This window comes from Somniosus microcephalus, unplaced genomic scaffold (genome assembly GCF_052327205.1).
Source record: "Somniosus microcephalus isolate GS21.2 unplaced genomic scaffold, FLI_Smic_1.0 unresolved_chr4, whole genome shotgun sequence".
NCBI lineage: Eukaryota > Metazoa > Chordata > Chondrichthyes > Squaliformes > Somniosidae > Somniosus > Somniosus microcephalus.
The window spans coordinates 4,873,420-4,945,508 of NW_028225182.1; the positions used below are offsets into that span (position 1 = coordinate 4,873,420).

Consider the following 72,089-nt stretch of genomic DNA (forward strand, 5'->3'; position numbering starts at 1 on the left):
GGCAGGGACAGCGTACTGAATTTGGATGATCAGCCATGATCTCATTGAATGGCGGAGCAGGCTCGAAGGGCCGAATGGCCTACTCCTGCTCCTATCTTCTATGTTTCTATGTTTACATTAAAATAACCTGAGCTCCGAGATCTGGTCGGGTCACATTGACCGAAGTGAGGAATGAGCGGGAGGCGTCATTACACCCGGAGTTGTGTTTGCCAAGTAGATGACACACAGTTTAATTTACCGTGAAGCCGGAATAGCTCAGTTGGGAGAGCGCTAGACTGAAGGTTTAATCTCGGATTTCGGCAGGTTTCAGTTCATTTAAATTCCTTTCCAGTCCGGTTCACGAATTGAACTGAATTTATTTCTCCAGCACTGAGTCATAGAGAGACATCAAGGATGGGAAATGCTTATTTTTGTGTATGTCCTTCTGTGCTTTTCTCTGGATGCTGTCTCTCTCGGTGCCGGCTGAATATTTCATTGGTGCATTTGTCCATCAGCAAACCCAGAAACACAAATAAACAGAAAGATGTGTCTTTCCGCTCAGCCCGGTGGAAAAGGTGCAATGGGTGTTAATCCAAATAATTCCCCCGTGAGATTCTGTGTTGATTTCTTGCTTTATAAAGTTTGTATTTTAATTGTGATGAAAAGTGTAAAATTATCAAAATATTCTAATAGTCCATTTGGGGATCGAACCCACAGCCTGAGTTTTATGCGCACCAGGCTCTCACTATCCACAAATTGCGCATTTGCATTGGTTTGAGCCCAGGCTGGGGGATTATCTTTCATACTCACACTGGTGACCGAGTTACTGCACAAACATTGAACACACCACATCGAGGAAACATTGTTAAATGTTCGTTAATACAACTGGGCAGAGTGTAAATCGAATGTAACAGAAAAAGAGCTCTTTAATCTAACAAACCGCATTCTAAAAATTATTATCGGACCACCGCTGAACAGCCCCTCCCACGAATGCTGTCTCATTATGAATCCAGGCGCTGGGACACAGGGTTTAACTGGAGCACTGGGTACAATGTCGGTAATGTGAGATTATCCACTGGTATACCAGAAAGACATTTCATAACATTGTGGCGACACGCCACCACTGGACATAATCCGCTCACGGCGGCACAGACAGTCTAAGCAGAAGCCCCCAGCCGGGGGCCCTTTCCTCCAGCAACTTGTTTCCCGCAGGGACAGGCTGCCGGGAGCACTTCCTGTCTGGGAAGTATTTAAGTGGATGCGCGGGCTTTTCTAGTTCCTGTTTGTCATGTGGTTGGAATAAAGCAGTTGTGTATTCAATAGCTCTGGTCTCGACTCCCACGTTTGCCGCGGTATCTCAACAACATTTTCTTAATTGTGGGAGCCTATTAGGAACAGGAAGAGGCCATTCAGCCCCTCAGCCCTGTTCCGTCATTCCAATAGATCCTGGATAATTTGTATCTCAACTGCATTGGCCCGCCTTGGTTCCATACCCAGCTTCACCAGTTTGGATTGGTCTCATTTTTAGGTGCGCCTGGTGCCGCTCCTGGCCTGCTCTTCCACACATCTCACTGCACCAGGTTTGGTCCCCTGGGTTGATGGTAATGGTCGAGTGAGGGATCTGCCGGGCTAGGAGGCTACAGATTGTGGTTCAATACAATTCTACTGCTGCTGATGGCCCAGAATTGTACAGAGAAAATACACGGGTTTTATGAGATAATTTATTTAATTCATATTTTACCACAACATTTATTCATTTTTTTATATTAATTCAATTTTAATGGGGAATGTTTTGCAAAATGTTTCTGCTCAGTTTCGAATTGGGGACATTTCACGTATAAGGCGAAAGTGACGACAACTACACTTTGGGAATTCGGCTCCGTGAGCTGTAGTAAGAACATCTCAGCAGAGAACCACAGTCTACAAACACAGGCCATAGAGCCAAAGAGTCATAACGGTACAGAAGGAGGCCATTCGGTCCTTCGAGTCCGTGTCGGCTCTCTGTAGAGCAATCCAGTTAGTCCCACTCACCCGCTCCTGTCCCGTAGCCCCTCAACTGCCTATCTAGTCTCCCCTTGAAAACATTCCGAGTCTCCACTGCCACACATTCCGTCAGCAGCGAATTCCAGGTTATCACCACTCGTTGTGAAAAAAGATCTTCCTCGAATTCCCCGTGTATCTCTTGCCAAACTCCTAAATCTGTGTGCCCTAGTCCTTGTACTGTCAACTAGTGGAAACAGCCTTTCACTGTCTAGCCTATCCAAACCCGTCAAATTCTTGCACACCTCCATCAAATCACCTTTCAACCTACTTTGCTCTAACGAAAACAAATCCAGCTTCTCCAACCTGTCCTTGTAGCTAAGATCCCCCATCCCCAGAACCATTCTGGTAAATCTCCTCTGCACCCTCTCAAGGGCCTTCACATCCTTCCTAAAGTGTGGTGACCAGAACTGGACGCAGTACTCCAGTTGTGGTGTAATCAGCGTTTTATAAAGGTTCAGCATAACTTACCTACTTTTTACTCAATGCCTCTATTTATGATGCCCAAGATCCCATATGCTTTGTAAACCACCCTCTCAATATGTCCCGCCATATTCAGGGACCTATGCACATTAACCCCAGGTCCCTCTGTCCCTGCACACTCTTTAATACTGTGCCATTAAGTGTATATTGCCTCTCCATGTCCTTATGACAAAATGCATCACCTCACACTTCTCTGTAATAAATTCCATCTGCCACGTGTCTGCCAATTCTGCAAGCCATTCTATGTCCCGTTGCAGTCGATTGGCATCATACTCACTGTTTGCTACACCCCACATTTTGGTGTCATCGATAAATTTAGAAATCCTTCTCTCTATTCCAATATCCAGGTTATTTATATATATCAAGAAAGGCAGTGGCCCAAGCAATAGCCCTCTGGGAACACCACTGTCTACCATCCTCCAGTCTGAAAAACAGCCATTTACCACAACTCGCTGTTTTCTATCCTGAAGCCAATTCTTCATCCAAGCTGCCACTGACCCACCTGTTCCAGGAGCCTCAATTTTGTTAACCAGCCTTCTATGTGGTATCTTGTCAAACGCCTTATTAAAATCCATGCAGACAACATCCATCGCATTCCCTTCATCAATCCTCTCTGTTACTTCATCAAAAAATTCAATTAGATTAGTCAAACACGATCTGACTTTTACAAATCCGTGTTGGCTCTCCTTAATTAGCTTTAACCACTTCAAGTGCCTGTTAGTTTTTTCCTTGATTATTGTTTCTAAAACTTTACCCACCACTGATGTTAAACTGACCGACCTGTACTTACTAGGATTGTCCTTACACCCTTTCTTAAACAATGGTGTTGTTGAGATACCGCGGCAAACGTGGGAGTTGAGATCAGAGTTTGGTGGAACACAACTGCTTTAATCTACATCATGGCAAAGAGAAACTAGAAAAGCCCGCGCAACTACTTAAATTCTCCCCAGACAGGAAGTGCTCCCGGAAGCCTGTCCCTGCGGGAAACAAGTTGCTGGAGGAAAGGGCCCCCGGCTGGGGGCGTCTGCTTAACTGCCCGTGCCGCCGTGAGCGGATTATGTCCAGTGGTGGCGTGTCGCCACAGAGCTCCCACCAGAATCCACTTAGGAGGAGTGGACGAGTCGTGACAGTGGCCTAATGGTTCAGCCGGAGCGGCTCTGAGTGGTCGCCGGTCTAGTTGGGGGGGCCGGGCGGTTCACCGCCGGCTGTGCTGGCTTACTGGCAGGACGGCCTCTAGTTGGAGGTCGGGCCACGGGGACCTGTTCCCTTGGTTCTGTGTGTGCTGGTTTGAGCCGGTCGATGGAGACTGTGTCGACCCTGTCGCCGAGTCGTAGCTTGAAGACCTTGTCCCCGGTTTGTAGTACCTCGTAAGTTCCATCGTACGGGGGTCGCAGGGGTCCATGGTGCGCGTCGTGTCGCACGAAGGGGAAGCATGCCTGCTGTAAGTTTGGCGGGACGTGAGGTGCGAGTTCACCATGTCGGTTGACCAGAAGTGGGGCAAACTGTTGAACGGAAGAGAAAGAGTTGTGCCACTGCTGTTTGGCTGACCAGGGCGTGGTAGCCTCTGGGAGGAATTCGCCTGGTACGCGCAGCGGTTGTCCGTAGACTAACTCCGCTGCCGAGGACTGGAGGTCTTCCTTGACCGCGGTGCATAGGCCTAGTAGCACCCACGGTAGGCGGTCAGTCCAGGTACTGTCCTGCATGCCAGCACGGAGTGAGGCCTTGAGTGACCTGTGGAAGCGTTCACACAGCCCATTGGCCTGCGGGTGGTACGCCGTGGTTCGGTGGAGCGTCACCCCGAGGTTGCATGCTGTGGCCGTCCAGAGTTCGGAGATGAGCTGGGCGCCTCTGTCGAAGGTTATGTCGGCTGGTATGCCGAACCTTGTGACCCAGGTGTTAACGAACGCCCTGGTGATGTCGGCTGTGGTGGTGGAGGTCAGCGGCACTGCCTCAGGCCAACATGTGTAGCGGTCGACCATCATGAGAAGATAAGTTTGGCCTTGCTATGGCGGCAGAGGACCGACGATGTCAACGTGTACGTCGTCGAAGCGGTGGCTGGGTACCTCAAAGTCTCCCAGGGGTGCTTTTGTGTGCAGCTGTACCTTAGCCCGTTGGCAGGTGAGGCAGGAGGTGGCCCAAGTCCGAACATCTTTGCTGAGGCCGCGCCAGATGAAGCGCTGGGAGAGGAGTTTGACGGATGCGCGGGAACCCGGATGGGAGAGCCCGTGTAGCGCGTCGAAGATGCGGCGGTGCCAGGTTGCAGGCACGACCGGCCTGGGTTGGCCGAGTGAGACATCGCAAGTGACTGCCGTGGCTTCGGGCCAGTGCGCGACCTTGGCTAGTCATAGCCCTGGCAGGCTGGTAGCCACCGAGAGTAGATCTGGGTCCGTGAGCTGGGCCACTGCTAGTTGCGCGTAGTCGACCGCGAGGTGATTCGCGCAGATGGCGTGATGGGAAAGGCAGTCGGCGACAACGTTGTCTCTACCGGAGACGTGCTGGATGTCCGTAGTAAACTCGACACGGCCGCGAGCTGGCGTTTCTGCCTAGCGGACCAGGGTTCGGTGAGCTTGGCCATCGCGTATGTGAGCGGCTTGTGGTCCACGTACGCGGTGAAGGGGCGGCCCTCCAGGAGGAACCTGAAATGGCGGACTGACAGGTGGAGCGTGAGGAGCTCCCGGTCGAAAGTAGAGAATTTGACCTCCGGGGGGCGCAGTTGGCGGCTGTAGAAGGCAAGTGGCTGCCACGCACCTTTGACCCACTGCTCAAACACTGCTCCGACCACGTGGTCGGAGGCGTCGGTGGTGAGCGCGACCTGGGCATCGGCCCGTGGGTGCGCGAGCAGGGTGGCATCGGCGAGCGTGTTTTTGGTGGCGTCGAAGGCGGCTGTTGTGTCAGTGGTCCAGGCTACGGCCATCTTGCCGGATTTACCTTGGAGGGAGTCGTATAGGGGCTTCGTGAGGGCTGCAGCTCTGGGAATGAACCTGTTGTAGAAGTTCACCATCCCGAGGAACTCCTGGAGGTCCTTGATGGTTTTGGGGCGGGGGAATTGCTGGACGGCCTGCACCTTGTTGGGCAGGGGGACGGCCTCAGCAGGGGTGATGTGGTGGCCGAGAAAATCGATCTCGGCTAGGCCGAATTGGCACTTCACCGGGCTGAGGATGAGCCCGTGTTGGGCTAGGCACCCGAACAGGGTGCGAAGGTGTTTGAGGTGTTCCTGTTGGGAGGAGCTGACCACGAGAATGTCGGCTAGATAGACGAATAGGAAGTTCAGGTCCCGGAGGACTGAGTCCATAAGGCGCTGGAAAGCCTGGGCTGCATTCTTGAGGCCGAATGGCATTCTCAGGAACTCGAACAGGCCGAATGGTGTGATGACGGCCGTTTTGGGGGTGTCCGCGGAGTGCACGGGGACTTGGTGGTAACCGCGCACCAGGTCGACCTTGGAAAAGACGGTTCGTCCGGCCAGTCGGGCTGAGAAGTCCTGGATGTGCAGCACCAGGTATCGATCGGGGGTGGTGGCGTCATTGAGGCGGCGGTAGTCCCTGCAGGGGCGCCAGCCTCCGCCGGGCTTGGGGGCGGTGTGGAGGGGCGAGGCCCAAGCACTGCTGGAGTGGCGGATGATGCCGAGTTACTCCATGGTGGTGAACTCGGCCTGCACGATTTCCAGCTTGGCCAGGTTGAGTCTGCGGGCGTGGGCAGAGACCGGGGGGCCGGTGGTGGGGATATAGTGCTCCACACCGTGTTTGGTGGCTTTGGCCGAAAAGGTCGGGTTGGTGAGGGCGGTAAACTCGGCTAGAAGTGCCGAGCAGTCGTCCGTGGCTCTGGTGAGGCAGTAGGTCGTCAGGCCGGCCGAACGGGCTGGGGTGAATGCGCCAGGGATGGGGACCATAATGTTGATGTCGACGAGGCGGTGCCTCGGAATGTCGACAAGGAGGCCGTGGGCGCGTAGGAAGTCGGCGCCGAGGAGTGGGCAGAGGACCTTGGCTGTGAGGAACTCCCAGCGGTAGCGGCGGCCTGCGAGGTCGAGCGTGACCATGCGGGTGCCGTATGTGCTGATGTCAGAGCCATTGGCTGTGGCCAGCGTGATACCCCATGTGCCACGTTGGATTTCGTGGGTGGAGGCGGGGGTGATGCTGTGCTGGGCTCCTGTTTCGCATAGAAATCAGCGGTTGGTGCTGTCGTCGGTGACGTACAGTAGGGGCCCCTTTTGCCCCGTGGCCATTGTGGGGGCCGGTGCGGCGGGGGGTTTGAAAGTGCACGGTGGCATGCAGCTTTGGGCCCTAGTGCCAAAACGGGTGTGGTAGTAGCAGTGACCCGGAGTGGAAGGGCGGTCGGGCCTAGTGGGCCGGGGAGATCGCGTGGTCATTGCCGTGAGGTCGGGCGCGATGTCGCGGGCGGTCTGCGCAGAGAGCAGCCGGTCGGCCTTTTTGGCTATCTCATTCAGGTCCGTGGAGCCAGACTCCACAATGAGCGGGCGGATGCTGGCGGGGAGCTGCCGAATGAAAAGCGTGAGAAAGAGGGTGCCGGGGTTTTTGTCGTCCGAGAGGGACAGCATGTGGGAAAGCAGGTCCGATGGTGAAGCATCACCAAGGCCTGGGAGGTTGAGGAGTTGGCAGTTGCACTGGTAAGAGGGCGCCTGAAATTTTTTAAGAAGCGCGGCCTTCGGATGTTCGTACTTGCCTTCCACTGGTGGATCCTGCAGCGCTGCCCAAACCTTGGGGACTGTGGCATAGGTGAGAGAGGCGATGAGGTAGTCGTACTTCGTGGCGTCGACTGTAATGCTTCTCAGCCGGAATCTGGACTCGGCTTGAATGAACCAGGCCTCGGCCAGGTTCTCCCAAAAGTCCGGTAGTTTAACCGTTACTGCGTTTGTATCCGCCATGCTAGCTTAGGATTCGTCCTGAGCGTCGGGGTCACCAGTGTTGAGATACCGCGGCAAACGTGGGAGTCGGGACCAGAGTTTGGTGAAACACAACTGCTTTAATCTACATCATGGCAAAGAGAAACTGGAAAAGCCCTCGCAACTACTTAAATACTCCCCAGACAGGAAGTGCTCCCGGCAGCCTGTCCCTGCGGGAAACAAGTTGCTGGAGGAAAGGGCCCCCGGCTGGGGGCATCTGCTTAACTGTCCATGCCGCCATGAGCGGATTATGTCCAGTGGTGGCGTGTCGCCACAGTGTCACATTTGCTAATTTGCAACCCCACATTTAGGGAAGATTGTAAAATTATGGCAAGCCATTCTGCTATCTCCTCTGCCAATTTCCTTAGCAAACTGGGATGCAAGCCATCTCGACCAGGCGACTTGTCCTCTCTAAGCATACCCAGTCTTTCTAGTTCATCCTGTCTATCATTTTTCACCTCTTCCATTGCTTCTACATTTTCCACATCTACCGAAATTTTTTCAGGATTCCCCTCCTTAGTAAACACCAAAACCAAGTACTCATTGTGCATTCTAGCCTTTCCCTGCGTCTCTAAGCAAATATCACCTTATTTGTCTCTAATAGTTGGCACCCCTCCCCCCCGCTTGCTGTTGTTTACATGCCTTTAGAAGAATTTTGGGTTCCCCATTATGTTAACCGCCATTCTACACTCATATTCTCACTTTTCCAATCTTATTTTCATCTTCACATCCCCTCTCAACTTATTGTATTTGGACTGGTTCTCTCTTGAAGAATTCATCTGATATACATCATACAGCATCTTTTTTTGTTTCTCCGATTCTCTATCTTCCTCGTCATCCAAGAAGACATTGCTTTGGTTTACTCACCCTTCCCTTTTTTGGAGTGTAACTAGCCTGTGCTTGGAGCGTCTCCTCCTTATAGATCACCCATTGTTCAGTTACTGTGTTTCCTATCAGTCTATGTTTCCATTTTATTTGGCTAGATCCTTTCACATCCCTTTGATTTAGCCCTATTCCAGTTTAGAAGTTCCACTCTAGATTGCTCCTTGATCCTCTCCATTGCTAATCTAAATCTTGTGACACAATTATCACTCGTACCCAAGTGTTCTCCCACAGACACTTGGTCTACATGGCCCTCCTCATTCCTCAGCACCAGATCCATAAATGCCTCCTTCCTAGTTGGTCCAAGAACATATTGGTCAAGGAAATTCTGCTGAACTAATTTCTGAACACCCCCCACTACTTTTCCTTTATCGCAGCATTTTTCCAATCGATATTTGGGTAATTAAAGTCGCCCAATATCACCACTCTATAGCTCTTACTTTTCTCTGCTATTTCCCTGCAGATTTGCTCCTCTACCCCCCTCTCATTATTTGACGGCCTTTAGAACACCTCCAATAGTGAAATCATACCCTTTTTGCTCTTCAACTCTAACCAAATGGATCCTGTCCTTGTTCATTCCAGAACACCCTCTCTTTCCAAAACGACATTGTCTTCCTTAATCAGCACAGCCACCCCACCTACGTTTTTTCGCTCCCAATCTTTTCTGAACACATTGTGCCCTTGAATATTAAGTGCCCAGTCCTCACCGTTTTTAAGCCACGTCTCCGTTATTGCCACAACATCATATTGCCACACGGCTAGTTGTGCTTGTAGCTCAACAACCTTATTCACCGCCCTTTGTGCGTTTATGTATATGCATTCTAAACCCATTTTTTAAATTTTTCTACGTCTTTTTAGCCTGCTCCTATCTAATATGGTGCAGTTACCCCCTCTATTACTATCTTCTCTAGTACTATCCAACACACTCACTCTTTTATGCGCCTTACTGCTCTTCTCTACTCCTATATGCTGGTGGCCAACCCCTGCCAAGCTACTTTAAACCCTCGACAACAGCACTAATGTAGCTCCCCGTGAGGATATTGGTCTCAGCTCTGTTGAGGTTTAATCCATCCGGCATGTATAGGTCCCAACTTCCAGAGAAACATTCCCAGTTTCTCAGGAATCGAAAGTCCTCCCTCCTGCACCATCTCTCCAGCCACGCATTCCTCTATTCTATCCCACTATTCCTGTACTCACTCGCACATGGCACCAGGAGTAATCCGGAGAATACTAGCTTTGAGGTCCTGATTTGAAATCTCTCTCCTAGATCCCTAAATTCTGCCTGCGGGACCTCATTCCTCTTTCGATCTCCGGGTTTTCACCCATCCCCCTCAGAGTGTCCTGCAGCCGCTCAGTGACATCCTTGAACCTGGCACCAGGGAGACAAAATACCATCGTGGAGTCACATCTAACGCCGCAGAAACGCCTGTCTTCTCCCCTAACTATCGAATCACCTACCACTATTGCTCTTCCACTCTTTTTCCTCCCCCCCTCCTGTGCTGCTGAGCCACCCATGGTGCCCTGGGCTTGAATCTGGCTGCATTCCCCAGAGGAACCATCACCCTCACCAGTACTCAGAACAGAATACTGGTTGGAGAGCACAATGCACTCCGCGGACTCCTGCACTACCTGCCTGGTCTTCCACTTCTGTCTGGCGGTCACCCATTCCCTCTCTGCCTGCATACAATTAAGCTGCGGGGTGACCACCTCTAAAACGTGCTATCCACATAACTCTCAGCCTGACGGTGCACCGCAGTTAATCCAGCCGCCGCTCAAGGCCCGAAAATCGTACTCTCTGGTGTTTGAACTGCCTCTACTATTGTCCCTATAATGTGTTATATGCTGTGTATGGGAAGCTGCAACACAGAACGACATGCATGCTGAAAGGTGGATGAGGCATGCTATTGAGAGAGATCCCATAATCACACAAACAGATTAAATCTTTGCAGCCCTGTCACATCCAGTTGTGAATGGTGGTGTACCATTAAACAACTAACGGGAGGAGAAGGCTCCGTGAATATCACCATCCACAATGATGGTGGAGCCCAGCACTTGAGTGCAGAAGACAAGGCTGACGTGTTTGCAACCATCTTAAGCTAGAAGTGCCGAGTGGATGATCCTTATTGGCCTCCTCCTGAGGTCCTCACCATCACAGAAGCCAGTCTTCAGCCAATTCGATTCAACACTTGCTATGATCTTCTGAGTGCTGGGTCCTATGTCAGTGAGGTGGATTAAGGGGATGTTGCTGTCTAGCTTTCCCCTGGGGAGGTGGCTTGTGTTATCCTGTTCTTGGATGGCTGAATGGAAAGTTAGGTTGCAAGAGAGGCATTCCACGTTCTCGTCACTTGTTAGTTTGCAGGTTTATAACCACGTTTGGCTACTTTAAATGTGATATTTTTTCAACCACTCTGATTCAAAATAGACAGGTTTATATGTGAAATAAATTTAAATATAATGCAAATATACTGTAAATAAGAGGATTAAATAATGACCGGAATGATTGAATCTTAATATCCCTATTAAGTCAATACCTGTGTCTATCTAATAGGTACTGATAATTTTGCACCAAGCTTTGGTTAGGATACAGCTAGAGTACTTCATGCACTGTTGGACATCGCATTATACAAAGGATATTAATGCTATACAGAGCGAACAGCACAGCACAGCACAGGAAGGTGCCAGAGATGGGAGAGAATAGCTATGTAAGTATATTTGAGATACTTGGATTATTTCCATGGGAGCAGACAAGGTTAATAGGAAATTTAAAAGAGATCTTTACGTTTATACGTTCTTTTGATATAGTGAACAATCAAAGACTATTCCCTCTGTGCATGGAGTGTGGTCAGTGACGATGGATCACCAATTCAGAATTGTCACCAGGAGAGTGAGGAGAGGATTGTTGGAGCATGGAATAATTTGCTACAGGGAGTGGTAAATGAAGAGATCATTGCATCCTTAAAAGCGAATTTGGATAAATATACGAAACAAATGAAAATAGTGGCCTGTGGGGAGAGGGAGTGATATTAATGATGGAGTGCTGTGGAACAGGCTCAATGAGTAGATTGACCTCTTCATGAGCTGTAACATTGTTTGGTTGGAGTTTTGGCCAAAACCATGTATTCACATATTATCTCTGATTTCTAAATTTTTTTAAAATTATTTATTCAAAGGCCCAAACTCTTGGCACCAGCAATTCATCAGATAAGGTGATCCTTTCACTCAGTCATCCATGCTTTATGCATTTGCTTTACGGAAGTTCCCATATTGAAAGTTAGCTTTGAAGGTTTGCCATGGTTTCTTGCAATGCAGTGAAGAGGAAAGGCATCACAGAAAATCTCGAGATTCACCAGTTTAATATACAAATTAAAATGGCTATCGATGTATAGTTTCTTGGTGCAAAGTTGGCCTCCACTAGTGGCCACAGATTATTTATCTTCTGTAATTTTGAAATAAAAATATCTTTACAATTTTATTGCATCTGCACCACTACAGGTTTGAATGTTTTCAATTATACAGACCTTCTATTATTTGTTGGTTCTTGGGTTGTGGGTGACGCTGACAAGGTTCAATTTATTGCCACTCCCTTGTTGCTTGGAGGGCTTTAAGATTCGATGCTAATGGGGGCTGAAACACAAATGAAAGGAAGTGAAGCCAGGCCCCATTTGCGGTACTGCATTTAATTTTGGGCATCGAACCTCAGGAAATATATATTATGGTTCTGGAGGAGGAACAGCCCAGATTCACCACAATGATTATATGGGCTTATAGGGTCAAGTTATGATGACAGGTTGCATAAACCCTATGCAGTTGCTTTATGGAGGTTCTCATGTTAAAGAAGCCACGATGATAGTTGTCCAAGACTTCTAGAAAAACTGAAACTAGAAAAGGCACAGCAGAAGATTACGAGAGATACGTGGTGTAAGATGGAAATCAAATCGCTCATCCGTGTATGTTAGTGGTCGCTGGTGTTTGAACTGCCTCTACTATTGTCATTTTAAGGTGCTGTATTTTGTAATAATTAAATAAAAAATCTTGTCTACTTATATTTCAGCTGCACCACGTCATACTCACTTTTTGAAAGATTAATTCAGTTTTTTCAATGATTGCTCCTTGGTCTGTCGGCAGCTCTGGCAAGGCATCATTTGTGCCAATTCCAAGGTGTCCTGAGAGGAATTAAACATCAAATCTCAAGGGAGCTCTAATATGAATTGGAGGAATTAATGTTTCAGTTATACAGAGCCTTGGTCAGACCCCGTATGGAGCACTGTGTTAAATGGAAAAGTAAACCGAGGGCACGTCATAAAGGCTGCCGATTCACCATCGCCCGTTTTACTGTCCCTGCCCAGGCCAATTTCATCCTTACATTTTTATACAAAAACTTTTTTTGGGCTATAGCTTCAACTAATTATATTGTTAATGACGCTGATTTATCAACTTATAGCCTGTGAAACACAATGTAGAATTCTCACAGGAAGCAGGACTTGAAGAAATTGTGGTTATTCAGACTTTTTAAAAATGGGAGGAAAAAGAGTTGGAGAGCAATAGTGGTAGGGGATTCTATCGTAAGGGGAACAGATAGGCGTTTCTGTGGCCATAGACGTGACTCCAGGATGGTTTGTTGCCCCCCTGGTGCCAGCGTCAAGGATGTCACTGAACAGCTGCAGGGCATTCTGAAGCGGGAGGGTGAACAGTCAGAGGTCGTGGTTCACATTGGGACCAATGACATGGGTAGGATGAGGGAGGAGGTCCTGCAGCAAGAATTTAGGGAGCTAGGTAGCAGATTAAAGAGCAGGCACTCAAAGGTTGTAATCTCTGGATTACTCCCGGTGCCACGTGCTAGTGAGTATAGGAAAAGGATGATGGAGCAGATGAATGCGTGGCTAAAGAGTTGGTGCAGCAGGGAGGGCTTTAGTTTCCTGGATCACTGGGCCTGCTTCTGGGGTAGGTGGGACTTGTACAAGTCGGACGGGTTGCACCTGAACCAGAGTGGTGCAAATATCCTTGCGGGGAGGTTTGCTAGCACTGTTCGGGGGGGTTTAAACTAAAATGGCAGGGGGTTGGGAACCTGAGCAGGGAGACAGAGGAAAGGGAAACAGGGATAAAAGCAAAAGATAGGAAGGAGAAAAACCAAAGTGGCAGTCAGAGAAATCAACGGTTTAAATCAAACATGGCCACAGTAAATAATAATTCTAATAGGTCTAAGAGCGTTAAAAAAATAAGCCTGAATGCTTTGTGTCTTAATGCGAGGAGCATTTGTAATAAGGTGGACGAATTGACAGCACAAATAGAGGTAAGCGAATATGATTTGGTTGGGATTACGGAAACGTGGCACAAGGACGGCCAAGACTGGGAACTCAACATCCAGGGGTATTCGATATTCAGGAAAGATAGGCAAAAAGGAAAGGGAGGTGGGGTAGCATTACTGGTTAAAGAAGGGATTAATACAATTGTAATGAAGGATATTAGCTCTGATGATGTGGAATCTGTATGGGTAGAATTGAGAAATACTAAGGGGAAATAAACAGTAGTGGGAGTGGTATATCGACCTCCCAACAGTAAGGCGGAGGTTGGGTATGGCATGAAAAGGGAAATTAAAGAAGCGTGCAATAAGGGCACAGCAGTCATCATGGGTGACTTTAATCTACATATACATTGGGCCAACCAAATTAGTAACAATACTGTGGAGGAGGAATTCCTGGAGTGTGTACGGGATGGTTTCCTGGACCAATATGTCGAGGAACCAACCAGAGATCAGGCCATCTTAGCCCGGGTATTATGTAACGGGAAAGGATTAATTAGCAATCTTGTTGTACGAAGCCCCTTGGGTCGGAGCGACCATTATATAATCGAATTCTTCATTAAGATGGAGAATGAAGTAGTTGCCTCAGAGACTAGGGTCCTCAATTTAAATAAAGGAAACTACGATGGTCTGAGGAGCGAGTTGGGTAGGATTGATTGGGGAATGGCTCTCAAAGGGTTGACGGTGGATAGGCAATGGCAAACATTCAAAGACCGAATGGATGAGCTACAGAATTGGTTCATCCCAGTTTGGCATAAAAATAAGACATAAAATGTGACTTAACCGTGGCTAACAAGGGAAATTAGGGATAGCATAAGATCCAAGGAGACGACATATAAATTGGCCAGAAAAAGCAATAATCCTGAGGATTGGGAGCAGTTTAGGATTCAACAAAAGAGGACAAAGGGATTAATTAATAAAGGGAAAATAGAATATGAGAGTAAGCTATCAGGGACCATAAAAACTGACTGTAAAAGCTTTTATAGATATGTGAAGAGAAAACGATTGGTGAAGTCAAGCATAGGTCCCTTGCAGTCAGAATCAGGGGAATTTATTATGGGAAACAAAGAAATGGCAGACCAACTAAATTCATACTTTGGTTCTGTCTTCACAAAGGAGGACACAAATAACCTCCCAGGGATGCTGGGGAACATAGGGCCTGATGAAAGGGTGGAACTGAAAGAAATCAGTATTTGTAGGGAAATGATGTTAGGAAAATTGATGGGACTGAAGTCTGATAAATCCCCAGGGCCTGATAATCTACATCCCAGGGTACTTAAGGAAGTGGCCCTAGAAATAGTAGATGCATTGCTGGTCATCTTCCAGAACTCGATAGACTCTGGAACAGTACCCATGGATTGGAGGGTAGCTCATGTTACCCCACTATTCAAAAAAGGTCGTAGAGAAAAAGTGGGGAATTATAGACCGGTAAGCCTAACATCAGTAGTGGGGAAAATGCTAGAATCTATGATAAAAGATGTAATAGCAGAGCACTTGGTAAGCAGAGACAGGATCGGACAAAGTCAACATGGATTTACAAAAGGTAAATCATGCTTGACTAATCTACTGGAATTTTTTGAGGATGCAACTGGTAAAATAGGTAAGGGAGAACCAGTGGATGTGGTGTATTTAGACTTTCAGAAGGCTTTCGATAAGGTCCCACATAAGAGCTTAGCGTGCAAAATTAAGGCACATGGGATTGGGGGCAAAGTATTGACTTGGATAGAGAACTGGTTGGCGGACAGTAAGCAAAGAGTTGGAATTAACGGGTCATTTTCCGAGTGGCAGGCAGTGACTAGTGGGGTACCGCAAGGATCAGTCCTAGGACCCCAGTTGTTCACTATATATATTAATGACCTGGACGAGGGAATTGGATGTAATATCTCCAAATTTGTAGACGACACAAAGCTGGATGGGAGAGTAAGCTGTGAGGAGGATGTCGTGAAACTCCAGTACGATTTGGACAGATTGGGTAATTGGGCAGAAACATGGCAAATGCACTATAATGTGGATAAATGTGAGGTTATCCACTTTGGTGGCAAAAACAGGAAGGCAGATTATTATTTCAATGGCAATAGATTAGGAGAAGGGGAAGTGCAAAGAGACCTGGGTGTTCTTGTGCACCAGTCCCTTAAGGTAAGCATGCAGGTGCAGCAGGCGGTTAAGAAGGCAAGTGGTAAGAGGTTTCGAGTACAGGAACAAGGATGTCTTGCTACAGTTGTACAGGGCCTTAGTGAGACCGCACCTTGAGTAATGTGTGCAGTTTTGGTCGCCTTACCTGAAGAAGGACGTACTTGCCATGGAGGGAGTGCAGCGAAGATTCACCAGGCAGATACCTGGGATGGCAGGAATGATGTATGAGGAGAGGTTGTGTCGATTGGGTTTATGCTCACTGGAGTTTAGACGATTGAGAGGGGATCTCATCGAAACCTATAAAATTATTTCTGGCCTGGACAGACTAGATGCAGGAAGGATGTTTATGATGGCAGGGGAGCCCAGAACCAGGGGTCATAGTCTAAGGATAAGGGGTAAGCCATTTAGGACTGAAATGAGGAGGAATTTCTTCACCCAGGGAGTGGTGAACCTGTGGAATTCTCTGCCACAGACGGCGGTGGAGGCCAGTTCATTAAATATATTCAAAAAAGAGTTGGATATATTTCTTAAGGCTAAAGGGATCAAGGGATATGGGGAGAAGGCAGGGACAGGGTACTGAATTTGGATGATCAGCCATGATCTCATTGAATGGCGGAGCAGGATCGAAGGGCCGAATGGCCTACTCCTGCTCCTATCTTCTATGTTTCTATGTTTCTATGTTTTCGAGTGAAAAACGAAGGTTAGGGCTCTCACATGGGGAAAAGATAAACATGAAATAAATATGAACAAACTTTAAAAAAATGTAATTTAAAAAAAAATGTCTTTAAAACGTCATTTTATCAAATGGAGAAATATGACACACCACAAAATTAAAAAAATATTTATTCAGGGCGATAACGCTTGTATAACAGTCAATATTAAGAGTAACAGGATAACTAAAGAAAGGGTAGGGCCTATTAGAGATCATGGGTTTAATCTGTGTGTAGAGGCAGGAGACGCCGGTAGGGTTCTAAATGAATACTTTGCGTCTGTTTACACAAAGGAGAGGGCCGAAGCAGACATTGCTATCAGGGGGGAGAAGTGTGAAATACTTCATGCAATCAAAATACTGAGAGAGGAAGTATTAAGGGGATTTGCAGCTCTAAAAGTGGACAAATGTATCCCAGGCTATTAAGCGAAGCAAAGAGGAAATAGCAGAGGCACTGACAATCATTTTTCAATCCTCTCCGGCTTCAGATGTGGTGCCAGAGGACTGGAGGACTGCTAATGTGGTACCCTTGTTTAAAAAGGGAGAAAATGATAGACCGAGTAATTAAAGGCCAGTCAGCCTAACATCGGTGGTCGGAAAATTATTGGAAATAATTCTGAAGGACTGAATAAATCTTCATTTAGAAACACACGGATCAATTAAGGCTAGTCAGCACGGCATTGTTAAGGGAAGTTCGTGTCTGACAAAATTGATTGAATTTTTTGAGGAGGTAACAAGGAGGGCGGATGAGGGTAGGGTGGTTGATGTAATTTATATGGACTTTAGCAAGGCTTTTGATAAGGTTCCACATGTCAGACTGGTCACAAAGTTAAAAGCCCGTGGGATCCAGGGCAATGTGTCAAGTTGGATTCAAAACTGGCTCGGAGACAGGAAGCAGAGGGTTATGGTTGATGAGTGTTTTTGTGAGTGGAAGGCTATTTCCAGTGGGGTTCCACAGGGCTCAGTCCTAGGTCCCTTGCATTCTGTGGTATATATATGCGATCTAGACATGAATATATGCGGTATCAGTAAGTAGCTTGCAGATGATACTAAAATCAGCTGTGTGGTTGACCCTGAGGAAAGAAGTTGTTGACTGCAGGAAGATATCAATAAATTGGTCAGGTGGGCAGAACAGTGGCAAGTGGAATTCAATCCGGAGAAGTGTGAGGTAATGCATTTGGGAGGGCTAACACGGAAAGGGAATACACATTAAATGGTAGGACAGTGAGTAATGTAGAGGAACGAAGGGACCTTGGAGTGCATGTCCACAGATCCCTGAAGGTAGCAGGCCATGTAGATAAGGTGGTTAAGAAGGCATACGGAATTCTTGCCTTTATTAGCCGTGGCATAGAATACAAGAGCAGGAGGTTTAGACTTCTACTATATAAGATACTAGTTCGGCCTTAACTAGAGTACTGTGTGCAGTTCCTGTCACCACATTACGGGACAGATGTGATTGCACTAGAGAGGATACAGAGGAGATTTACAATGATGTTGCTGGGAGTAGAGAATCTTAGCTATGACGAAAGATTGGATAGGCTGGGTCTGTTTTCCTTGGAACGAAGGAGGTGGAGTGGAGACATTGCGGTGTAAAAAATTATGAGGGGCAGAGATAAAATGGATAGAAAGGACCTAGTTCCCTGAGCAGAGGGGTCAAAAACCAGGGCGGCACAGTTTTAACGTAATTGGTGGAAGGTTCAGAGGGGATTTGAAGGGAAATTTCTTCACCCAAAGGGTTGTGGGGGTCTGCAAGTCGCTGCCTGAAAGGATGGTGGAACCAGGAACCCTAAACATATTAAAAAGTACGTGGATGTGCACTTTAGATGCTCTAACCTGCAGGGCTACGGACCAAGAGCTGGGAAGTGGAATTAGGCAGTTTGTTGGCCAGCTCGGACACGATGGGCCGAAATGGTCTCCTTCCATGCTGTAACTTTATATGATTCTATGAATTCGGTGTTGAAACCCCATTTATACCGAATCCAACAAGGTCTAAAATTTAATGGGGTATTTAACAGCGATATTGCCAGGAAAAGCCCAGGTTTGGTCAGTTTCACTGATTTCCCTGATTGCACTGATTGTCGGCTATGGGGGTGGGGGCAGGGACACATGCAGCCAGTGTTGGAACAGTGAATGACTGACTGCAGCATCAGAATTTTCGCGGTTAGATGCCCATGCATTATTTCGCAAAGTTGCGGTCAGCTTCAAAGGGGTAATAACAGCGAACGTTATTAGTTCGCCGTCATTACCCACCGCAAATTCCGGGCTTTATAAAGTTAACCATTGTAATGCGCACAGTATCCATGAGCTGAGCGGTAATTTACTCCTCATATACACCTCATGACGAATGTTAACTATGAAGAACTTGAATTTCAGCAGTTGGGCTGCAGGAGTCATTAAACTAGCCAGAGATGGTCTCTGTAAAGAGGAACTCGCGGTTTTGTGGACTGGTGTATGTTTTCCCAGCTACAATCCATTACATTGAGTCACAGTCAATCCGGCCAAAATCCATGAAAACAGACAGCAATGAAACGTAATAAACTGTTTCCAACAGGGATGTTCCATATCAGTTTAATTTTATTCTAAATGTGTGATTACAGTAAAGGATTCTCCACAAACGGCAGCTGATCCAAATTTACAAAACACACATTGCATCAAATTCAATTTCAATCAAACCAGCTCGGTTTGCCGTCAAAACAACACGATTACAGAGACTGGGTGGAGAGGGGCTGAGATAAGCTGTGAATCAAGATTGTGTCCTTCGTGTGAAAATCTTCCGTGTTCCTCGTTATTTTACAATCTTAGAAAGCACAGTGAAGGGATATTTCACCCCATTCTTCAGCTCCTCTCTGAACTTACTCTGGGTCACGGCATAAATAAAAGTGTTTGTGCAGCAACTCTGGAGCTGGAGCATATATCCAATTTCAAGTACAATGTTGAAGTTTAGAGAACCATCGAATATATTCAGCAAAGTAAATCTACAATACATCGTGGCCACCATGAGTACAGCCCATAGAAGGAGAAAATTCCCCGAGATCACAAACAGTACAGTAATTGATTTTCTCCTGTTTTTTGACTCTGGATCACTGGGACTCTCCCCACTGACCCGGTCCCGAAGTCGCTTGCGAATTCTGATGGTCAACAAAATGTGTCTGACAGTTAAAATATTGAGCATCAGAATCAGGATAAATGGTACACACGGGTTGAAAATATAATGTAGAAATTCAATTGCTGTCCATACTGGTGAAAACATAACGCTGTAGGGCATAGCACAGAACCAAGGTAGTCTCATAAGCAGATATCTGCCTGTAAACAAAAAGTACCAGAAAATGTTCTTCACACAGAACAACACAGTCATTGTTCCAATAACCACCGCCGCCGATTTCTCGGTGCAATATTTGTTTTTTAGCTTCTGGCAACATATAGCCACAAATCGATCAAAGGTGAAAGCGACGGTGAACCAGACAGAACAGTCTGTGGCTGCATAAAGTAGGACGGCGTGGATGTTACACACTTTAATATCGAACAGAAAGTCAAACGTTTTATAATAAACAATGGGGATGTGCCTCAGTATCAGATCGATGATAACGACCAGTAGATCCGCCGCTGCCATGGCCACCAGGTACCGAGTGACACATTTGGAGAGTCCACACTTTCCCCGAGACAGGGTCACAATCGTCACTAAGTTAACTGTAAGGAAGGGGGAAAATGGAAACTATACATCAGAATGGGAGCAGAAATATCAGTGCTGTGGATCAATGGATGTCATTTACTGAAAGCCCACAACATCCCGTGAAGGAATCCAACGTGACAGAACGTTATTATAGAGATAAGGCTTCAAGTCAACTATCAGTAATGATTTGAGAAGTCCAGGTCTGAGCAAATTGGTAAATAAACACGAAAAATAACACGGTTATGTTTATTCAGAGATGTCCAATAATAGAATATGGTCTCTGCTGATGAACAAAGAGTAAACGCCCTGACTGGTGCCAACAAAACCCGACAGTGCTGACAGAAGATCCCAGCATCGAATCTGGGCCTTGTCAGTTATAATTGGAATCAGTGACCCTGTGATATGCTGAGGTTGATCCCCTCTGTTTCCTGCTCCTGATCAGTGACTCTGGGATATGCTGAGGGTGTATCACCCCTTCGGTCCTGCTCCTGATCAGTGACTCTGGGATAGGCTGAGGGTGTAACCCCCTTTGGTCCTGCTCCTGATCAGTGACTCTGGGATAAGCTGAGGGTGTAAACCCCATTCAACCCTGCTGCTATAACAACAAAAAATGCTGGAAACACTCAGCAGGCCAGGCAGCATCAGAACTGATGAAGGGTCCCAGACCTGAAACGTAAACTCTGTTTCTCTCTCCACGGATGCTGCCTGGCCTGCTGAGTATTTCCAGCATTTTCTGTTGTTATTTCAGATTTCCAGCCTCTGCAGTATTATCCTCTAATATGGTGCAGCTGCTGATCAGTGATCCTGGGATTTGCTAAGTATGCACACTCCTGAGTCCTGATGCTGATCAGTGATCTGGGGTTTGCTGAGTATGCACACCCCTGATTCCTGATACTGACCAGTGACCCTGAGATTTGCTGAGTATGCACACCCCTGAGTCCTGATACTGACCAGTGACCCTGGGATTTGCTGAGTATGCACACCCCTGAGTCCTGATACTGACCAGTGACTCTGGGATTTGCTGAGTATGTACACCCCTGAGTCCAAACACTGACCAGTGACCCTGGAAATTGCAGAGTTTGCACACCCCTGAGTCCTGATGCTGATCAGTGACCCTGGGATTTGCTGAGTATGCACACCCATGAGTCCTGATGCTGATTAGTGACCCTGAGATTTGCTGAGTATGCACAATCCTGAGTCCTGATGCTGACCAGTGACCCTGGGATTTGCAGAGTATGCACACCCCTGAGTCCTGATGCTTTTTAGTGACCCTGGAATTTGCTGAGTATGCCCACCCCTGAGCCCTGATGGTGGTCAGCGACACTGGGATTTGCTGAGTATGCACACCCCTGAGTCCTGATGCTGACCAGTGTCCCTGGGATATTATGGGGTGTTCAGAACATATGAACATTGGAGCAGCAGTGTACCATTTAGCCTCTCGAGCCTGTTCCGCCATTTCATGAGATCATGTCTATCGGTATTCAAATTTGATTCATCTAAATCGGTTCCGTATCACTTAATGTCTAACCACCTTCCCTTGACATTCAACAGCATTATCATCGCCGAATCCCCCACAATCGACTTACTGGGGTCACCATTGACCAGATATTAAATGGACCTGCTCTTGTTGCCACATAAACACTGTGGCAACAAGAGTGGGTCAGGGACAAGGTATTCTGTGGCACGTGTCTCACATGCTGACTCCCAAAGCCTTTCCAGCATCTACAAGGCTCACGTGTGATGGAATACTCTCTACTTGCCTGGATGAGTTCAGCTCCAAGAACACTGAAAGAGCTCGACACCATTCAGGACAAAGTAACACGCTCGATTGGCACCCCATCCACCACCATAAACATTCACTCCCTCCACCACTGGCGCACCGTGGCTGCAGTGTGTACCGTCTACAAGATGCACTGCAGCAACTCGCCAAGGCTTCTTCGGCAGTAACTCACAAACCTGCGATCTCTTCCACCTAGAAGAGCAAGGACAGCAGCCGCCTGGGAATACCACGACCACCAAGTCCCCCTCCAAGTCACACACCATCCTGACTTAGCAGTGTATCGCTGATTCTTCATTGTAGCTGGGTCAAATGCCTGGAACTCTTTCCCTAACAGCAGTGTGGGAGTACCTTCTTCACCACCTTCTCAAGGGCAATGAGGGATGGGCAAAAATGCTGGCCTTGCCAGTGCAGACCACATCCCATAAATAAATAATAATTGCTCAGTTTTGCTGAATAACTTCCCAAAAACAGCTGTTAGACTATCCGGTCTATAATTTTCTGGTTTCTCTCTATTTCAGCTTTCCTAAATAACAATTACAGTTTTAATTTTGCAACCTAACTGGACAATTCCTAACTCGAGAGAGCTTCAAAATATTATGGCTAATGCATCTGCTATTTCCTCACTGGTTCCATTAAAACCACGGGGTGGAAACCATCTGGCCCTGGAGATTATCATACTTTCCTACCATTATATTTGCTAATACTGTTTTCTTGCTTACGTTATTTTTTGTGGGTTCCTGTCATTGATTCGTTAATAATTTCCCTGGAATGTCAGGTATATTATCATCTTCCTCAATTGTGAATGCTGACATAAGAACATAAGTATATAAGATGTAGGAGGAGGAGTAGGTCATTTGTCCCCTCGCGCCTGCTCCGTCATTCAATAAGATCATGGCGGCTCTGATCGTGGCCTCAAATCTACTTCCGTGTCCGCTCCCCATAACCCATGACTCAATTACTTTTCAAAAATCTGACTATCTCCACCTTAAATATATTAATCGACCCAGCCTCCACAGATCTTTGGGAGAGAGGATTTCAAAGATTCACGACCCTCTGAGAGAAGAAATCTTTCCTCATTTCCGATTTAAATGGGTGACCCCTTATTCTGAAATTATGCACCCTAGTTCTAGATTCTCCCACGAGGGGAAACATCCTTTCTGCATCTACCCTGTAAAGCCCCTTCAGAATCTTATGTTTCAATAAGACCCCCTCACATTCTGCTAAACACCAATGATTATTGACACAACCGTTCTTCATAAGACCACCACTCCATCTCCGGAATCAACCTCGTGAACCTTCTCTGAGCTGCCTCCAATTCAATTATATCCTTCCTTAAATAAGGAGACCAAAACTGTACTCCAGGTGCGGTCTCACCAACGTCCTGTACAGTTGTAACAGGACATCCCTGCTGTTATACTCCAGCCCCCTTACTTTCCATTTGCCTATCTAATTACTTGCTGTATCTGCATGCTAACGTTTTGTGTTTCATGTACAAGGAACTACAGATTCCTATGAACTGCAGCATTTTGTTATATTTTTTACTTTTCCTACCAAGTGTATAACCTCGCATTTTACCACGTTAAACTCCATCTGCAAGATTTTTGCCCACTCAATTAGCCTATCTATACCCATTTCGAGATTCTTTTCGTGCTCCACACAATTTGCTTTCCCACCTATCTTTGTATCATCAGCAAATTTGGCTAAATTACTCTAAATCCCTGCATCCAAGTCATTGATATAGATTGTAAATAGTTGAGGCCCCAGCACTGATCCCTGCGGCACCCACTAGTTACAGTTTGTCCACCTGAAAATGAACTATTTTTCCTGACTTTCTGCTTTCTGTTCATTAGCCAATCCTCTAGCCATTCTAGTACTCCCAACTGCTTCATCTCTTATCTTGTGTACTAACCTTCTATGTGCCATCTTTTCGAATGCCTTCTGTAAATCCAAATACATGACATCTACTGGTTCCCTTTTATCCACCCTGCTCGTTACATCCTCATAGAGCTCCAGCAAATTTGTCAAACATGATTTCCCTTTCAATAAACCATGTTGAATCTGCTTGACTATATTATGATTTTCTAAATGCCCTGCTACCACTTCCTTAATGATGGATGCCAGCATTTTCCCAATGACAGTTGTTAGGCTAACTGTTCGATAGTTGCCGGCATTCTGTCTCCCTCCATTCTTAAATAGCGGCGTTACATGTGCGGTTTTCCAGTCCCCTGGGACCTCTCCAGAATCCAGCGAATTTTGGTAGATTACAACAAATGCATCTACTATCTCTGCAGCCACCCATTTAAAGACTCTAGGATGCAGGCCAGCTGGTCCAGGGGATTTGTCCACGTTTAGTCCCATTAGTTTCTCTAGTACATTCTCTCTAGTGTTAGTGATTGTTTTAAGTTCCATCCCACCCGAATAGCCCCTTGATTATCCATTATTGGGATGCTTTTAGTTTCTTCTACCGTGAAGGCCGATGCAAAATATTTGTTCAATGTCTCCGGCATTTCTGTGTTTCCAATTTTATTAGCTCCCCAGCCTCATCCTTTAGGGGATTAACTTTTACTTTAGCTATTCTCTTCCTTTTTGTATACATGTAGAAATGCTTACTGTCTGTTTCCACATTTCCTGCTAGCTTACTCTCATAAGCTACCTTTTCTCTCTATCGTCTTTTTAGTTACCCTTTGCTGGTTTAAAAATTTCCCAATTCTCTGACCTTTCACTATTCTTCGCATCATTGTATGTTTTGTTTTCAATTTGATACCATCCTTTATTTCCTTAGTTAGCCACGGATGGTTCCTCCTTCTCTTAGAGTCTTTCTTTCTCACTGGAATATATTTTTGCTGAGAGTAATGACATATCTCCTTAAATGTTTGCCACTGCTTTTCTACAGTCTTTCCCTGCAATAAATGTTCCCAGTTCAATTTAACCAAGTCTGCCTTCATACCTTTCCAATTACCTTTGCTTAAGTTCAGGACACTAGTTTGAGATCTAGCTTTCTCACCCTCAATCTGAATTTGAAATTCTACCATGCTATGTTCACTCTTCCCAAGTGGATCCTTTACTTCGAGATCATTAATTAATCCAGCCTCCTTACAAATGGTCAGATATCAAATAGTCTTCTCCCTGGTTGTGTTCACGGCTCATTGTTCCAAGAAACCATCCTGTATACACTCTAAGAACTCTTTCTCAATCTCTCTTTGCCAATTTGCTTTGTCCAGTCAATATGAAGATTAAAATCTCCCATGATTATAGCCATAACTTTCTTACAAGCATCAAATATTTCTTAAATTATATGCTGTCCTACTGTGTGGCTGTTGTTTGTAGGCCTGTAGACCACTCCGCCAAGTGACTTCTTGCCTTTAGTATTTCTTATCTCCACCCCAACTGATTCTAGGTCTTGATCTTTTAGGCCAATATCATTTCTCATTACGGCACTGATCTGATCCCTTATTAACAGAGCTACACCACCTCCTTTTGCTTTCTGCCTAGCCCTACGAAATTGCAAATACCCCATAATATTTAGTTTCCAGTCTTGGTCATCTTGCAACCACGTCTCTCCAATGGCTATCAGATCAAACCCATTTATTTCTATTTGTGCTGTCAACTCATCTATCTTGTTACGAATGCTACGTGCGTTCAGATATGGGGATTTAATATTGTCTTTTTAACCATTCCTCCCTACACTGACGCCTTTTTCTGATGCACTCTTATGTGTATAGGCTCTGTTCCAATGTAATTCGTCAACAAGTCTCGTATTTCCTTATTTTCATTTGCAATATTACCAGTATCTGTTTTTAAAGAGGCCACATTACTCCTTACTCCGTTTATCCGTACATAATTTTAAAACATTTTGTGTTACATTTTCATATCCATCGCAATTTTCTTTTCATATTCCCTCTTTACAGCTCCTACTGTCTTTTTTGTCTTCCATTGCTCTCCTTTATATCTTTGACAATCCCACGATTTACACTATTATTATCACTTTTTAAAGTTCTTGACATTCTCTTTATGTTATCTCTCACATTTTCTGTTGCACATTGTCCACATGAGTCCTGTTCCTGATCAGTGACCCTGGAATTTGGTGCGAATAATTGCCTGAGTCGTGCTCCTGATCAATGAATATTGATATTGAAGGGGATTATCCCCTGGCTGCTACTCCTGATCATTGACCTGGGGAAAGGTTTGCCTATTTGCGTTGATGCTGTTCCTGATCAGTGATCTGGGTATGGTGGGGGTAATCTCTAATGTGCTGCTCCTGATCACTGCCTCTGGAATATGTTGGGGGTATTCCCCCGGGTGCTGCTCCTGATCAGTGACCCTGGGATATGGTTGGGTTAATCCACTGGGAGCTGCTCCTGAGCAGTGTACCTGGGATATGGTGTGGGTAATCCCCTGAGTGCACATCCTGATCAGTGACCTTGGGGTGTGGTGGGGATAATCCCCTGGGTGTTGCTCCTGACCAGTGACCCAGGGATATGGTGTGGGTAATCACCTGGGTGCTACTCCTGACCAGTGACCCTGGGATATGGTGGAGTAATCCCCTGGGTGCTGCTCCTGATCAGTGACCCAGGGATATGGTTTGGGTAATCCCCTGGGTGCTACTCCTGACCAGTGACCTAGGGATATGGTGGGGGTAATCCCCTGGGTGCTACTCCTGACCAGTGACCCAGGGATATGGTGTGGGTAATCCCCTGGGTGCTACTCCTGATCAGTGACCCAGGGATATGGTGTGGGTAATCCCCTGGGTGCTACTCCTGACCAGTGACCCAGGGATATGGTGGGGGTAATCCCCTGGATGCTACTCCTGACCAGTGACCCAGGGATATGGTGGGGGTAATCCCCTGGGTGCTGCTCCTAACCAGTGACCCAGGGATATGGTGTGGGTAATCTCCTGGGTGCTGCTCCTGACCAGTGACCCAGGGATATGGTGTGGGTAATCCCCTGGGTGCTGCTCCTGATCAGTGACCCTGGAATATGGTGGGGGTAATCCCCTGGGAGCTGCTCCTGACCAGTGATCCTGGGATATGGTGTGGGTAATCCCCTGGGTGCTGCTCCTGACCAGAGACCCTGGGATATGGTGAGGGTAATCCCCTGGGAGCTGCTTCTGATCAGTGACCCTGGGATATGGTGGGGGTAATCCCCTGGGTGTTGCTCCTGACCAGTGACCCTGGGATATGGTGGGGGTAATCCCCTGGGAGCTGCTCCTGATCAGTGACACTGGGATATGGTGTGGGTAATCCCCTGGGTGCTGCTCCTGATCAGTGCCCTGGGATATGGTTGCGGTAATCCCCTGGGTTCTCCTCCTGATCAGTGGCTCTGGGATATGGTGGGGGTAACCCCCTGGGTGCTGCTCCTGATCAGTGACCCTGGGATATGGTTGCGGTAATCCCCTGGGTTCTGCTCCTGATCAGTGACTCTGGGATATGGTGGGGGTAACCTCCTGGGTGCTGCTCCTGATCAGTGACCCTGGGATATGGTTGCTGTATTCCCACGTGTGCTGCTCCTGATCAGTGACCCTGGGATATGGTGGGGGTAAACCCCTGGGTGCTGCTGCTGATCAGTGACCCTGGGATATGGTGGGGGTATTCCCCCGGGTACTGCTCCTCATCAGTGAACCTGGGATATGGTGGGGGTAATCCCCTGGGTGCTGCTCCTGATCAGTGACCCTCGAATATGGTGGGGGTAATCCCCTGGGAGCTGCTCCTGACCGGTGACCCTGGGATATGGTGTGGGTAATCCCCTGGGTGCTACTCCTGACCAGTGACCCAGGGATATGGTGTGGCTAATCCCCTGGGTGCTGCTCCTGATCAGTGTACCTGGGATATGGTGTGGGTAATCCCCTGGGTGCTGCTCCTGATCAGTGTACCTGGGATATGGTGTGGGTAATCCCCTGGGTGCTGCTCCTGATCAGTGACCCTGGGATATGGTGGGGGTAATCCCCTGGGTGCTGCTCCTGATCAGTGACCCTGGGATATGGTGGGGTTAACCCCCTGGGTGCTGCTTCTGACCAGTGACCTGGGATATGCTGGGGTAATCCCCTGGGTGCTGCTCCTGATCTGTGACCCTGGGATATGGTGGGGTAATCCCCTGGGTGCTGCTCCTGATCAGTGACCCTGGGATATGGTGGCGGTAATCCCCTGTGAGCTGCTCCTGATCTGTGACCCTGGGATAGGGTGGGGGTAATCCCCTGGGTGCTACTCCTGACCGGTGACCCTGGGATATGGTGTGGGTAATCCCCTGGGTGCTACTCCTGACCAGTGACCCTGGGATATGGTGTGGCTAATCCCCTGGGTGCCGCTCCTGATCAGTGTACCTGGGATATGGTGTGGGTAATCCCCTGGGTGCTGCTCCTGATCAGTGACCCTGGGATATGGTGGGGGTAACCCCCTGGGTGCTGCTTCTGACCAGTGACCTGGGATATGGTGGGGTAATCCCCTGGGTGCTGCTCCTGATCTGTGACCCTGGGATATGGTGGGGTAATCCCCTGGGTGCTGCTCCTGATCAGTGACCCTGGATATGGTGGCGGTAATCCCCTATGTGCTGCTCCTGATCTGTGACCCTGGGATATGGTGGGGGTAATCCCCTGGGTGCTGCTCCTGATCAGTGACCCTGGGATATGGTGGGGGTAATCCACTGGGTGCTGCTCCTGATCAGTGAGCCTGGGATATGGTGGGGGCAATCCCCAGGGCGGCTCTCCTGCTCAGTGACGCTGGGATATGGTTGGTAATCCCCGGGGTGCTGCTCCTGTTCACTGTGCAATGCCTTCTGCTGGAAAGTGCCTGCTTGGATGTTTGCCGAGCAACAGGATTGTTCAGCCATTTTAGGTGCCCTGGCAGAATGGCCTTTTACACCTGCTGACTTGCCTCACATTTTATTAACGATAATTTCAGAGTGGTCCCTGGTACCGAAACCAAGCAAGGACCTGTAGAAACCCGAAGTTTACACTAACTCGGCGAGTGGAAATGGGGCGGGTTCGGGTCGGACAACTGTTTCACTCACCGTCCAATTGTCCGGAACATTGAATTCAATGAAGAGCAAAATCTGGCGGACTGTAAAACGGGTGTCCATCCTGAACGCGCCCTGTTCCCGCCGGGCGGGTTTGGTTCAAACTTTAGCTGAAATTATTTGCAGAGGCAGAGTACAAGAGTGAATTAAAAACATCAATGAGATCTTTCAAAATAAACATCAGCAGTGAGATAGGTCGGAACAGGAGACAGCGAAAATCACACTCAGCGGATCTACTTCTAACTAAAGAGGATTCTGTAGAGGAATCAGAGGAAGGCACCAGACCATGAGGAGAGAGTGGGTCTGGGGATTCGCTTTTGGAATATCTCAGCAAACAGCTGAGACCGAGAGAAGGCTCATCAGCTCTTTCTGGGCAGGAAACATCTGGGGTGTGAAACGGCAGTGGAAAAATGGACCAAAGGAGAATATTCTTAAATCAACTGTGGCACATGATGTAACTAACGATATGATCTGCCACCTTGTGTTTGAGAAAATATCTGAATGGAAGTGGAACAATGTTAATCTGGCGCTGTCCACATATAAGTGAGAACTGAATAGGTTAAAATTGATCGAGGGATTAAAAAGCGATAAACTGATAAAGGAATCTATTCTGCACATTACTCCACTTACAGTCAATTGGAATTACAACCAATTGGAATGGTTTATCGCCAGTTGCAACACTGTATCATTAATTTTACCCAGCAGATGTAAAAAATATCCTTAAAGACATGAACTTCTTTCTGACTTGATTTGCTTCTGTCTTCACTGTCTAACAATTAAGCACCGCCTGTCCGGATCACACACAACTAATCGGTTCGGGGAACAGACCCCTCACCAATAATAGAACCCGCCCGATCCACCTTCCTTTAAAATCAATGGAAGGACCATGGCTGGTTCTGAAAATCCGTCTCGCCCTCTTTTTATCCCACCGGCCTCCTCATTCGCTGTTTAACTCCCAGATGGTAAAGAGTAAAATCTACTCCCAGACTCAGAGCAGACAGCAGACTGTAAGATATTCATAGAAACATGGAAACATAGAAGATAGGAGCAGGAGTAGGCCATTCGGCCCCTCGAGCCTGCTCCGCCATTTAATGAGATCATGGCTGATCATCCAAATTCAGAACCCGGTCCCTGCTTTCTCCAAATATCTCTTGATCCCTTTAGCCTTAAGAAATATATCCAACTCCTTCTTGAAAATATTTAATGAATTGGCCTCAACTGCCTTCTGTGGTAGAGAATTCCACAGTTGTGCCACTCTCTGGGTGAAGAAATTCCTCCTCATCTCTGTCCTAAATGGCTTATCCCTTATCGTTAGTCTGTGACCCCCTGGTTCTGGACTCCCCCACCATCGGGAACATCCATCCTGCATCTAGTCTGTCTAGTCCTATTAGAATTTTATAAGTTTCAATGGGATCCCCTCTTATTCTTCCAAACTCCAGCGAGTATAAGCCCAATCGACCCAATCTCTCCTTTAACGTCATTCCTGCCATCCCAGGTATCAGCCTGGTGAATCTTCGCTGCACTCCTTCCATGGCAAGAACTTCCTTCCTCAGATAAGGCGACCAAAACTGCACACAATACTCAAGGTGTGGTCTCACCAAGGCCGTGTACAACTGCAGCAAGACATCCTTGTTCCTGTACTCGAATCCTCTCGCTACGAAGGCCAACATACCATTTGACTTCTTAACTGCCCGCTTCACCTGCACGCTTAGCTTCAGCGACTGGTGCACAAGGACACCCAGGTCTCGTTGCACTTCCCCTTCTCCCAATCTATTGCCGTTCAGATAATAATCTGCCTTCCTGTTTTTGACACCAAAGTGGATATCCTCGAATTTATCCACATTATCCTGCATCTGCCATATATCTGATCAATCACCGAACGTGTCCAAATTATACTGCAGTTTCTCAGCATCCTCTTCACAGCACACACGCCCACCCAGCTTTGTGACTTCTGTAAACTTGGAGATATTACATCTAGTTCCCTCGTCTAGATCATTAATATATATTGTGAATAGCTGGGGTACTAGCACCGATCCCTGCGGTACCCCATTAGTCATGCCTGCCACTCGAAAAAAGACTCGCTTATTCCAACTCATTCCTTCCTGTCTGCCAACCAGTTCTCTATCCAAGTAAGTACCTCGCCCCTAATCCCATGTGCTTTAACTTTACACGCTAATCTCTTATGCGGGACCTTATCGAAAGCCTTCTGAAAGTCCAAATACACCACATCCACTGGTTCTCCCTTATCTATTCTACCAGTTACTTCCTCAAAACATTCCTGTGCATTAGTCAAGCACGATTTACCTTTTGTAAATCCATGTTGACTTTGTCCATTACTGTCACTGTTTTCCAAATGCTCTGCTGTTACATCTTTTACAATGGACTCCTGGATTTTCCCCACTACCGATGTCAGGCTTACCAGTCTATAAATCCCTGTTTTCTCTCTACCACCTTTTTTGAATACTGAGGTAAGATTAGCTACCCTCCAATCCATGGGAACTGTTCCAGATTCAATTGAATTTCGGAAGATGACCAGCAATGCATCTACTGTTTCTAGGGCCACTTCCTTAAGTACCCTTGGATGTAGATTATCAGGCCCTGGGGATTTATCGGCCTTCAATCCCATCAATTTCCTTAACACCATTTCCCTACAAATACTGATTTCATTCAGTTGCTCCCTCTCATTAGACCCTATGTTCCCCGACATCTCTGGGAGGTTACATGTGTCCTCCTTTGTGAAGACAGAACCAAAGTATGTATTTAATTGGTCATCCATTTCTTTGTTCCCCATTATAAATTCCCCTGATTCTGACTGCAAGGTGCCTACGTTTGACTTCACCAATCTCTTTCTCTTCACATATCTATAGAAGCTTTTACAATCAGTTTTTATGTTCCCTGCAAGCTTACTCTCATATTCAATTTCCCCCCTCGTAATTAATCCCTCTGTCCTCATTTGCTGAATACTAAACTGATCCCAAACTTCAGATTTGCTGCTTTTTCTGGCCAATTTATATGTCCTCTCGTTGGATCTTATGCTATCCCTAATTTCCCTTGTTAGCCACAGTTGAGTCACCTTTTTTGTTTTATTTTTATGCCAAAAATGATGAACAAATTCTGAAGTTCATCCATGCGATATTTAAATATTTGCCATTGCCTATCCAGAGTCAACCTCTTTAGTAACACTCCCCAATCATTGTACCCATCTTGCGCCTCATACCAACGTAGTTTCCTTTATATAAATTCAGGACCCTAGTCTCTGAGTCAACTACTTCACTCTCCATCTTAATGAAGAATTCTATCATATTATGATCGCTGTGCTCCAAGGGGCCTCGCACAACAAGATTGCTAATTAATCCTTTCTCATTACATAATACCCAGTCAAAGATGACCTGATCTCTAGTTGGTTCCTCGACATATTGGTCCAGGAAACCATCCCGTATACACTCTAGGAATTCCTCCTCCACAGTATTGTTACTGATTTGGTTAGCCCAATCAAAATGTAGATTAAAGTCACCCATGATAACTGCTGTGCCCTTATTGCATGCATCTCTGATTTCCCTTTTAATGCCATCCCCATTCTCAGCATTACTGTTTGGGGGTCTGTATACAAGTCCCACTAACGTTTTCTGCCCCTTGGTATTTCTCAGCTCTACCCATACAGATTCCACATTAGCAGAGCTAATATCCTTCCTTACTATTGTGTTAACCTACTCTTTAATCAGCAATGCTACCCCACCTCCTTTTCCTTTTTGAATGTCTTTCCTGTATACTGAATTCCCTTGGATGTTGAGTTCCCAGCCTTGGTCACGCTGGAGCAATGTTTCCATAATCCCAATCATATCCTATCCATTTATATCTATTTGAGCAGCTAATTCATGCACCTTATTACGAATGCTCCTCGCATTAAGACACAAAGCATTCAGGCTTGTTTTATTAACACTTTTAGACCTTTTAGAACTATTATTTACTGTGCTCATGTTTGATTTAAACCCTTGACTTCTCTGCCTGCCACTTTTGCTTTGCTCCTTCCTGACTATTGCTTCGATTCCTGTTTCCCATTCCTCTGTCTCACTGCACATGTTCCCAAACACCTGCCATTTTAGTTTAAACCCTCCCCAACAGCACTAGCAAACACTCCCCCTAGGCCATCGGGCCCGGTCCTGCCCAGGTGCAAACCGTCCGGTTTGTACTGGACCCACCTCCCCCTAGAACCGGTTCCAATGTACCAGGAATTTGAATTCCTCCCCCTTGCATGATTCTTCTGGCCATGTATTCAGCTGAAGCATCCTTCTATTTTTACTCTGACTAGCACGTGGCACTGGTAGCAATCCTGAGATTCTACGTTTGAGGTCCTTTTTTTAAAAATTTACCTCCTAACTCCCTATTTTCAGCTTTTAGGACCTCGTCCCGGTTTTTACCAATATCGTCGGTACCTATATGCACCACGATAACTGGCGGCTCGCCCTCAACCTCCAGAATGATCTGCCACCACACCGAGACAGCCTTGACCCTTGCACCAGGGAGGAAACACACCATCCTGGAGTCTCATTTGCGGCCACAGAAACGCCTAGCTACTCCCCTTACAATAGAATCCCCTATTGCTATAGCTCTCCCACTATTTTTCCTTCTGCCTTGTGCAACAGAATGACCCACGGTGCCAAGAAGTTGGTTGCTGCTGCCTTCCTCTGATAAGCCATCCTCCTCAACAATATCCAAAGCGGTATATCTGTTTGAGAGGGGGATGATCTCAGGGGACCCCTGCACTACCTGCCTGCGCCTACTACTCTGCCTGATGGTCACCCATTCTCTTTCTGCCTGTGCTGCCTTTACCTGCGGTGTGACCAACTCATTAAACATGATATTCACGACATCCTCAGCATCGCAAATGCTCCAGTATGTATCCATTCGCAGCTCCAGCGATGCAATGCGGTCTGCCAGTAGCTGCAGCTGGAAACACTTCCCACACACATGGTCGTCAGGGACACAGGAATTTTCCCTGATTCCCAAATAGTTTAGGAGGAACATACCACGACACCAAGCTGTCCTGCCATGAATTACCCTTCAATTAATTTAAAGTAATTTAAATCAATCAATACCACCTATTACACTACAATTAAACGATACACTCAAGGGCCCTTGGTTACTAACACTAGAAACTATAAACACCAAAAAATGAAGACCTTCTAAACTTTATAAACCATGAAGCTTAACTGTCAATCTATAGAGTATAAATACTCCCTGGCCATACTCACCCAATCAGCTGCTCCCTCCTGGCCACGTCACGTTTTGGATCATGACGTGGCTCCAGAACGCCGCTGGAATGATTCATTCAATAAATCACCCAGTAACACTGCCAAGGAACAATATACTTTCAATCACACAGCAAGAGGAGTAAACAGAATACAATGAATTGTTGGATATGGAGACTTGCATAATGAGCACAGTGTTTACAGATAAATATCGTTTACTGCATGAAATAGGGACAGGGACACTTACAAGGAACACCAACAGCAACTGGGATTTGACAGTTCCAGACAGGAATACAATAAAAATGATTACAGGATTAATACTACGAGATAGAGACTTACCAGGGACACCAATAACAGCAAGGGTGGGATAATAAATCTTCTGCACACGTAGAGTTGCAGCCATTGCCATATTTTCTCATGGAGGTCTCCGATCCTTTCTTCAAACTTCTGCAGAGTGCTGATCCTGGGTTCTTCTGTAGACCAAGCTCCGAGAGACACTCTGGGTTAACACACTGAGCGAAGGCCCTTATATAAGGCGGGAGAAATCTCCACTGACATGATTAGGGCGCAAGGAGACTGACATTATTTACAGTGACTAAACAAACATATTCAGTTAATCTCTTTCACAGAACGTGTTGCAATATCATAAATTATATTTAACCCGATATTGCACAGATGTAATTTGAATCTCCCCAAAGCTCAGGATTAAACACGCTCTGTGCAATCGCCAGTATGACCATATTGGGTGAAGCAAGAACAGGATTATTTACAGGTTTCTGATGATCTCTGTGATAATGACGTTCTGTAATTTCAGAGAATTTCTATCCAGTTCTCAGTGTGGACTTCAACCTCAGTCAGTGAAAGCAAACCATGGCCCAGTGGTGAATTAATTAAAATTAAATCATTTTGTCACAGTTTTATTATTTTAAATACTTTAAAGAAAGGTAGGTTCATTTTTAGCCCCGTTAGAAAATGTAATTATTTTTTTCACAAATTTAAATTATTGTTTAAAATAGCTATTTCACGTAATTTATAGCTATTCTAAAAATGTGATTTTTAAAAATTTATTTCAAGTTTTAGTGATGTATTGGAGCTTAGAGTAATTATAGATTTGACAGCTCTTCCTGTCAAACTTATGAATGAAGCATTCCCTGCTACGATTGGCTCTCCATGGCCCACGTGATCCCAGGGGATACATCGAACGAACCGCGTCCCTGGGATATCGAAACTGCATACCGGCAGTTGGAGGAGGCCCAGGATCGAAATCCCATGCAGGCCCACAGCTCAACGGCCGGCGCACTAGATAAATGCAGGTCAGCGGCTTGGACCCGTGGGAAGCCTCCGACCCGAATTTCTGGGCCCATGTGTTTGTGACCCCGGGAATATTCTTTACTCATTCCTGAAGATCCATGACAAACATTTTCCTATTTCCATTGCCCACAAAATGCTGACACACTCCTGCCAACCGCAAGGAATGCCTGCACATGACTCAGAATCTTTCCCAGAAATACACAACCATTGACCCTGCACATAGTCAGATATGGCCATTTTCCTGCTCTAAACATTGAAATATTCTTGAGGGAACCCCACTATTATTGATACGCATCCAGAAACCCATGTGACAAGATTCCAAGAGCCCTATTATTGTAAATGGTGATGGAGTCATTGGTAACTGAATAAAGATTTACAATTGCATGGAAATTACTGGGGTTATGGCACAATTACTGGGAACCCATCCACAAATACTAACTGTTCCACAGAAGCCCTGCAAAGAACTCACTGTCAGGAGTTTCTTGCACTTATTTTCTCACTTCCAGGAGCAAAGTGCAAATAAATCACAGTTCCAGGGATCCCCATTACACAAAGACTTACTCCCTGAATTGTTACGGCGACTTCAGTTATGTGGAGAGATTAGAGAATCTGGGATTGTTCTTCTTAAAGCAGATAAGTGTAGATTTACATGAGGCAGTCAAAATCATGAAGGGCTTTGATAGAGTATATAGGGAGAAACTCTTTCCACTGGCGGGAGGGTCGGTTACCAAAGGACACAGATTTAAGATAATTGGCAACAAAATCCAGTAGGGACATCAGGAGCATTGTTGTTATGCGGCAATTTGTTGTGATCTGTAATAAAGCTCTAGAAATTGTACAAGGCCTGAAAACAGGCGCAGGCAGCGCAAAGATCGATCTGCTCCAGTCATTTGTAAGTGTTGCAGGCAACACACAAAATCCTGCTCTTTGAAATGATTGCAAAGCTGATCTCAGCCCTAAACCCGCTGCTGATTGGCATAGCACTGAACAGGGGGGCAGTATCATGTGCATTCTAATGGCCAATAAAGTTTGGCCTAGGTTCACTGCACTACTTTAGGAGGAAGTGCTTTGATGCAGAAGCAACTCATTGTCATTGTGGAGAGAGTCATGTTCTAACAGCTTAGGGAAAGGATGAGTACTTTTTCAGATGCAGCAATCAGGCCTTGGTCCTGGGGTTTCATAAACGCTTCAGGCCATCTATCCCAGAGGATCAAGAGGCCTTCAAGGCAGAACATCAGAGGGCTGTGTTGCGACAATTGTTAGCTCCAGGACCTGGATGCAGTACCACAAAAGTTTAATGTTCTCAGACGAGTGGTCAAGGTGGGTGAATGCATCATCAAATGCCATATCGCACCATCTGCACCATAAGCCTCGCACATTGCTCAATGTGCCGCACCCCAGTCACTCAGCTACAAACAATCTCTAGCAATCACCACTCATACTACTCAATCATAGTTTCACATGACCCACACACACTGACCACTGCTGCAAGACACACACCCACATCACAACACCTAGCACACACTGGTAACTATTCAACAATGGCAGGTACATCATCCAAATGCAAAGCACCACGTGCACTGACACCTCACTTTCTCTAGCAGGAAATGGTCGATGATAACCACCGGGAGCTGCAGCAGATGGGTGGAGGGAAAGACCGTCTGGAGAACCTGATGGAGTTGGAGGGAGCAGCGCTCGACAGCATTCGAGCAGCATTCACAGAGTGCGTGGTGAACGGCAAAGTTGAAAGCATTGATGATGATGGCGGTCTGCTCACACCTAATCCGTCTTCTCACATCCCACTTGCCCCTCAGCCCACAATATATTCTCAATTATAAGCTGTTGATGGTATATGCATGTGTCTCTTGCTTTTCCCCCTTTCATCAGCACATCCTGACCCTTGTGCTTTTCCCCTTTCAGTTACATAAGAACTCCAACTTGGCCAGCCTGTCCCTGAATCGATGGAGGAGAGCAGTGAAAGAGGAGAAGAAGACACACCATCCTAGGGCTCAAGAGGCCTTCAAGGCAGAAAACCAGAAGACTGCGGGAGAGATCGCTGAAGCCGTCAGTGCGATAAGAGTTAGGCCCAGGACCTGGCTACTGTGCATCAAAAAGTTTATTGACCTCAGATGAGTGGTCAATTTGCGTGAATACATTATCAAATGCCATATCACACCCTCTGCACCACAAGTCTCACACATTGCTCAATGGGCCACACCCCCATCACTCACCTACCTACAGTCTCTAGCAATCACCAATCATACTTCAGAATCATAGTTTCACGTGACCCACACACACTGACCACTGCTGCAAGACACACAACCACATCACACACATAGCACACACTGGCAACTATTCAACAATGGCAGGCACATCACCAAAACACAAAGCACCACACTCACTGACACTTCAAGTTCTCTTGCAGGAAATGGTTGCTGTTAACCACCAGCAGCCACAGCAGATGGGTGGAGGGAAAGCCCGTCTGGAGAACCTGATGGAGTTGGAGGGAACAGCGTCCGACATCATTCGAGCAGCATTCACAGAGGCCGTGGCGAACGGGAAAGTTGAAATCATTGCTTATGATGACGGTCTGCTCACACCTAATCCTTCTTCTCACATCCCATTTGCCCCTCAGCTCACACACTATACTCACTTATAGGCTGTTGATGGCGTATGCATGGGTATCTTGCTTTCCCCTTTCCTCACCACATCCTGACCCGTGTGCCTTTCTCCTTTCAGTTATGCAAGAACTCCAACATGAACAGCCAGTCCCTAAATCGATGGAGGAGAGCATTGAAAGAGGAGAAGAAGACACACCATCAGTGCATCTGGCAGTCAAAGGCACCAGCTCAGGAAATGGCACAGCGAGGATTTTAGAGTGTAGTATGGAGGCGGGCTCTGCACGTGGTGATCTACTGAACACCAGTGGGCTGCAGCCAGGCCAGGGGAAAGAGGCCGATCGGGTGTCAGCTCACTACTGGGTGAGTTCATGCAAGAATTCTACTGCACAGGATTCAGATGATGACCTTGATGGAACGGGGACGTGAGGGGAAGGGGGAAGTGGACGCTTGGGGGAGGGGGAAGGGGACGGAGGGGGAGTGGGAAGGGGATGCGAGGGGGAAGGGCACGCGAGGGGGAAGGGGATGCGAGGGGGAAGGGAAGGGGGAAGGAGACGTGAGGGAGAGGGGGAGGGGGAAGGGGAAGGGGACGCGAGAGGGAGGGGGAGGGGAGGGGGAGGGGGAGGGGGAAGGGGAGGGGGAAGGGGACATGAGGGGGAGGTGGAGGGGAAGTGGAGGAGGAAGGGGACATGAGGGGGAGGGGAAGGGGAGGGGGAGGGGGAAGGGGAAGGGGAGGGGGAAGGGGACATGAGGGGGAGCTGGAGGGGAAGTGGAGGAGGAAGTGGACATGAGGGGGAGGGGAAGGGGAGGGGGAGGGGGAGGGGGAAGGGGAAGCAACGAGGATGGGGAAGGGGGAGGGGGACGTGATGGGGAGGTGGGGAAGGGGGCACAAGGGGAAGGGGCGTGGGGGAGGGGAAGGTGACATGAGAGGAAAGGGACGGGGATGCGAGGGGGAGGGGGAAAGGGGAGGGGTTGCGATGGGGAGGGGGACGCGATGGGGAGGGGGACGCGATGGGGAGGGGGAAGGGGACGCGAGGGGGAGGGGCATGGGGACGGGAGGGGGAGGGGGAGAGGGATGGGGATGCGAGGGGAATGTGCGAGGGGGAGGGGAAGGAGATGCGAGGCAAAGGGGACGTGAAGGGAAGGGGAGTGGGAAGAGGACGCGAGGGGGGATGGGGAGGGGGAAGGGGACACGGGCGGGGAGTGGGGAGGGGGAGGGGGACGTGAGGGGGGAAGGGGAGGGGGAAGGGGTCGCGAGGGGGGAGTTGGGAGGGGGAGGGTGACGTGAGGGGGAGGGCGGAAGGGGAAGGGGAAAGGAAGTGGAGGCGGAGGGGGAAGCGAGGGGGAGAGGGAGGGGGAAGGGGATGTGAGGGGGAGAGGGAGGGGGAAGGGGATGCGAGGGCGAGGGGGAAGTGAGTGGGAGAGGGAAGGGGAGGGGGAAGTGAGGGGGAGAGGGAGGGGGAAGGGGAAGCGAGGGGGGAGGGAGGGGGAAGCGAGGGGGGAAGGAGGGGGAAGGGGACATGAGGAGGAGGAGGAAGGGGACACGAGGGGGAGGGTGATGGTGAGGGGGAAGGGGAAGGGGAGTGGGAGTGGGTAGGGGACGTGAGGGGGAAGTGGAAGTGAGGGGAAGGGGAAGCGAGGTGGAGGGGGAAGGGGACGCGATGGGGAGGTGGGTGGTGAGGGGGGAGGGGAACGGGAGGGGATGGGGAGGGGATGCGAGGGCAAGGGGATGCGAGGGGGATGGGGAGGGGGAAGGGGACGCGTGGGGAATGGGGAGGGGGATGGGGACACGAAGGGGAGGGGAAGGTAACGTGAGGGGGGAAGGGGATGCAAGGGGGAAGGTGACTTGAGGGGGGAAGAGGACGTGAGGGGGGAGGGGGACGGGCAAGCGAGGGGGAGGGGGAGGGGGAGGTGGAAGTGAAAGGGGAGGGGGAAGGGGATGCGAGGGTGCGGGGGTAAGGGGACACGAGTTCGAGGGCGATGGGGACGCGAGCGTGAGGGTGAAGGGGATGTGAGCGGGAGGGCAAAGATGATGCGTGCCTGAGGCTGAAGAGGATGTGAGCATGAACAGCTCCTTTACCGAAATAGAATTCCGGTGCATTGTTTAGGAGGGCTGTACAGAATGGCAGAAATTGATCTATTAATAGAATCATTGAACGATACAGCGCAAGATTTCTTTCAGCTCATCGTGCCTGTACTGGCTCTCTGAAAGAGCTAACTACTTAGTCCCACTCCCCGGCTCTTTCCTCTTAGCCCTGCAAAACTTTGCAGTTCAACTATGTATCGTAAGAGCATAGGAAATAGGAGCAGGAGTCGGCCATACCGCGCATCTCTCCTGCTCTGCCATTCAATAAGATCTTGGCTGATCTTTAACCTCAACTCCACTTTCCCACACTATTCCCATTTAATTTGATTCCCTTTTTGTCCAAAAATCTTTCGATCTCAGCCTTGAACATAGAAACATAGAAACATAGAAACATAGAGATAGGAACAGGAGTAGGCCATTCGGCCCTTCGAGCCTGCTCCGCCATTCAATGAGATCATGGCTGATCTTCGTCTGAGATCATAGCTGATCTTACCAGTTCAGTACCCCGTCCCCGCCTTTTCTCCGTAACCCTTAATCCCCTTAGCCTTCAGAAATATATCCAATTCTCTCTTGAAAATATTTATTGAATTAGCCTTCACAGCCCTCTGTGGCAGGGAATTCCACAGGCTCACCACTCTTTGAGTGAAGAAATTCTTCCTCATCTCTGTTTTAAATGATTTGCCCGCTATTTTTAGACTGTGGCCCTTGGTTCTGTGCTCCCCGGCCATTGGAAACATTCTCTCTGAATTCAGCCTGTCCAGGCCTGCCATAATTTTATATGTTTCGATGGGATCCCCTCTCAATCTTCTAAACTCCAGTGAGTACAAGCCCAAACTATTTAATCTCTCTTCGTAGGTCATTCCCGCCATTCCAGGTATCAGCCTGGTGAATCGTCGTTGCACTCTTTCCATGGCAAGAACATCCTTCCGCAGATGGGGCGACCAAAACTGTACACAATACTCCAGATGCGGTCTCACCAGCACCTTGTACAGCTGTAGTAAGGTATCCCTATTCCTATACTCGAACCCCCTTGATATGAAGGCCAACATACCATTTGCCTTCTTAATCGCCTGTTGCACCTGCATGCTCTCCTTCAGTGACTGGTGCACAAGAACACCCAGGTCCCTCTGCACTTCCCCATCTCCCAATCTATTGCCATTTAGATAATAATCTACCCTCCTGTTTTTACCCCCAAAGTGGATAACCTCGCATTTATCCACATTATAGTGCATCTGCCACGTATCCGCCCATTCCCCCAACCTGTCCAAATCGCACTGCAGCCTCCTGACATCCTCATCAGAGCCCAACCCTCCTCCTAGTTTAGTGTTGTCAGCGAATTTGGAAATATTGCATCCAATTCCCTGATCCAGATCATTTATATATATTGTGAACAGCTGGGGTCCCAGGACAGATCCTTGCGGCACCCCGCTGGTCACTGCCTGCCACTCCGAAAACGAGCCGTTTATTCCAAATCTCTGTTTTCTATCCGCCAGCCAGTTCTTTATCCACGTTAATACTTTGCCCCCAATCCCATGAGCCTTAATTTTGCATGATAATCTTTTGTGTGGAACCTTATCGAAGGCTTTCTGGAAGTCAAGGTACACCACATCCACTGGCTCTCCCCCATCTATTTTACCAGTTACTTCCTCAAAAAATTCCAGCAGATTAGTCAAACACGATTTACCCTTTGTAAATCCATGTTGACTCTGTCCGATCCTTTCCCCATTTGTCAAGTGCTCCGCTATTTTATCCTTAATAATGGACTCTAGCATTTTGCCCACAACCGATGTAAGGCTTACTGGTCTATAATTCCCTGCTTTCTCTCTACCCCCCTTTTTAAATATTGGGGTAACATTAGCTACCCTCCAATCCACGGGTACTGTTCCCGAGTCAATGGAGTTCCGGAAGATGATCCTTAGAGCATCTGCTATCTCCAGGGCCACCTCCTTAAGTACCCTAGGATGTAGTTTATCAGGCCCCGGGGATTTGTCGGCCTTCAGTCCCCTCAACTTACCCAACACCATATCCCTAGAGATACTAATTTCTGTCAGCTCCTCCCTCTCATTAGTCCCTATGTTTGCCGATATTCCTGGGAGGTTATTTGTGTCCTCCTTTGTGAATACAGAACCAAAGTATGAGTTTTATTGGTCTGCCATTTCCTTATTCTCCATTATATATTCTCCCGAATCGGACTGCAAGGGACCGACTTGGAATTTTACCAGTCTTTTCCTCCTGATATACCGATAAAAGCTTTTGCAGTCTGTCTTTATGTTTGCTGCAAGTTTACTTTCGTATTCTATTTTCCCCTTCCTGATTAATCCCTTTTTCCTCTTTTGCTGTATCCTGCACTGCCCCCAATCTTCCGGTCTGGTGCTTTTTTTTGCCAGTTGATATGCCCTTTTTTTTGATTTTATGCTGTCCCTAATTTCCCTCGTTATCCACGGTTGAGTCACCTTTTTAGGTTTATTTTTATGCCAAACCGGTATAAACATGTTCTGGAATTCTTCCATTCTATCTTTGAATGCTTGCCATTGTCTATCCACTGTCAATCCCCACAGAAACACCACCCAATCAATCTTACCCAATTCCCGTCTCATACCCTCGTAATTCCCTTTATTTAAGTTCTGGACCTTAGTCTCTGATTCAATTTCCTCACTCTCCATCTCGACTGAGAGCTCGATCATATTATGATCGCTCTGACCCAAGGGGCCTCGTACAAGAAGATTGCTGATAAGTCCCTTCTCATTGCACAATACCCAGTCTAAAATGGCCTGATCTCGAGTCGGCTCCTCGACATATTGGTCCAGATAACCGTCCCGAAAACATACTCAATGATTGAACAGCCACAGCCCTCTGAGGTAGAGAATTCCAAAGATTCACATCCCTCTGAGTGAAGAAATTTCCCCTCACCTCAGTCCAAAATGGCCGACCCCTTATTCTGAGACTGTGACCCTTGGTTCTAGACTCTCCAGCCAGAAGGGACAGCCTCTCAGCAGCTGCACTCTCAAGGCCTCTATGTGTTTCAAAGAGATCTCCTCTCATTCTTCTGAAGGCCCGAGAGTATAGGCCCATTCTACTCAATCTCTTATCATAGGACAGCCCTCTCACCCCAGGAGTAAATCTAGTGAACCTTCCTTGCACCCAATCTAAGGCAAGTTTATCCTTCCTTAGTTACGGGCATCAAAACAGTACCCAGTACTCCAAGTGCAGTCCCAACAAAGCCCTGTACAATTGCAGCAAGACTTCCTTACTCTTATACTCTAAACCACTTACAATAAAGGCCAACATGCTATGTGCCTTCCTAATTGCTTACTGTACCTGCATATTCACTTTCTGTATTTCGTGTACAATGATACCCAAATCCATCTGAACACAAACGTTTAATAGTTTCTCACCATTTAAAAATATTCTATTTCTCTAATCTTCTTACCAAAATGAATAACCTCACATTTCCCCACATTATACTCTATCTGCCACATTCTTGCCCACTCACTTAACCTGTCTACATCCCTTTCCCACCTAGCTTTGTATCGTCAGCAAACTTGAATACATTACACTCGGTCCTACTATGTAAGTTATTAATATAGATTGTAAATATCTGACGCCCCGATTCGCATTTAAAACTGAGAGTTAAGAAAAAGCAATATTGAAAGAGGTTGAGTAGACTAGGCTTATATTCTCTAGAGTTTAGAAGAATGAGAGGTGATCTCATTGAAACATACTTAATTCTTACAGGGCTTGACAGGGTAGGTGCAGGGAGGATGTTTTCCCTGGCTGGGAAGTCTAGAACCAGGGGTCGCAGTCTCAGAATAAGGGGTCGGCCATTTAGGACTGAGCTGAGGAGTAATTTCTTCACTTAGCGGGTGGTGAAAGTTTAGAACACTCTACCCCAGAGGGCTGTGGAGGCTCAGTCATTGAGTGTATTCAAGACATAGATCGATAGATTTTTGAATAGTAAGGGAATCAAGGGATATGGGAAGAGTGCAGGAAAGTGGAGATGAGGTCGATGATCTGCCATGATCTTAATGAATGGCGGAGCTGGCTCGAGGGGCCGAATGTCTGACTCCTGCTCCTATTTCTTATGTTCCTAGGTGTTGGAGTCTACAGTGTCGATGCACAGAATGTGGTGCCTGATGCGTTTTCCAAGATCCAATGACAGTTGAATTCGCGATTCTTATATAGTTTTGAAATTAAAAAAATGATGGAATTGATTTCAAACCGATTTTTAATTCCTTTATTCTGATTAATCGGTTTTTATATTTCAGAGTCACTATATAAAACCTCATTAAACTTGCTGTATAATTTGTTACAGAGGCAGTTATATAAAGGGGAGAAGGTTTTTTTTTACAGATATACAAAGTCCTGGTTAGATCACATCAGGTGTGAAATATTTGTAAATGACAACGGAGGATAAGGATTGAGTGATTTTAGTGTGGGGCAGAAGGGATGTTGTTTCAGGTGAAGCAACCCATTCCCAATCAGAGCAGAGGTCTGGAACTGGTCAGTTCCACTCTGTCCCGAGTGATCTGTGCATCTTTGAAATTCTCTGGCCCAGAGGGCTGTGAATACTCAGTCGTTGAGAATATGAAACACTGAGATCGCTACATCTTAATACAAGGGAATCAATGGATATGGGGTTAGGACAGGGGTGTGATGTTGAGATAAGAAATTATCCATGAACTTGTTGAATGATGGAGCAGGCTCGAGGGGCCGTATGGCCAACTCCCGCTCCAATTTCCGGCGTTCTTAGGAACCTATGTACCTAGAGCTATACAAATAAGTAGACACGATTTTGAACACACAAAGTGTACATTCAACTCCAGTTATGTTCCTAACAAGACTCCTGATGGTGATTGGAGATTGCAGGGCAGGAATTTTGCTGTTTGTCCTGGCCTCACTCACTCTGGAGCTGGGGAGAGAGAATAATCTGGTTTGATAGAGTAAGTGTCCTAGGCCCAACCATCTTCAGCTGCTTCATCAATGACCTTTTCTCCAACATAAGATCAGAAATGGGGATTTACGCTGATGACTGCACAGTTTTCAGCGCCATTCACAATTCCTCAGATAATCAAGCAGTCCATGCCCGTATGCAACAAGACCTGAATGACGTTCAGGCTTAGGCTTATAAGTGGCAGGTAACATTCGCACTGCAGAAGAGCCAGGAAATGACTATCTCCAACAATTGAAAGTCTAACCACCGCCCCTTGACATTCAACGGCATTACCTTCGCCAAATTCCACACCATCAGCATCCTGGGGGTCACTAATACAATGAAATAGCAAAATACTGCGGATGCTGGACATCCAAAATAACAGAAAACGCTGGAAAAACTCAGCAGGCTAGGCAGCATCCGTGGAGAGAGAAACAGAGTTAACGTTTCAGGTCGAACACCTTTCATCAGCACTGGAAAAAAGCAGGAAATGGAAAGCAAGTTTAGGGGCTGGGAAAAGGTGGAGTGGGTGAAAACAAAAGGGAAGGTCAGTGATAGGATAGAAAGCAGGAGGGATTAAGAGACGCTGGGAGACATTAAGAGATATTCAAGGCAAGAGCAGGTGGTAATGGGTGAGGTTAAGGAACAAAGGACAGCTGTAGATGAAGTGTGAATTTTGCTGGCAGAATGAAGGACAGCTGCCCTGTGGGAGGGAAGAAAAAAAGGCACAAACAAAAAGTGGTGTTAAATAAAAAATAAAATATATATATGTGATAGGGGCGGAGGTTATGATCTGAAATTGTTGACATCTATGTTGAGTCCAGAGGGCTGTAGAGTGCCTAATCGAAAGATGAGGTGCTGTTCCTCGAGCTTACACTGAGCTTCCATGGAGCAATGCAAGAGGCCGAGGATGGTGAGGTCTGAGTGGGAATGGAGCGGTGAATTAAAGTGACAGGCCACCGGGAGTTTGGGGTCCCTCTTACGGACTGAACGGAGGTGTTTTGCAAAGTGACCACCCAATCTGCGTTTGGTCTCCCCAATGTAGAGGAGACCATATCATGAGCAGCGAATACGGTATACTAAATTGCAAGAAATACAAATAAATCGCTGTTTAACCTGGAAGGGGTGTTTGGGTCCCTGGACAGTGGGAAGGAGGGAGGTATAAAGGCATGTGTTGCTTCTCCTGTGCTTGCACGGGAAGGTGCCGGGCGAAGGGGAGGGGGTGCTGGGGTTGGTAGAGGAGCGGACTAGGGTGTCATGGATGGAGCGGTCCCTACAGAATGCTGAAAGGGGCGGTGAGGTGAAGAAGCATTTGGTGGTGGGATTATGCTGGAGGTGGTGAAATGGTGGAGGATGATCTGTTGAATGTGAAGGCTGGTGGGGTGAAAGGTGAGGACAAGTGGAGCTCTATCGAGCTTCCGGGAGGAAGGGGCAGGGGTGAGGGCAGAAGTGCGGGAGATAGAATGGATATGGTCGAGGGCCATGTCAACCACGGGAAATCCTCGGTTGTGGAAAAAGGAAGACATATCGGAAGCACTGGTGTGGAAGGTGGCATCATCGGAGCAGATGCGGCAGAGATGGAGAAACTTGGAGAATGGAATAGAGTCCTTACAGGAGGTGGGGTGGGAGGAAGTGTAGTCCAGGTAGTTGTGGGAGTCAGTCGGCTTGTAGTGAATGCTTGTCAATAATCTATCCCCAGAGATGGAGACGAGAAGTCGAGGAAGGGAAGGGAAGACTCGGAGATGGGCCACGTGAAGGTGAGGGAAGGGTGGAAAGTGGAAATAAAGTGAATGAAATATTATAGTTCAGGGCAAGAGCAGGAGATGGCACCGATACAGTCATCAATGTACCGGAAAAATGGTTGAGGGAGGGGACCAGAGTAGGACTGGAACTAAGAGTGTTCCACATATCCCACGAAAAGGTAGGCATAGCTAGGACACATGTGGTCACCTTTGATTTAGAGGAAATTAGTGGAGTCAAAGGAGAGGTTGTTCAATGTGAGAAAAAGAAGCACTGTCTCTCTCTCTCCATGGATGCTGCCTGGCCTGCTGAGTTTTTCCAGCGTTTTCTGTTGTTATTCCTGGGGGTCACTATTGACCAGAAACTTAACTGGACCAGCCACATAAATACTGTGACAACAAGACCAGGTCAGAGGCTAGGTATTCTGTGGCGAGTGTCTGACCTCCTGACTCCCAATGCCTTTCCACCATCAACATGTCACAATTAAGGAGTGTGATGGAATACTCTGGGTGCAGCTCCAACAACACTCGAGGCACGACAACATCCAGGACAAAGCAGCCCGCTTGATTGGCACCCCATCCACCACCTCAAACATTCACTCCCTCCACCACTGGGGTACATTGGCTGCAGTGTGTATCATCGACTTAATACAATGCAATAACTTGCCTAGGCTTCTTTGACAGCACCTTCGAAATCCAAAACATCTTCCACCTAGAAGGACAAGGGCAGCAGGGACATGTGAATACCAGCACCGGCAATTTCCCCTCCAAGACACACATCATCCTGATATAGAAGTATATCGCCAATACTTCATCAGCGCTGAGTCCAAATCCTGGAACTCCCTCCCTCCCGAACAACACTGGGAGTACCTTCACCACACGGACTGCAGCGGTTCAAGATGGCAGCTCATCATCACCTTCTCAAGGGCAATTAGGGATGGGCAATAAATGCTGGCCTGGCCAGCGATACCCAAATCCCCAAAACCAATAAAAACAAGTAGGGAAGAAAGAGTCCCTCTGCCAAGTGGGTGAATAATTGGGAGTCATAGTTCTAAAGTCATTGGAAAAAGATTTAGAAGGGAAATTAGATTTTTTATCCACTCAGAGTTGTCGGGATCTGGAGCGCAATAGTTGAGAAGGTGGTGGAAGCTCATTCCACCACCAGACCAGACCAGACAGACAGACCAACAAAGAGACAGACAGAACAGACAGGCAGACACAGTAACAGCCAGACAGAATAGACAGACAAACCGGCAAGCAGACGAGACAGGACAGACAGACAGACAAGACAGACCTGCCAGTCAGACAGACAGATTGACAGAGATAGACAGATAGTCAGATGAGCCAAACAGACAGATCCACAGACAGAGGGGGAGTGAGACAAACCAGACAGACCAACAGAGAGACAGACAGAGAGCCTGTCCAGACAGACAGAGCTGACAGACAAACACATGGAGAGATCAGACAGATAGACCAACAGAAAAGATAAACAGACAGACCGAGAGACAAACAGACAGACAAATCAGACGTGACAATCTGAAATAAGACCGACAGCCAGACGGAAAAACAGACAGACCAGACAGAGAGTCAGACCGATAGAGAGACAGACAGGCAGAAAAGACAGGCGTGAAAGTGAGACAGATATACAGATCAGACAGACAGACCAGACCGACCGACAGACAGAACGACAGACAGAGTTGACAGACAGAATGACAGTCAGACAGAGAGGTAGACAGACAATCCAGACAGACCAGATAGGCGCACAGACCGACAGACAGACAGTCAGACCAGACAGATTGACCGACAGACCAGCGAGAAAGACAGACTGAGAGACTAACAGACCAGAGAGAAAGAAAGACCAACAGAGAGACAGACAGAACGACAGTCAAACAGAGACGTAGACAGGCAAACCAGATAGACATGCAGACAGACAGTCAGACCAGACAGCAAGACAGACCAGGCAGACAGACACACAGCCAGACCACTGACAGATTGATACACCAGAGAGAAAGACAAACCGAGAGACCAACAGACAAGAGAGAAAGACAGACCAGACTGAGCAGAGAGACAGACAGATCAACAAAGCGTCAGACAATTCAGACCTGACAGTCAGATAAACATCCGACAGACAGATAGAGAAACAGACAGACCAGACAGATATACAGACCGATATATTTACAGAATGACAGACAGACAAGTAGGCCAGACAGACAGTCAGTCTGACAGGCAGACATACAGATGAGACAGACCTGACAGTCAGACAGACAGACAGACAGGCCAGTGAGATGGACAGGCCGAGAGGAAGACAGTCAGACCAAGCAGACCAGACAGACAGACAGACAGAATGAAGACAGACAGGCCGACAGACAGAGGGGTAGACAGACAGACCAGACAGGCATGCAGAGCAACAGACAGACAGGCCGATAGTCAGACTAGACTGCTAGAACTACAGACCAGATAGACACAAAGACTGAGAGACCAACAGACAGAGAAGCAGACCAGATAGAACAGACAGACTGACAGACCAACAAACAGAGAGACAGACAAGTCAGGAATGGCGGTCAGGCAAACAGACTGAACGACAGGCAGATCAGACAGCTAGCCAGCCATCCAGCCAGACAGACAGACCAACAGGCAGATAGACCAGACAGACAAACCAACAGAGAGACAGACAGACAGATAAGACAGAACTGAATGTAATACAGATAGACAGACAGACCGACCGACCGGTAGACTGGCAGAGAGATAGACCAACAGACCAGAGAGAAAGACAGGCCAAGAGACCAGAGAGAAAGACAGAGCAGACAGACTGAAAGACCAACAGACAGTCAGATAATTCAGATCTGACAGTCAGATAAACAGACCGACAGACAGATGGAGAAACAGGCAGAACAGACTGACATACAGACCGACAGACAGAAGACAGGCAGACCAGACGGCTAGGTCGACAGGCAGAGAGACAGACATACAGATGAGACAGACCTGACATTTACACAGATAGACAGACAGACCAGGGAGACAGACAGGCAGACAGACAGACCAGACAGACCAGTCAGACAGACAGACTGACAGACAGAACAGACTGACAGACAGACTGATAGACAGACAGAGAGGGAGACAGAGAGGGAGAGAGACAAACCAGACAGACCAAACAGACACACATACCAACAGACAGAAAGACAGTCAGCCAGACCAGACAGATAGACCAACAGACCAGACAGACAGACAGACCAAGAGACCAACAGACAGACAGAGAAAGCAGTAGACAGGCAAACGAGTCAGACAGTTGGATCTACAGACCAGATAGGCAGAAAGACCGAGAGGCCAACAGATAGATAGACCAGATGACAGACAGAAAGAAAGAGGAGACTGACAGACAGACCGATGGACAAACAGAAAGGCAGACAGACAAACCAGACAGGCCAGCGAGACACACAGGCCAACAGGCAGGCAGAAAGCCAGCCCAGACATATAGACCAACAGATCGGATAGACAGACAGACCAAGAGACCAACAGACAGACAGACAAACAGGCAGATCAGAAAGAACAGAGAGACAGACATACCAACAAACAGCATCAGACAAGACAGACCTGACAATCAGTGAAACAGACTGACTGACAGACAGGCAGACAGACAGAAGGGACTGACCTGACTGTGAGAGAGACAGATACATAGAGCAGACAGACAGTCAGGCAGACAGGTAGACAGACCAACCAGACAGACATACAGGCGAGACCGAAAGACAGATGGACAGCCAGACAGATGGACAGACAGACGAGACAGAACTGACAGTCAGACAGACAAATAGACAGGCAGGCCAGACAGACAGACATGCTGACAGGCAGACATGCAGATCGGACCGACCAGGCAGACAGACCTTTAGACAGACAGACGGGCCTGTCAGACATCTAGCAGGAAAGACAGATGAGCCCGACAGACAGACAGAGAGAAAGGAAGAGAGACAAACCAGACAGACCGGCGATACACACAGGACAACAGACAGCCAGACCAGGCAGATAGAGCAACATACCAGATAGATAGACAGACCGAGAAACCAACAGACAGACATACAGATCTGACAGAACAGACAGACCAGCAAACAGAGAGACAGAAAAGTCAGACCTGACAGTCAAACAAACAGACTGACAGACAGAAAAGCAGACCAGACAAAAGAGACAGACATACAGATCTGACAGTGAGACAGGTAGATAGACAGACAAGTCAGACAGACAGCCCGACAGGCAGACAGGCTGATCAGACAGACCAGACAGTCAGACAGACTAGACAGACAGACAGATGGAAAGCCAGAACAGACACACACACCAGACAGCCAGACGAGACAGACAGAAAGACTGAAAGACAGACAGAGTGGCAGACACACAAACCAGAGAGACAAACATATCAACAGAAAGCCAGACCAGACAGATAGACCAACAGACCAGATAGACAGAAAGACCGAGAGACCATCAGACAGATAGACAGACGGATCAGACAGACCAACAAACAGAGCGACAGACATGTCAGATCGAACAGTCAGACAAACAGACCAGACAGAAAAGACAGACCAACAGGGAGACAGACTGACAAGACTGACCTGACAGTGAGACAGGCAGATAGATGGACCAGACAGACAGACAGGTCTGACAGACAGACAGATAGACAGACAGACCAGACAGACAAACTAGTCAGAGAGATGGACAGACAGATGGACAGACAGACCAGGCAGACAGAGAGAACGATAGACAGACAGACAGTCCAGATAGACGGACAGGCAGACAGAAAGGTGAGACAGACCTGATAGTCAGACAGACAGACAGGCTGACAGGCAGACAAATAGACTGTCCAGATAGATGGACAGAGAGACCAAAAGGTGAGACAGACCAGACAGACAGACTAGACAGACAGTTGGACAGACAGACCAGGCAGAAAGAGAGAATGACAGACAGTCCAGATAGACGGACAGACAGCCAGACAGAAAGGTTAGACAGACCAGACACACAGAGTAGACAGACAGACGGACAGCCAGACCTGACAGAAAGACAGACCAGACAGTCCAGACAGATAGATAGACAGACAGACAAGACATAAAGGTAGACAGTCCTAAAAACAGACAGACCAGACAGGTACACAGCCAGAAAGACAGACAGACCAGGCAGACAAACAGACATGCAGACAGATTGTCAGACTTACCAGACCACCCAGACAGACAGACCTACTGTCCGATATACAGATAGACAGAAAGGCCAGGCAGACAGACCAACAGACTGACAGAGAAACCAAACAAACTGCAGACAGACAGAAAGACAAGGCAGACCAGACGGACAGACCACCAGACAGGCAGCCAGACCGAAAAACAGACAAATAGACAGAGTGACAGTCAGAAAGTGACAGACTTGACAGACCAGACAGAAAGATAGACAGATCAGACAGGCCAGACATACAGATAGACAGACAAAAACACAGACCGACATACAGATGGACCAGACATGACAGACAGACAGACCGACAGACAGACAGTAAAGACAGTCCTGACAGTCCAGACAGACATTTGACAGACAGACAAACCGACAGAAAGAGAGACAGACAGCTAAACCAGACAGACAGAGAGACAGACAAGACAGACAGATAGAACGACAGGCAGACCAGAGAGACCAGACTTACAGATCCAACAGACAGACAGACAGGCCTGACTAGACGGACCATCAGACAGACAGACAGACTGAAAGACAAGGAAGAACAGATGAACAGACAGACAGATTGCGAGTGAGACAGACAGACCGAAAAAAATAGAGATAGACAGAGAGAGAGTCAGAAAGAGACAGACCAGACGGACCAGAGAGAAAGATAGACAGAACAGACAGACCAGACTTACAGATAGACAGTCCATTATACAGACAGAAACAAAGGCCAACAGACAGATGGACCAGACAGAACAGACAGAGAGACAGATCGACAGACAGACAGTTAAGGCAGACAGCCAAACCAAGCAGACTGACAAGCCAGACAGACAGAGAGACAGACAAGACAGAACGACAGGCAGGCCAGACCAGGCAGAACAGATTACAGAGTAACAGATAGACAGGCCTGACCAGATGGAGCATCAGACAGATACACCAGACAGACAGGCAGACAGAGAGACAGACAGGAAGACAAGGCAGACCAGATGGACAGACAGTTAGACTGCGAGTCTGACAGAGAGACAGACTGAAAAACAGACAGATAGAGAGAGAGAGACAGCCAGACCAGACAGACAACAGACCGACAGATAGATAGACAGGCAGATCAGACAGAACAGAAAGACAGACCAACAAACAGAGAGACAAACAAGTCAGATGTGACAGACAGAAAAACAGAGTGACAGACAGACAGACTGAACAGACGTACCAACAGACAGAACGACATACAGACAAGACAGACCAGACAGTGAGATAGACAGATAGAAGGACAGACAGACCGACAGGTAGATAGGCAGATAAACTGACCAGCCAGTCAGACAGACTAGAGAGATGGACAGCCAGAACAGACAGAGACACCAGGCAAATAGAGAGAATGACAGACAGAAAGACCGACCAGATGGACAGGTGAGACCGGCAGACAGACTGACAGAAAAAGAGGCAGAATGACAAACCAGACAGATCAGAGAGGCACACAGACCAACAGATAGACATACAGACTGACAGACAGCCGGAGCAGACAGATAGACCAACAAAGCAGATAGACAGACAGACTGAGAGACTGTCAGGCAGACAGACAGATGGGTCAGACTGAACAGACAGACAGACTAACAAACAGAAAGATAGACAAGTCAGACCTGGCAGTCTGACAAACAGACCAGACAGAACCAACAGACCAACATACAGACATATAGACAAGACTGACCTCACAGTGAGACAGACAGATAGACAGACCAGACAGAGAGACAGACCGAAAGGCAGACAGGCAGACAGACACACCAGACAAACAAGACAGACATACAGGCTAGCCAGAGAGACAGACGGACTGCCAGCCAGATGGACAGACAGCCAGATAGACGAGACAGACTTGAAAGTTAGACAAACAAACAGACAGGCAGACCAGAGCAACAGACAGACCGACAGGCAGACAGGCAGAAAGACAGACCATACAGATCAGAAAGACCAGACAGACAAACCGACAGACAGACATGACAGACAGCTAGAATGACAGACAGACAGACAGACCGACAGACAGCAAGGCAGACAGACAAACCGACAAACCAGACATACCAGCAAGACACACCGACCAACAGACAGACAGCCAGAACAGACAGATAGACCAACAGACCAGATATACAGACACACCGAGAGACCGACAGAGAGACAGACAGATCAGACAGAACAGATAGACAGATTGACCAACAAACAGAGAGACAGTCAAGTCAGCCCTGACAGTCAGGCAAGCAGACTGACAGGCAGACAGACCAGACAGAACAGACAGAAAAGACAGACCAACAGTCGGATGGGATACAGAGTAGGGATATAGTAGGGGGTGATGCACAGCCAAATATAGAGGGGAAAAAAAGTCAGCCTGGAACGCAGAGCAAATATGTAATGGCACAAGCGAGAATGGCAAGGCTAAAATGCATTTATTTTAATGCAAGGAGTCTTGCGAGTAAGGCAGATGAATTGAAGGTGTTGAGGAACACATGGGAGTCTGATATTGTTGCTATCACAGAGACATAGTTGAGGGAGGGGCAGGACTGGCAGCTCAATGTTCCGGGGTATAGAATCTTCAGGCGAGACAAAGGGGGGCGTTAAAGAGGAGGGGTGTCGCAATATCAATCAAGGAGTCAATTACTGCAGTAAGGAGGAATGATATCTTAGCAGGTTCCTCTAATGAGGCCATATGGGTAGAACTTAAAAACATAAAGGGGGCAAGCACTTTGCTGGGAGTGTACTATAGGCCCCCAAACAGTCAGGGGGAGATAGAGGAACGATAATGTAGGCAAACCTCAGAGAAGTATATAAATAATAGGATAATAATAGTAGGGGATTTCAACTTCTCCAATAATAACTAGGATAGCCAGATTGTGAAAGGCGGGTGCGGAATTGTTAAAGTGCATCCAGTAGAGCTTTTTGAGTCAACATGCAGAAAGTCCTACAAGACAGGGGGCGGTACTGGACCTAATTCGAGGGAATGTAGCTGGGCAAGTGGTAGATGTGTCAGTAGGAGCGCATTTTGTTGTCAGTGACCATAATTCGGTGAGATTTAAGGTAGTCATGGAATAGGATAAAGATGGACCGGAAATAAAGGTTCTAAATTGGGGGAAGGCCGATTTTAATATGATAAGGCAGGATCTGGCCAAAATAAACTGGGATCAGCTACTTGTAGGAAAATCCACATCGGAGCAATGGGAGTCTTTCAGAAAGGAAATAGAGAGTACAACGCCAAAATGTTCCCATGAAGGTCAAGGGTGGGAACAACAAGCTCAGGGAACCCTGGATGTCAAGGGATATATAAGAATGGGTTAGGGAAAGAAGGAGGCTTTTGGCATATACAAAGGACTTAAAACAGTGGAATCCCTAGAGGAGTATAGAATGTGCCGGGGGGTACTTAATAAAAGAAATTAGGAGAGCGAAGAGGGCGCATGAAATAACATTGGCGGGCAAAATAAAGGAAAATCCCAAGGTGTTTTATAAGTGTATTAAGGGCAAGAGGATAACCAGGGAAAACATAGAAACAAAAAATATAGGAGCAGGAGTAGGCCATTCGGCCCCTCGAGCCTGCTCCGCCATTCAATGAGATCATGGCTGATCATCCAAATTCGGGACCCTGTCCCTGCCTTCTCCCCATATCCCTTGATCCCTTTAGCCTTAAGAAATATATCTAACTCCTTCTTGAATCTATTTAATGAATTGGCCTCCACTGCCTTCTGTGGTAGAGAATTCCACAAGTTCACCACGCTTTGTGTGAAGTCATTCCTCCTCATCTCAGCCCTAAATGGCTTACCCCTTATCCTTAGACTGTGACCCCTGGTTCTTGACTCTCCCGCCATCCGGAACATCCTTCCTGCATCTAGTCTGTCTAGCCCTGTTAGAATTTTTTATGTTTCAATGAGATCCCCTCTCATTCTTCTAAACTCTAGCGAATATAAGCCTAACGGACCCAATCTCTCCTCAAACGTCATTCCTACCATCCCAGGTATCAGTCTGGTGAATCTTCGCAGCACTCCCTCCATGGCAAGAACATCCTTCCTCAGATAAGGCAACCAAAACTGCACACAATACTCAAGGTGTGGTCTGACCAAGGCCCTGTACAACTGCAGCAAGACAGCCTTGTTCCTGTACTCGAACCCTCTCACTACAATGGCCAACATACCATTTGATTTCTTAACCGACTGCTGCACCTGTATGCTTCCTTCAGCGACTGGTGCACAAGGACACCCAGGTCTCGTTGCACTTCCCCTTCGCCCAATCTATTGCCACTCAGATAATAATCTGCCTTCCTGTTGTTGCCACCAAAGTGGATAACCTCGCATTTATCCACATTATACTGCATCTGCCATGCTTCTGCCCAATCACCCAACTTGTCCAAATCATACTGGAGTTTCTTGGCATCCTCCTCACAGCACACACGCCCATCTAGCTTTGTGTCATCTGTAAACTTGGAGATATTACATCTAGTTCCCTCGTCTAGATCATTTATATATATTGTGAATAGCTGCGGTCCTAGGACTGATCCCTGCGGTATCCCACTAGTCACTGCCTGCCACTCGGAAGAAGAGTCTTTTATTCCAACTCTTTGCTTCCTGTTTGCCAACCAGTTCTCTATCCAAGTCAGTACCTTGACCCAAACCCATGTGCCTTAACTTTACACGCAAATCTCTTATGCGGGACCTTATCAAAAGCATTCTGAAAGTCAAAATACACCACATCCACTGGTTCTCCCTTATCTCTTCTAGTAGTTACATCCTCAAAAAATTCCAGTAGATTAGTCAAGCACGATTTACCTTTTGTAAATCCATGTTGAATTTGTCCGACCCTGTCACTGTTTTCCAAGTGCTCTGCTATTACATCTTTTATAATGGACTATAGCATTATCCCCACTACCGATGTCAGGCTTACCGGTCTATAATTCCCCGTTTTCTCTCTACCACCTTTTTTGAATAGTTGGGTAACATTAGCTACCCTCCAATCAATGGGAACTCTTCCAGAGTCTATCGAATTTTGGAAGATGATCAGCAATGCATCTACTATTTCTAGGGCCACTTCCTTAACTACCCTTGGATGTGGATTATCAGGCCTTGGGGATTTATCGGCCTTCAATCCCATCAATTTCCCTAACACAATTTCCCTACAAATACTGAATTCTTTCAGTTCCTCCCTTTCATTAGACCCTATGTTCCCCAACATCCCTGGGAGGTTATTTGTGTCCTCCTTTGTGAAGACAGAACCAAAATATGTATTTAGTTGGTCTGCCATTTCTTTGTTCCCCATTATAATTCCCCTGATTCTGACCACAAGGGACGTATGCTTGACTTCACCAATGTTTTTCTCTTCACATATCTATAACAGCTTTTATAGTCAGTTTTTATGTTCCCTGCAAGCTTACTTTCACACTCTGTTTTCCCCCTCTTAATTAATCCCTTTGTCCTCCTTTGCTGAATCCTGGAGTTTCTTGGCATTCTCCTCACAGCACACATGCCCACCCAGCTTTGTGTCATCTGCAAACTTGGAGATATTACATCTAGTTCCCTCGTCTAGATCATGTATATATATTGTGAATAGTTGCAGTCCTAGGACCGATCCCTGCGGTATCCCACTAGTCACTGCCTGCCACTCCGAAAAAGAGCCATTTATTCCAACTCTTTGCTTCCTGTCTGCCAACCAGTTCTCTATCCAAGTCAGTACCTTGACCCAAACCCCTGTGCCTTAACTTTACACGCAAATTACTTATGCGGGACCTTATCAAAAGCATTCTGAAAGTCCAAATACACCACATCCACTGGTTCTCCCTTATCTCTTCTACTAGTTACATCCTCAAAAAATTCCAGTAGATTAGTCAAGCACAATTTACCTGTTGTAAATCCATGTTGAATTTGTCCGACCCTGTCACTGTTTTCCAAGTGCTCTGCTATTACATCTTTTTAATTGACTATAGCATTTTCCCCACTACCGATTTCAGGCTTACCGGTCTATAATTCCCCGTTTTCTCTCTACCACCTTTTTTGAATAGAGGGGTAACATTAGCTACCCTCCAATCAATGGGAACTCTTCCAGAGTCTACCTAATTTTGGAAGATGATCAGCAATGCATCTACAATTTCTAGGGCCACTTCCTTAAGTACCCTTGGATGTAGATTATCAGGGCCTGGGGATTTATCCGCCTTCAATCCCATCAATTTCCCTAACACCATTTCCCTACAAATACTGAATTCTTTCAGTTCCTCCCTTTCATTAGACCCTATGTTCCCCGACATCTCTGGGAGGTTATTTGTGTCCTTCTTTGTGAAGACAGGACCAAAATATGTATTTAGTTGGTCTACCATTTCTTTGTTCCCCATTCTTATTCCCCTGATTCTGACCACAAGGGACGTATGCTTGACTTCACCAATGTTTTTCTCCTCACATATCTATAACAGCTTTTATAGTCAGTTTTTATGTTCCCTGCAAGCTTACTTTCATACACTATTTTCCCCCTCTTAATTAATCCCTTTGTCCTCCTTTGCTGAATCCTAAACAGCTCCCAATCCTCAGGTTTACTGCTTTTAGTGGCCAATTTATATGTCCTCTCCTTGGATCTTATGCTATCCCTAATTTCCCTTGTTAGCCACGGTTGAGTCAACTTTTATGTTTTATTTTTATGCCAAACAGGGATGAACAAATTCTGTAGTTCTTCCATGTGATCTTTGAATGTTTGCCACTGCCTATCCACCATCAACACTTTGAGTAACATTCCCCAATCAATCCTACCCAACTCGCACCTCATACCATCGTAGTTTCCTTTATTTAAATTCAAGACCCTAGTCTCTGAGTCAAGTACTTCACTCTCCATCTTAATGAACAATTCTATCATATTATGATCGCTCCATCCCAAGGGGCCTCGCACAACATTATTGCTAATTAATCCTTTCACATTACATAATACCCGGTCTAAGATGGCCTGATCTCTAGTTGGTTCCTCGACATATTGGTCCAGGAAGCCATCCCATATACACTCCAGGAATTCCTCCTCCTCAGCATTGCTACTAATTTGGTTACTAATTAGGAAAGAGAACGATCCATTAGGGACCATAGTGGCAATCTATGTGTAGACCCGGAGGATTTAGGTGAGGTTTTAAATGAATATTTTTCATCTGTGTTCACTATAGAGAAGGACAATGCAGGCATAGAAATCAGGCAGGGGTAATGTGATATACTTGAACAAATTAAGGGGGAGGAGGCACTAGCTGTTTCAGTGGGCTTAAAAGTGGATAAATCCCCAGGCTCTGACGGGATGTATCACAGGCTGCTTTGTGAGGCAAGGGAGCAGATTGCAGGGGCTCTGACACAAATTTTCAGAACCTCTCTGGCCACAGAGGAGGTGCCAGAGGACTGGAGAGCAGCTAATGTAGTACCATTGTTCAAGAAGTGAAGTAGGGATAAACCAGGGAATTACAGGCCAGCGAGCCTAACATCAGTGGTAGGGAAATTACTGGAAACAATTCTGAGGGACTGAATTAGTCTCCACTTGGAGAGGCAGGGATTAATCAGGAATAGGCAGCATGGCTTTGTCAGGGGGAGATCATGTCTGACCAATTTCATTGAATTTTTCGAGGGGGTGACTAGGTGTGTGGATGAGGTTAGTGCAGTTGATGTAGTCTACATGGTCTTCAGTAAGGCTTTTGACAAAGTCCCACATGGGAGACTGGTCAAGAAGGTAAGAGCCCATGGAGTTCAGGGCAATTTGGCACATTGGATCCAAAATTGGCTTAATGGCAGGAGGCAGAGGGTGATGGTCGAATGCCGTTTATTGACTGGAAGCCTGTGTCCAGTGTACTGCAGGGTTCGGTGCTGGGTCCTTTGCTGTATGTAGTGTACATTAATAATTTCGATATAAATGTAGGAGGTATGATCAGTAAGTTTGCAGATGATACAAAAAGTGGTGGAGAGGTAAATAGCCTCAGGCTACAGGATGATATAGACGGGATGGTTAGTTGGGCAGAACAGTGGCAAAATGTGTGAGGTAGTGCATTTTGGGAGGATGAGCAAGGCAAGGGAATACACAATGAATGGTAGGATCCTAGGATGAACAGAGGATCAGAGAGACCTTGGTGTGCATGTACATAGATCCCTGAATGCAGCAGGGCAGGTAGATAAGGTGCTTAAAAAGGCATATGGGATACTTGCCTTCATTAGCCGAGACATAGAATATAAGAGCTGGGAGGATATGATGGAGCTGTACAAAATGCTTGTTATCCCACAGCTGGAATACTGTGTGCAGTTCTGGTCGCCACACTATAGGAGGGATGTGATTGCATTGGAGAGGGTGCAGAGGAGATTCACCAGGATTTTACTTGGGCTGGAGCACTTCAGCTATGATGAGAGACTGGACAGGCTGGGGTTGTTTTCCTTCGAGCAGAGAAGGCTGAGTGGAGACCTGATTGAGGTGTACAAAATTATGAGTGTCGTAGATAGTGTAGATAGAAAGGAACATTTCCCCTGATTGCAGGGGTCAATAACCAGGGGACATAGTTTCAGGGTAAATGGCAGGAGGTTTAGAGGGAATTTGAGGAAAAACTTCTTCACACAGAGGTTGGTTGCAATCTGGAACTCACTGCCTGAAAGGACCAAGTGCTGGAAAATGGGATTAGAATAGGCAGGGCTTGATGGCCGGTGTGGACACAATGGGCTGAAGGGCCTCTTTCTGTGCTGTATAACTCTATGACTCTATGACTCTAACAGAAAGACAGACCTGACAGTGAGACAGGCAGAGAGGCTGACCAGACAGACCCGATAGTCAAACAGACCAGAAAGACAGACAGGCAGACCAGACCGACTACGAGACCAACAGTAAGACCGACAGACAGACAGAGAGGCAGACAGACATACCAGACAGTCCAGTGAGACAGGCAGACCAACAGACAGACAGACTGCCAGAACAAACAGATAGCTCAACAGACCAGATAGACAGTCAGACTGAGAGTCCATCAGACAGACAGACAGACAGATCATTCAGACCAAACAGAGAGACAGGCAGACCAGCAAACAGAGAGACAGACAAGACAGACCTGACAGTGAGACAGACAGATAGAGAGACAAGACAGACAGACTGACTGACAGACAAACTGGCAGACAGGCAGATGGTCTGAGCAGACAGACCAGACAGTCAGGCATACTAGAAAGAAAGACAGATGGAAAGCCAGAACAGACAGACAGACCAGACAGACTGAGAGAACGACAGACATACAGATAGACAGACCAGACCAACAGACAAGTCTGTCAGTAAAACCAACAGACAGACAGAGAGGCAGACAGACAAACCAGACAGGCCAGAGAGACACACAGACCAACAAACAGACAGACAGCTAGACCAGATAGACAGACTGACCGAGAGACAGAACATGCAAACCATATGTACAGATAGACAGACCGATATACAGACAGAAACACAGTCCGACAGACAGACTGACCAGACAGAACAGACAGAGAGACAGACCGACAGACAGACAGTTAAGACAGACATCCAAACCAGACAGACAGAGAGACGGACAGGACAGACAGACAGAACGTCAGGCAGACCAGGCCAGACAGACCAGACTTACAGACCAACAGACAGACAGACAGACCTGACCAGATGAACCACCAGACATACATACAGACAGACAGATACACCAGACAGACCGGCAGACAGACAGAAAGAGCAAAAACAGACAGATATAGAGAGAGACAGCAAGACCAGAGAGACAACAGACAGACAGATAGAAAGAGACAGATCAGACAGGCCAGAAAGAAAGCCCAACAGACGGACAGAAAGGCAGACAGACTGTCCAGACAGACCTGCAAGACACACAGACCAACAGAGAGACAGACAGCCAGACCAGACAGATAGGCCAAAAGACCAGATAGACAGACAGGCTGATAACCGACAGACAGACAGGCAGGCAGATCAGACAGAACAGACAGACAGACCAACAAACAGAGAGAAAAACAAGTCAGACCTGACAGTCAGACAAACCGAAAGACAGACAGACAGGAAGACCAGACTGAACAGACAGACAAACATACAGACCTGACAGTGAGACAGACAGATAGCAAGACCAGACAGACAGACAGACAGACCAGACAGTCAGACAGACTAGACAGAGCGATAGATGGACAGCCAGACCAGACAGACAGGCAGACAAGACAGATAGAGAGAATGACAGACAGACTGACCAGACAGACAGAGGAGACCGGCAAACAGACTAACAGTCAAAGAAGCAGACAGACAAACCAGACAGAGCAGAGAGGTACACAGACCAACAGGCAGACATACAGACAGCCAGACAGCCGTACCAAACAGATAGACCAACAGACCAGATAGACAGACAGACCGAGAGACCAACAGACAGGCAGACAGACAGACAGACAGATCAGACTGAACAGGCAGTCAGACCAACCATCAGAGAGACAGACAAGTCAGACCTGGCAGTCTGACAAACAGACCAGACAGAACAGACAGACCTGACAGAAAAGACAGAGAGGAAGAGAGACAAACCAGACATAACAACGAGGCACACCAAATAACAGACAGACAAACAGCCCATCCAGACAGATAGACAGACAGATCAAGAGACCGACTGACAGACATACAGACAAATCATACAGAGCAGACAGACAGACAAACAAACATAGAGACAGACAAGTCAGACCTGGCAGTTAGACAAACAGACCAGGTAGAACAGACAGACCAACAGACATACATACAGACAAGACTGACCTGATAGTGAGACAGACAGATATACAGACGAGACAGACAGACAGAATGACAGGCAGACAGGAAGACAGACAAACCAGGCAAACAAGACAGATATACAGGCTAGACAGACAGACAAACTGTCAGATAGAAGGACAGACAGACAGATGAGGCAGACCTGACGGTCAGACAGACAAACAGACAGGCAGACCAGACAGACAGACAGGCCGACAGGCAGACAGACAAACCATACAGATCAGACAGACCAGACAGCCAGACTGACAGAAAGGCAGACAGACAAACCAGACAGGTTAGCTAGACATACAGACCAACAGACAGACAGAACAGACAGATAGACCAACAGAGCAGATAGACAGACAGACTGAGAGCCCGAATGACAGACAGACAGACTGACCAACAAACAGAGAGAGATTCAAGTCAGACCTGATAGTCAGACAAGCAGGTTGACAGACAAACGGATCAGATAGAACAGACAGACCAACAGACAGACAGACAAGACAGCCCTGACAGTGGGACAGACAGGCAGACATACAAGACAGACAGACAGACTAGAAAGTCAGGCAGATGGAAAGCCAGACCAGACAGACAAACAGAACGACAGACAGACAGACCAGATAGACAGACGAGACTGACAGTAAGACCGACAGAAATACAGAGAGGCAGACAGACAAACCAGAGAGGCCAGAGAGACACACAGACCAACAGACAGACAGAGAGCAAGACCAGATAGACAGCCAGATCGAGAGACCGTCAGACAGACAGACAGAAAGATGGATCAGACCGAACAGACAGACAGATAGACCAGCAAGCAGAGGGACAGACAAGTCTGACCTAACAGTCAGAGAAACAGATCAGACAGAACAGAAAGGCCAACAGACAGGCAGATAGACAAGACTGACCTAACAGTGAGACAGACAGATAGATAGACCAGACAGACAGGCAGACCGACAGGCAGACAGGTAAACAATCAGACTAGACAGACAAAGCAGATGGCCTAGACAGATAGACAGATGGACAACCAGACCAGACCGAGAGACCAGACAGACAGACCAGAGATACAGACAGACCCAGTGACAGGCAGACGGACCAGACCAGATAGACCATCAGACAGACAGACAGACCAGACAGACCGACAAACAGACAGAAAGACAAGGCAGACCAGATGGACAGATGGACAGAACGCTAGACAGAGTGACAGCCAGAAAGTGACAGACCAGACAGACAGATAGACAGAACAGACAAACCAGACATACAGACAGACAGTATGATAGACAGACAGAAACACAGACCGACAGACAGACAGACCAGACAGCACAGACAGGCAAACCAACCGAGAGACAGACAGTTCAGACAGACTGACAGACGGAGAGACAGCCAGCCAAACCAGACAGACAGAGAGACAGACAAGACAAACTGACAGTATGACAAGCAGAGCAGACAGACTAGACTTGCAGAACAACAGACAGATTGACAGACCTGACTAGATGGACCATTCAACAGATAGACCAGACAGACAGGCAGACAGACAGACAGGCAGACAGAAAGGCAAGGCAGACCAGATGGACAGACAGACAGACTGTGAGTCAGACAGGCAGATAGACTGAAAAACAGACAGATAGTCAGAGAGATAGCCAGGTCAGACAGAAAACAGACCGACAGCCTGCCAGATAGAAAGAGACAGATCAGACAGACCAGAAAGACCAGACATAGAGATAGACAGTCCAAAGGACAGACAGACCAACATTGGTACACAGACAGACCAACAGACAGACAGGCAGACCAGACAGACTAGGTAGACAGACAGATGTGCAGAATGACAGACAGACCTAACAGATAGCCCAGACAGACAGACTGACAGAGGGACCTACAGTCAGACATGCAGATAGACAGACAGACCAGACTTGCCATATAGACAGACCGACAGACAGACAGACCTACAGTCAGACAGGCAGAAAGACAAGGCAGACCAGATGGACAGACCTGCAGAAAGACAGACAGAAAGACAGAGAGATAGACAGAATGACAGCCAGAAAGAGACAGAAAAGACATACAAGTAGACAGTCCGATATACAGACAGAAACACAGACCGAAAGACAGATGGACCGGACAGAACAGACAGACAGACAGTTAAGACAGACCTGACTGGCCAGAGAGACAGTCCGACAGACAGACAGAGAGACAGACAGCCAAACCAGACAGACAGAGAGACAGGCAAGACAGACAGACAGAACGACAGGCAGACTAGTCCTGACAGACCAGATTAACAGAACAACAGATAGAAAAACAGACCTGACCAGATGGAATATCAGACAGACAGACAAACGGATAGACCAGCCAGACCAGCAGACAGACACACAGAAAGACAATGCAGACCAGATGGACAGACAGATAGACTGTCGGTCAGACAGTCAGACTGAAGAACAGATAGATAGACAGAGAGACAGCCAGACCAGTCAGGCAACAGACAGACAGAAAGAGGCAGATCAGACATACAGACAGACCGACAGACCAGACATACAGATAGACAATCCAAACGACAGATCTCAGACCAGACAAGTACACAGACAGACCGACTGACAGACAGACAGACAGACTGACCAGACAGACAAGGTAGACAGACAGACGTGCACACAGACAGACAGAACTACCAGACAGACAGACAGACAGACAGACCTACCATCAGACATAGAGATAGAATGACAGACCAGACGGGCCAGACAGACAGACCAACAGGCAGACAGACAATCCAAACAGACCAGACAGACAGAACAAACAGAACAGACTGACAGACAGATAGCCTGACATACAGATAGACAGACAGACAAGATGGGCCAGACAGAAAGACCAACAGACAGATTAGACAGAACGACATACAGAAATACAGACAGAAATACAGACAGCGAGAGAGACCGACAGACAGACATATAGACAGACCAGACGGTCCAGACAGACAGACAGAGGGGCATATAGACAAACTAGACAGACCAGACAGACACACAGACCAACAGACATGACAGACAAGCAGCCAGATCAGACAGAGAGAGCAACTGATCCAATAGACCAAGAGACTGACAGACAGACAGATCAGGCAGAACAGACAGATGGACCAGACAGAGCAGACAGAAAGACAGACAGGCAGACAGACTGACCGACAGACAGACAGACCAGAGAGACAGACTGGACAGTCAGACAGACCAGACAGAGAGACAGGCAGGCTGACAGACAGACTGACAGACAGACATATTAATAGACAGAAAAGACAGTCCAGACAGACAGACACACAGGCCGACAGATCAGACATACAGATTGACAGTCCAAAAGACAGACAGATCAGACAAATAAACAGAAAGACTGACAGACTGACAGACAGACAGACCGATCAGACCAAGTGGACAGACATGCAGACAGACAGACAGAACTACCAGACAGTCCAGACTGACAGACAGGCAGGCCTACCGTCATTCATACAGATAGACAGATGGACCAGACAGACAGACAGACAATCCAAACAAACCAGACAGACAGAACAAATAGAACAGTCCAACAGATAGACTGCCATACAGATAGACAGGCAGGCAGAGAGACAGACTAGAAGGGACAGACAGAAAGACCAACAGACAGATTGGACAGAACGACATACAGAAATACAGACAGAGAGACAGACTGACAGACAGGCAGACAGACAGACCAGAGGGGCAGACGAGACCGACTGACAGCCCGACAGACTGACAGAGGGGCATATAGACAGACCAGAGAGACACACAGACCAACAGACATGACAGACAGACAGCCAGATCAGAAAGATAGACCAACTGATCCAATAGACCGAGAGACCGAGAGACCGACAGACAGACAGACAGATCAGGCAGAACAGACAGATGGACCAGACAGAACAGAAAGACAGACAGACAGATAGAACAACAGACAGACAGACCAGAGAGATGGACCGGTCAGTCAGACAGACCAGACAGAGAGACAGACAGGCCGGCAGGCAGACAGACCAACTGACAGATAGACAGACAGACATATTAATAGACCAAAAATACAGCCCAGACAGACAGACAGACCAGACAGACCAGACAGACCAGACATACAGGTAGATAGTCTGAAAGACAGGCAGACCAGACAAGTACATAGACAGACCGGCAGACTGACAGACAGACCAGGTAGATAGACAGACGTGCAGACAGACAGAACTACCAGACCTTCCAGACAGACAGACAGACAGACAGACAGACAGCCCTATCATCAGACATACAGATAGACAGACAGACCAGATGGGCCAGACAGAAAGACCGACAGGCCGACAGACAATCCAATCAGACCAGACAGACAGACCGATTGGACAGAACGACACACAGAAATACAGACAGAAAGACAGACCAACAGACAGACAGTTAGACAGACCAGACAATCCAGACAGACAGACCAGAGAGACAGACGAGACCGAATGACAGACTGACAGACAGACAGAGGGGTAATAGACAAACTAGACAGACCAGAGAGACACACAGACCAACAGACACGACAGACAGACAGCCGGATCAGATAGATAGACCAACTATTCCAATAGACTGAGAGACTGACAGGCAGACAGTCACATCAGGCAGAACAGACAGACGGACCAGATAGAACAGACAGACAGGCCGACAGGCAGATCGACAGGCAGACATACAGAGAGGTAGAGAGACAAACTAGACAGAACAGAGAGGCACACTGAATAACAGACAGGCAGTCCATCCAGAGAGATAGATAGACAAACCGAGAGACTGACAGACAGACATACAGACAGATCATACAGAACAGACAGACAGACCAACAAACAGAGAGACTGACAAGTCAGACCTGACAGTCAGACAAACAGACCACCAGACTGACAGACGGATCTGACAGAACAGACAGGTAAGCAGAGAGACAAACCAGACATAACAGCGAGACACACTGAATAACAGACTGACAGACAGCCCATCCAGACAGATAGACAGATAGATAGAGAGACCAACAGATAGACATACAGACAGGTCATACACAACAGACAGACAGACCAACAAACAGAGAGACAGACAAGTCAGACCTGGCAGTCAGACAAACATACCAGACAGAACAGACAGACCAGCAGTCAGACATGCAGAGTAGTCTGTCCTGATAATCCAGGCAGACATACAGACTAGACAGACAGGCAGACTGGCAGACAGAAGAACAGACAGACAGAGAGACGAGACAGGCCTGACAGTCAGACAGACAAACAGAAAGGCAGACCCGACAGACAGACAGGCCGACAGGCAGACAGTGTCAAAATCTCGAATCCGAGTAAGACTCTAAAACACAAGCAGTACCGTCAGATTGTGAGTTTAATTTTTACTTGCGCAAGGGGAAAGCTGCCTGGACAAAGGCTAGGCCAACATCTCCAAAGAACATCAGCAAATGCAGCATATTTATACACTCAAACAAGCAAGCTTTCCATAAATCATTTTAAACAAATTAAGAGTTTGCACAAGGACAATCAAAAGGTCAGCAAGACAGAAATATCTCCAGACAAGGTTAGTTAATCATATATTCTGTCAGGAGGTTCTGTCTGAATCTTGTTACCAAAATGTATTATTTACTCATGTCTGATCATCTTGTTACCAAGATGATCAGCTTACTCAATAGTTTTGTTTCTTTGTCCAGTGACAATCATTAATAGTTTATCTATTCTATAGCCTTATGCCTCCCTTGTGCTAGTGAGTCAATTATAGCTGTTATCACATCCTCAATGTGGGTGGGTATTATGAAAGATCTCTTCGTCCTAGACACGTTGTGACACATTTGCTTTTCTTGCTTTAGCTACAAACTAAGCAAGTTTGTTCTTTTACTTGGCCATTTTATTCTACCCAGCATGCTAAGTATAATGTCAATTTCCACATTCCCTCCTTTTGTCCTAACTAGGACAATAATCTAATCAGATCTGGATTCTTCAGAGCCTTTCTAACTCATTTTCTGAATTTTGTTGAAACAGCCAATATGCAATTTTATTGGAATTAAAGGGGATAGATCTTAATGGAATTCCTCCCTTCGTACGGATGGGCACCTGTGTGAATACCCAACAACTGGAGGCATTAGTTCCCCTAGCATAAGTGTAAGACATATACAAAAAGGTGTTTACATGCAATTCGGGCATTACAGGTATTATAAGTGTCACAAGGAGACATAGTCCTAATGTCCATTTCCATTTACTGATGGGGTTGGTGATTCCGCTTCCTCGGGATCTGGGGCTCTTTTGCAGTGTGAGACGTGGATCCATGTTGGACTCTCTTTCACCTTTACAGCAGTGTTGGTGGTTAACAGGATCTGGAACGGACCCTCACATCTTGGGTGAAGGCTACTTTTTCTCTTGAACACCTGTACGTAGATGAACTCGCCAGGCTCCAAGCTATGGCATCTTCCTTCGGCAGCGTCAACTTGGGCTTCTTTTACCTGTGAATGGAAACTAGAAATACATTTTGTCAGAGCAATGCAATAGTTTAGCATATTTTCTTCCATTTTGTGAAGGTCCATTTGTTTAGCAGTAAACGGTGCGGAAAAAGGCAATCATTCCGGACATCCCATGATGATTTCATGTGCTGATAATCCTGTTGTTCTGTTTGTTGCTGACCGCATTACCATCAATGCTAGGGGTAACAGTTCGACACATTTGAGTCCAGCCTCATCACATAGCTTAGCTAACTTACTTTTCAACATTCCATTATATCGTTCCACCAGCCCAGCTGACTGTGGATGATAGCTGCAGTGAAAATGCTGATTGATTTGCAAAGCCTTACACATCTCTCGCGTAATTGTCCCAGTAAAATGTGACCCATTGTCACTCGAGAGTTGTACAGGTATACCAAATCATGGTACAATTTTCTCTAACAAATCTTTAGCGATGGTAACAGCGTCATTCTTTTTACATGGAAAAGCTTCAACCCATTTAGAAAACACATCTATAATAACCAATACATACTAAAAACTCATACATGCGGGTAATTCAATAAAATCCATTTGCAAATTCACGAAAGGTCCTGTTGGATTTGAGTGGGAGGCAGACTGTACTTTCTCCGTCTTTTTTTCCGATTCATCATCTGACAGGTAGTACACTTTTCACTAATTTGTTTTGCAATTGCCGAAATATCCGGTGCATACCATGTCTGTCTGTTTCACTTAAGTACACTCGGGGTTTGGTGACCAGCTGGGTTACCGTCTCAGAGCAGTGGGGTGTGCCATCCTCAATGGTCGGGAGGAGCGTAGCTGGATTTAGGGTTGTGCATCGCTTTATGGTCAGCTTTGAATTGGACTGTAATTCTAAATCGTACTTAATGGTACATGCTAATGTTAGGTGTTGAGTGGCACATTTGGTTAACAGCACCTCGACAGAGTGTGGGACATGTAGTACTGTATGATGATTTAGAGTCACAGCTTGTGCTTGTTGTACAGCATAGTAAGCAGCGGCGAGTGCGGGCAGGCATCCCGGCAGACGGACTTCTTGTTGGTATTACAATGCCCTGGTCAAGTAAGGGCTTGATTACTGGTTCAATGCCTTGTTCTGCTGCTTGGGAGAGAGGATATTGTGCCTTTCTTGGGAGTGGGACAGCAGGATTGAGGGTAAAAATCAAATCAAATCAAAATCAAATCAACTTTTATTGTCATTGTTAGTGCACAAGTGCCGTACAACGAAATGTAGGCTTGCGGCTCCCGAGAGTGTACATTTAGATTAAGACCTTTAAACATTCAAGATACATTTGGCTTGTAATACATTAACATAAACATAACCATAATTAAGTGCATTGGCAGATGTGCAGGCTTTAGAGTTTATTTGTGGAGTTCAGTAGGATGACAGCCCTGGGAAAGAAGCTGTTCCTAAATCTGGTCGTACTGGTGCGAATGCATCTGTAGCATCTCCCAGATGGCAGGAGGGCGAACAGACTGTGGCTGGGGTGGGTAGTGTCTTTGAAGATGGACCGCGACCTCCGTAAACAGCGTTTCTGGTATATGTGCTCTATGGTCGGTAGCCGGGTGCCGGTAATGCGTTGGGCAGTTTTGACTACCCGCTGCAGGGCTTTCCGGTCATAGTAGCTACAGCTGCCATACCATATGGTTGTGCAGTTAACATCTTTCCGACCTTATTGGGGTGGCTAGACCATACTTGCTTGCTTGCGGATTTGACTCAGAAGTTTCTCTACTTCTGGTAGGAGCGGGAAGTTATGGCTGTCCAACACCCTTGCCTCAAATTTGCCTTCGAACAGCAGGCTTGTCTGCAATTCCACCCCGTATCCCTGCTTTTCTTCATACTGGACCAAGGTACCCTGAGGCCCTTGCCACTCTTTATCTATTCCTAACCCTCCCATTCTTTTAACCATTGGTCCCAAGTCCCTTGGTGCATGTCCTTGTGCCACCACTATGGTGCAATGTGGTTTACTGTCTTTTTCTTCAAACAGGTCCCATGCTTCCATGGGTAAAAGAACAGCGGTGGTTATGCCTTCGGGACCAATTAAAATTTTCCGAATTTTCAGCAAATATCTGTGTTGCAGAACGGGCTTATAATATCTTTTATGGTATTTGTCCATTCCTCTCTCTTCATAAAAGGCTGTGCAGTGGGGCTCTGTATGCCAATGGCCCAAATGCAATTCTTTCTGATATTCGGACACCGATCTAAGGACAAATTAGAGGGAACCTATAATAGTTGACAATGTTTTGTTAAGACCATCTTCACAATCTGCCATGCATATAGGACCGGGGACAATTTGATCTGTAGTAGGTGTATACCACATCTGTCTACGGGAACATGGACTTCAAGTCCTTTTTCAGAGCAAACAATCGTTGACTTCATTTTGCATAATAAGTCTTATCCTAATAAATTCACTGGTACTTCTTGAGTCAGTAAAAAAGGTATGTTGATTCCTGTAATTATCTACTTGCACATTGAGGGGTTCTGACCAAGTCATGGTCTGAGTAACTCCTGACAATCCTAAGCAACTGGCACTACTGGCTGTACATGGAATTCCACCTGCATATTGTTTTGGCAACACTGAATTGGTGGCTCCCGTATCTACCAGAAAAGGAATTTCTTTTCCCTCCATATTTATTATTAAGGTGGGCTCTTTTGTCATATTGGTTGAAACTGCAGGCAATCGTACTCGGGGTAATTGCTTTTGGGCAATCTGTGGGTCAGGTCCCAGGCATCATGTTGAATACGGTAAATTTAAACTTTGTCCACTTTGATTCTGGGTAGCATTTTGTGCTCCCCACTGGTTGTGGACTGAAGAATTCGCTTGAGGGCGGGTGTGAGCCTGCGCTTGAGTAGATCGGTTTCCCTGGGTAAATTCATTACTTTGTCCCCCATTTT

The 72,089-nt window shown here is 47.0% G+C and overlaps 1 protein-coding gene across 1 annotated transcript; it reads right to left on the reverse strand.

Moving 5' to 3' along the window:
- Positions 1 to 19,000: 19,000 nt before the first annotated feature.
- Positions 19,001 to 34,615, reverse strand: LOC147088897 (putative G protein-coupled receptor 139). Its single transcript, XM_085977084.1, has 2 exons — positions 34,469 to 34,615; positions 19,001 to 20,109 (listed from the first exon to the last, which is right to left on the reverse strand). The coding sequence occupies exons 1-2, from the start codon at positions 34,536 to 34,538 to the stop codon at positions 19,208 to 19,210; spliced, it is 972 nt and encodes a 323-aa protein (XP_085833210.1). The 5' UTR covers positions 34,539 to 34,615; the 3' UTR covers positions 19,001 to 19,207.
- Positions 34,616 to 72,089: the final 37,474 nt, after the last annotated feature.

Excerpts from the sequence above, each read along its gene's own strand:
- LOC147088897 (XM_085977084.1), bottom strand. The coding sequence starts at position 34,538 with ATGGCAATGGCTGCAACTCTACGTGTGCAGAAGATTTATTATCCCACC. Across the intron at positions 20,110-34,468 it reads TGCTGTTATTGGTGTCCCTG|TTAACTTAGTGACGATTGTG; the intron begins GTAAGTCTCTAT and ends CCTTCCTTACAG.